General features: G+C 38.9%; 4 protein-coding genes across 7 annotated transcripts; 3 read left to right on the forward strand and 1 right to left on the reverse strand.

Moving 5' to 3' along the window:
* Window positions 1-22516: 22516 nt before the first annotated feature.
* On the forward strand, window positions 22517-29831 carry LOC133619059 (uncharacterized). Of its 2 annotated transcripts, XM_061979925.2 has the most exons (7): window positions 22517-22681; window positions 22835-22938; window positions 26471-26499; window positions 26582-26657; window positions 26736-26870; window positions 29144-29241; window positions 29309-29828. In XM_061979925.2, exons 2-7 carry the CDS (start codon window positions 22842-22844, stop codon window positions 29594-29596), a joined length of 723 nt encoding a protein of 240 aa, XP_061835909.1. In that variant the 5' UTR covers window positions 22517-22681; window positions 22835-22841; the 3' UTR covers window positions 29597-29828. The 2 variants fall into 2 exon arrangements, with proteins under 2 accessions (XP_061835909.1, XP_061835910.1); XM_061979926.2 differs by lacking the exons at window positions 22517-22681; window positions 22835-22938 and adding an exon at window positions 23431-23611 and having other exon boundaries at window positions 29309-29831.
* Window positions 29832-32226: 2395 nt separating this feature from the next.
* On the reverse strand, window positions 32227-35692 carry sf3a2 (splicing factor 3a, subunit 2). Of its 2 annotated transcripts, XM_061979923.1 has the most exons (9): window positions 35675-35692; window positions 35404-35536; window positions 34713-35002; window positions 34590-34636; window positions 34398-34507; window positions 33054-33103; window positions 32842-32982; window positions 32714-32782; window positions 32227-32641 (listed from the first exon to the last, which is right to left on the reverse strand). In XM_061979923.1, exons 3-9 carry the CDS (start codon window positions 34908-34910, stop codon window positions 32381-32383), a joined length of 876 nt encoding a protein of 291 aa, XP_061835907.1. In that variant the 5' UTR covers window positions 34911-35002; window positions 35404-35536; window positions 35675-35692; the 3' UTR covers window positions 32227-32380. The 2 variants fall into 2 exon arrangements, with proteins under 2 accessions (XP_061835907.1, XP_061835908.1); XM_061979924.1 differs by lacking the exon at window positions 35675-35692 and having other exon boundaries at window positions 35404-35553.
* A 137-nt stretch (window positions 35693-35829) lies between these two features.
* plekhj1 (pleckstrin homology domain containing, family J member 1) lies at window positions 35830-43189 on the forward strand. Of its 2 annotated transcripts, XM_061979798.2 has the most exons (7): window positions 35830-35997; window positions 36083-36320; window positions 36439-36506; window positions 39115-39181; window positions 39260-39350; window positions 41908-41971; window positions 42079-43189. In XM_061979798.2, the coding sequence occupies exons 2-7, from the start codon at window positions 36227-36229 to the stop codon at window positions 42169-42171; spliced, it is 477 nt and encodes a 158-aa protein (XP_061835782.1). In that variant the 5' UTR covers window positions 35830-35997; window positions 36083-36226; the 3' UTR covers window positions 42172-43189. The 2 variants fall into 2 exon arrangements, with proteins under 2 accessions (XP_061835782.1, XP_061835781.1); XM_061979797.2 differs by having other exon boundaries at window positions 35851-36320.
* Window positions 43190-43304: 115 nt separating this feature from the next.
* On the forward strand, window positions 43305-60284 carry fzr1a (fizzy/cell division cycle 20 related 1a). The gene is made up of 14 exons (XM_061979796.2): window positions 43305-43472; window positions 44812-44885; window positions 46419-46547; window positions 46697-46760; window positions 48954-49084; window positions 49155-49237; window positions 49312-49495; window positions 53623-53688; window positions 53768-53870; window positions 53948-54132; window positions 55014-55247; window positions 55315-55419; window positions 55535-55627; window positions 59358-60284. The coding sequence occupies exons 2-14, from the start codon at window positions 44817-44819 to the stop codon at window positions 59397-59399; spliced, it is 1488 nt and encodes a 495-aa protein (XP_061835780.1). The 5' UTR covers window positions 43305-43472; window positions 44812-44816; the 3' UTR covers window positions 59400-60284.
* Window positions 60285-62293: the final 2009 nt, after the last annotated feature.

The raw sequence follows: 62293 nt of genomic DNA on the forward strand, positions 1-62293 counted from the left end.
TGAGTTTGACACCTGTGGTATACATAAACATAACCTCTGTTATGCACAGTATTTATTATTTTTAAATAGTTATGGCTACTTATACATTCTCATTGTGTATTAAGCAGTCATTAAGTAGTTCATACGTTGCACACGTTTTGTTTTGGTAGGCAAATGAAATGTTTCTACTGTATTTTGCACGCTGGATCATCATAATTAAATCAGGGTTTAATCTGACCAAATAACCATGCCTAATTAATTAAACAGCCTCCGGTGGAAAAAGTCAAGTTTATGCTCCCTGGAAAATTAATTCAGGGAGTTATTTGACTTCCTCCTCCGTCTGCCGGTCCCGAAATCTAAGCCGCATCTGAGAGCGCTGCACTGTGAGGGCTTTACTGGCTTTCCTGCTCCCCAGGCAGCCTACAGAGCTGCTGACTTCACATTCTCATCCCTCTATCCCCCCCGGTGTCCTGTTTACCCGCCGTCGCTCTGCCACCTCGGAGACAATCCAGACCACCCGAACGGCCTCCCCTCATCCTGGGAACAATGGGGCTCTCCCAGTGGGTGAGGGTGTGGCCCAGACTGTGGTCACAGTGTGGGTGAAGATCATGTGATTAAACATGGCCACTTCCTCCCGTGTCAACTGTAGAACCACTAGATGGCGCTGTACTTTCCAAAATATATTTTATACATTTAATAGGCAGCCTTGGCAATGGGTAATAATACACACTGCTTTCTTTTCCAGGGCGGTGCGGGTTCGATTCCCAGTCAGGCTTAATAGAAGGGAAAACTAAGCCCAACAGGGTCAAGGTTCAAAAGGATTATTGTCATGTGCACAGTAGAAACATGTTTCATCTGTACAATAAAAATTATGTCTTCGTCTTCCACACTACTGTCGAGTACAGTAAAGAAAAAAGGTACAGTAATACAAAACCCAAAACCAGTGAAGTTGGCACGCTGTGTAAATGGTAAATAAAAACAGAATACAATGATTTGCAAATCCTTTTCAACTTATATTCAATTGATATTTAATGTTCCAACTGAGAAACTTTATTTTTTTGCAAATAATAATGAACTTAGAATTAAATGGTAGCAACACATTGCAAAAAAGTTGGCACAGGGGCATTTTTACCACTGTGTTACATGGCCTTTCCTTTTAACAACACTCAGTAAACGTTTGGGAACTGGGGAGACCAATTTTTGAAGCTTTTCAGGTGGACTTCTTTCCCATTCTTGCTTGATGTACAGCTTAAGTTGTTCAACAGTCCAGGGTCTCCGTTGTGGTATTTTAGGCTTCATAATGTGCCACACATTTTCAATGGGAGACAGGTCTGGACTACAGGCAGGCCAGTCTAGTACCCGCACTCTTTTACTATGAAACCGCGCTGTTGTAACACGTGGCTTGGCATTGTCTTGCTGAAATAAGCAGGGGCGTCCATGAAAAAGACGTTGCTTGGATAGCAACATATGTTGCTCCAAAACCTGTATGTACCTTTCAGCATTAATGGTGCCTTCACAGATGTGTAAGTTACCCATGCCTTGGGCACTAATACACCCCCATACCATCACAGATGCTGGCTTTCGAACTTTGCGCCTAGAACAATCCGGATGGTTCTTTTCCATTTTGGTCCGGAGGACGCGACGTCCACAGTTTCCAAAAACAATTTGAAATGTGGACTCGTCAGAACACAGAACACTTTTCCACTTTGCATCAGTCCATCTTAGATGAGCTAGGGCCCAGCAAAACCGGCCACGTTTCTGGGTGTTGTTGATAAATGGCTTTCCCTTTGCATAGTAGAGTTTTAACATGCACTTACAGATGTTGCGACCAACTGTAGTGACTGACAGTGGTTTTCTGGAGTGTTCCATTTGGTGATATCCTTTACACACTGATGTTGCTTTTTGATGCAACACCCCCTGAGGGATCGAAGGTCATGGACATTCCATGTTGGTTTTCGGCCTTGCTGTTTACGTGCAGTGATTTCTCCAGATTTTCTTAACCTTTTGATCATATTACGGACCGTAGATGGTGAAATCCCTAAATTCCTTGCAATAGCTGGTTGAGAAATGTTGTTCTTAAACTGTTCGACAATTTGTTCACGCATTTGTTCACAAAATGGTGACCCTCACCCCGTCCTTGTTTGTGAATGACTGAGCATTTCATGGAAGCCAATTAGCCTGTTCACCTGTGGGATGTTCCAAATAAGTGTTTGATGAGCATTCCTCAACTTTCTCAGTCTTTTTTGCCACTTGTGCCAGCTTTTTTGAAACACGTTGCAGGCATCAAATTCCAAATGAGCTAATATTTGCAAAAAATAACACATTTTACCAGTTCGAACGTTAAGCATTTTGTCTTTGCAGTCTATTCAATTGCATATAAGTTGAAAAGGTTTTGCAAATCATTGTATTCTGTTTTTATTTACCTTTTACACAACGTGCCAACTTCACTGGTTTTGGGTTGTGTATATTGGTTAGTAGAATTTTGATGGCAAGCAAAGCTAACTGCAGTTAACAATTCACATTTTCTCAACAAGGAACATCTTCCTGCGGATTCTACTGTTACATTCTATACGTTCTGCTAGACGGGAGGTTTTTTTTACCGTCCTACTTAGGTTTCCTCTGTAGTAATGAAAGGAATAAGATATGTTGTTTTTGACAGAATGCTGGCAGGGGAGCTCCATGCAACTACAATTGTCCTTCCTTTCCAGAGTTTCAAGCGCCCTCTGTTGGTTTAAGGTGGCAATGCCTGCAATAACCCAGAACCCAGCCCCACGACGACATCTATTTTTGCACGGGTGGTCCTCACGTTGAACCTGGTGACAGCGGGCCTTCGCGAGTGGAAGAAAATAGCGATGGCCCAATTTTGGGCGGTTAAAAGACGTTCCGCTTGGGGTCGACCAGGCGTCGAAAACCAAAAGTAGCACACCCGCTTGTTGCTGACTGCCAGGACATTGTATTCTCTGCTCGAGGCCCGCCACTGTGGAATGATGTAATGAGTGGGGAGTAAAATAAGGCCTTGTATAAGAGCTGCTCTGTGGCTACTTTTGGTGGTGGGGGAGTCGTACATGGCCATATGGGGTTAAAAAGAGACTGCTGGAGGAAATAGAGGGCGTGTGGAGGGGGAGAGGGGGGGCACAGGTGTGTGTGTGTGTGTGTGTGTGTGTGTGCACTCATTTTCTGCTGAGTTTCAAGAAAGTGGTTTCCTGCTTCGAGGCAATCAGCAGCAGTTTCCTTGTGGTTCTGATGGGTTCTGCCTGTCAGAAAGGAAGCTGGCCAGAGGGGTGGGGGTGAGGTTGACTTAGTAAAAGACCAATACCCACCTTTGTGCTCCGTTCTGTATAAAAAGAATGTTGCATGAACATGCGGCACGAGACTGTATAGCAGAGCTGGGCAAATATTTTGACTCGGGGGCCACATTGAGAGACAAAAATGTGTCTGGGGGGGGCCAATGTGTATGTGTGTATAAATGATATGTACACATTTAGCTGTAAAAATCTGCTGTACAGAATGTGTGTTTGGGTCCCTTTCTTTTCCAAGAACACGAATACCAAAAGTCACAATGTCCGATAGAATTCTAAAAATGTTACGACAGACCATCTGAAAAAAAACGGAATGGAATTTTACAGTTTTTTACTGAATAGGACACCCAAAATGTACATGGGAAAAAAAGAAAGTGGGGTTTACAATATTAACTATGAACAATAAAACACTGAATATTGACAACTCCTCTTTTACTTCTCAGACCAGCTCCTTGATAGACATTTTTTACAACAAAAATGTAAATAACAGCAACATATGAATGCAAAGGGTAATAAACACCTACAATATGATATATTATCACTTTTATGCAGAAATGTGTTGCAAAAATTTGCGTCCGCATCTGTTCCTGACAGACCATCTGAAAAAAAAACGGAATGGAATTTTACATTTTTTTTACTGAATGGGACACCCAAAATGTACATTAAAATAAAGAAAGTGGGGTTTACAGTATTAACTATGAACAATAAAACAATGAATATTAACAACATATGAACATCGCTCCTCTTTTACTTCTCAGACCAGCTCCTCCATAGACATCTTTTACAATCAAGCAAAAAAACAGCAAAATATGAATGCAAAGTGTAATAATCACCTACAGTATGATATATTATCATTTTTATGCAGAAATTTGTTGCAAAAAATTTGCTTCTGCGTCTGTTCCTGACACATGCGTTTGGGGCTGGCTGCTCTGAAAACAAACCCCGCCCACTTTGCGTTGTTCCTGGTCTGAGCTGCTGTGACGTAGATGACCGTAATAACTCCTATAACACTCAGAAGCGCAGATTTCAACAATTGAAATACTTTCTATAGTTCAAGACTTACGGTCGTTTAAAAACAGCTCTGCACATCATAATGACAGCTACAGTTTTGATGTTAAAGGTCTAAAAAAAATTATGTAGAACATCCGGCGGGCCGGATTGTAAATCTTAATAGGCCGCATGTGGCCCGTGGGCCGTTATTTTGCCCAGGCCTGCGCTAAAGTCAAGTTGTATACAAACAGATGTTCAGACATATTTTTGGCAAAACATTCCATTCTGAAAATTTAAATGTTCCACTATTTATGGACTTCCTAGACATGAAATTCAGTAAAAATAGGTTTGGTGCTGTTTTTTTTTTTTAATATTTTTATTTAACCAGGAAAAACATCCCATTTAGAATAAAAACCTCTTTTTCAAGGGAGTCCTGGCCAAGAGGCAGCACAGTCACACTTGACATTACACATTAAAATGACAGGCTGCACATCAAGTAAAACAGTTACAGATAACCGAGGCTCCTTGAAATGCTCTCAGTTTAGGTTTAAAAGCATTTAAGGATAAAAAATCAGTCAGCTTCCAGTCTCTTTGTAGCATGTTCCAAACACAAGGAGCTGCATAGACAAAAGCTTTTTTTTCCCTAGTTCAGTGCAAGCAAAAGGGACATAGAGCAACAGCTGATTGTTGGATCTCAGTGCATAAGAGTTCAGACTTCAAGCTGGGACGGTATAGCTCGGTTGGTAGAGTGGCTGTGCCAGCAACTTGAGGGTTACAGGTTCGATCCCCGCTTCCGCCATCCTAGTCACTGCCGTTGTGTCCTTGGGCAAGACACTTTACCCACCCGCTCCCAGTGCCACCTACACTGGTTTAAATGTAACTTAGATATTGGGTTTCACTATGTAAAAGCGCTTTGAGTCACTAGAGAAAAACGCTATATAAATATAATTCACTTCACACTTCACTTCTCTGTGCACAAATGTAATCGGGCAATAGTCCCGGAAGAGTCTTGTAAATAAAAGTGTACCAATGACACTGTCTTCTAGTGGCCAGAGAAGGCCATCCCATCGGAGAGTACAAGTCACAGTAGTGTGTCACGGCTCTACAGTTTGTGATGAACCTCAAAGGAACAAGTAGCATTCATGTAAAAAAGATAAAAATGTGGCAGAGACAAGGCACTTTTTTACAGCAAAATATATCTTATTACGGAACACAAACCCCCATTTAAATGTGTGTTTCTTTAACAGGTGATCGATAAAAGGTTTAAAAGTGAGAAAGTAATTGTCACGGCGCGGACTCGAACCCTGTTTTTCTCCTGCAACTGAGTGTCACAGTTCCTCCTCTGGCTGCTCGCCCGGACACGCCCCCACTCACGCTGAGCGCAGCACGACCACGCAGCAGCAAGCCTGCGGACGATCACGAATAAGCGCACCTGGACCTGATGAGAGGGAGCTGTATAAAGGACCAGTGGACCCAAGGATCCATGCGGGAACTTAGTTCTCTATTGTCTACCGTAAGCCGACACAAGCTTTATGCTCTCTTTTGCTCTCTGCGTTTCCCTCCGTGTCTGATGTCCTTTGTTGATCTCCCACAGTGATTTCCCAAGTTTTCCCATCGTGATCTCTTGTTGTTCCCCTTTGGATTCTGACTGCCTCACTCGTTCCTCGACCCCTGCTCGGACTCGGACTATGCTGCCTCGCCCCTATTCTCGACCCTCACCTGGACACGGACCTTGCCGCTTCTCTTGCTCTCTCTCTCCTCAACACTCGGTAACACACAACAATTAATTACACCACACACTCTTGGATTTTGGTCACACACTCCATTCTATTGTTTAGTAGTATTGTGTGTTATCATCAGTGTTGGGACTAACGCGTTACTAAGTAACGCGTTACTGTAACGCCGTTAGTTTCGGCGGTAACTAGTAATCTAACGCGTTATTTTTTTATATCCAGTAACTCAGTTACCGTTACTACATGATGCGTTACTGCGTTATTTTACGTTATTTTTTAATGTAGTATCGGCTAGAAACAGAAGAAGTGTCGTCCTTCTGTCTCACAAGGAAAAGAAAAGGCGTGCTTTCCTCGACCGAGGAGCGGAGCGCAGGGGAGACGTTCCTCCAGGGCCTATGTACTTCGGGGCTAACACCCTTCACTTTACCCGGCAGTGGGTCTTTACAGCTCCGGACTCGAGGGTGAATGACGAGGCCGACGGTTTGTTGCAATTTTGTGACTTTATTGGTGTCTTGCACGCAGCCATCCACCAAGCTAGAGCACCTGCACGCATTCACTGTTGCGCTCCCTCACCTCTCTCGCCCACTCACTCACTGACGTCACTCACCTCACATGCTGTCATTTCTTAAAGGGCCACACACACACACACACACACGCTACTCTCATAACAACTAAAAAGACATCATGGCGAAGCCAGAAGTCGAGTTACATGGAGACATTGTCACTACTTTTCTTTTGTCGAGCACAAAGAAAAGAACATTTGAGTTAAATGTAAGTTGTGTCTTGGATCAAAGATCCCATCTACTTAAAGTTAAAGTGACAATGATTGTCACACACACACTAGGTGTGGTGAAATTATTCTCTGCATTTGACCCATCACCCTTGATCACCCCCTGGGAGGTGAGGGGAGCAGTGAGTAGCAACAGTGACCGCACCCGGGAATACTGCCCAAAACAGCAATTCAAATCTGCTGAAACAGCTACATAAATGTAAATGGGTTATACTTGTATAGCTTTTCTACCTTTTTCAGGAACTCAAAGCGCTTTGACACTATTTCCACATTCACCCATTCACACACACATTCACACACTGATGGCGGGAGCTGCCATGCAAGGCACTAACCAGGACCCATCAGGAGCAAGGTTGAAGTGTCTTGCTCAAGGACACAACGGACGTGACTAGGATGGTAGAAGGTGGGGATTGAACCAGTAACCCTCAGATTGCTGGCACGGCCACTCTCCCAACTTGGCCACGCCACATAAGCAACATGCTTTGACGAAGCTAGTAAAGAGAGACACAGACTCCGATGCCACTTCACCTCCACCTAAGGATTTTAACGGAGGGACTGCTAGCCAGGACAACATTGATAGAGCCATTGCAGCGTATGTGCTAGAAGACATGCAGGCTATTTCTACAGTGGAGTCACCCGTCTTCTGGCAGCTAAATAGCATGATACCGGCGTCAAACAACAAATGGCACAGAAAACATGTTCCAAGTACCTGGACAGTGAGTACATAAACATGGAAAGCGAGCTAAAGAAAACACTCCAAACTCTGCCTCTGCTCATCATTGAAGGTACACACTGTCAATTCTCTTATATACTATTTCATTCTAGACTTCTAGAGTGTTTGATTATCACATCACTCTAAATGTATAGACTATAAAGTTCACAAACATAAAGAGGGATGCTAGTGGGCCAGGCCAATCTTTCATTTTCTCTAAACTAAAACTGGGGAAATGTGTAGAGTCTTCTGGGCTTCACTACAGTGTTGATCTCCTGAATACATGATTTTATTTCACAATTCCTTGAGAGAAAAAAAATGCCTGATTAGGCTTTGTGTATGTCATGTGTGCCTTCCTTGGGTGAAGCCAGCTTTACAGCTATGTTGTTATTATGCGGTTTGTTACTTATGTATGTTATGTTGCAGCTATTTAAAATAGTTTTGTCAATTTGTTGTGGCCTGAAATAAATTGGCCCTTTGAAACATATCTTTGTCTTTGTGTGTTGTATGTAGAGCACATTGCTTAGCAGAGTTCAGTGATGCAAATGCATGTCAAGTTGATCAACACATTGTATTATTCTCCAGTGCAATAACAGTACTGAAACGAAGGCTAAAAGGGCATTAATGGGAGCCTTAAAAAAAAGGAGAAAAAAATAAGTAACTAAATAGTTACTTTTCACAGTAACGCATTACTTTTTGGTGTAAGTAACTGAGTTAGTAACTGAGTTACTTTTGAAATAAAGTAACTAGTAGCTAACTAGTTACTGGTTTTCAGTAACTAACCCAACACTGGTTATCATTATATATATATACATATATTTACTATATATATAATAAATCTTTGAACATCACTAGCCCCCTGGTGTCTGAGCCGTCATCTCCCTCTGTGTAAACATAACAGTAATCAATTAAAACAGCAAGGTATTTATATTCATGCACCACTTCTATGACATGACAACTGTAATGCCACTTCCACTGTTTACAACAATGTACATTTAAAACGGCATGAAGATACTGTACCTATATTGGTCTGGTTGGCCTTTTTGGGCTTGCCTGCCATCATTGAAGTCCACATTGCTCTCAGACATGCAGAGGAAACAGGAAAAGAGTCTAATGCTGCTATGTGCATTCTTGGGCCTAAATCCACTTGACCACACAGCAAGTGGTCCAGTTCAGGGGAGTCACTATATGCGCTGTTGGCAGGCGGAACAGTGTTTTTGTGGTTTTTTGGAGTCATTTTAGATGACGACCGTGATAATAATGATGATGGTTTGAATGGCAAATGACAGGAATTTGGTGCTTGTTGATGTTGGAGGATTACAGGACCAGGTTGTAAATAAATGAGTCGTGATTACCTTTCCTGCACATTTTGTTGATATTCTCAAACATCCTATGGACATATGGCTATAATAGAATACATGCAGTATTTAACAAAGTTGTTGAGTTTACAGTACTTCACATTCCTGAACATCAATATATCATCTGCTGTAGGCAACAGAAGTGAGTACTGCACACCACTAGGTGAAAAGTGAACTACAATTATTATAAGTATCTGGACTTCATTGTGCTTTGTGCAAAATATGTCAAATATTACAATTATATATTCTAAAACAGATTGTAACTAAGATTAATGTTAAATCAGTTTGAGTATGATTCCAAAATAAATCATAATGCTGGAGTGCATAATACCCTTCTTTTTTTCCCCCGGGAAAGTCCAGTATTTTGCTCTTCTTTCCACGGCGCCCTGTTGTTTTATTATTTTATAGTTTCCCGTAAATTTCCCATATTTCAACATTTATTGATAAAAAAAAAGAAGCTCTCGAGTAGGTTACAGCCAATGGAGGCAACAATCAGGCCAGATTAGGCCTCCAAAATAAAAGTACATCAGTAAAATAACCCGTTCGCATCGCAATAAGAGGTAGTTATTCCTCTGGTACTCCCAATGGCTGTAAAATATTTGGGGGGAACTGGAAAGCCCACACTGAGCTTTAATTTCCTCGTTTCCATGATTGCGTGGAAAATTTCCCCCATTTTAAAATTTCAAACTAAAATGTTGAACACGGCAATCATGCATGGTAACTAATGCAGAAACATGTTTTTATACAGTATATACACAAGTGGGGCTCTAAGAAGCCTAAATACATTTCTAAATACTGCATCAGATATTAGATACATATTTTAACCAGCTATATGTTTTGATGGACTTAATTGTTGTTTATTCAAATATTAAAAGTTAATTAACTAATTTTAAAGGGGAACTGCACTTTTGGGGGAATGTTGCCTATCGTTTACAATTATCATGAAAGACATGACGGATGGATTTTTTTCATGCATTCTAAAAATGAAATAAACGTAAATAAAAGTCTGCTTACAGCGGAGCCAATGGGAGCTCCACTATTTCGCCCATTTAATCCGATAAATAACCCTTCAAAAAGTGCCAACACTACTCCATTTACATTTTGTATCATATTAATTAATAATAATAATTAATTAATAATATTAACCACGTGTTAGTGATATCGTTATTATAGACAGACAAACTGTTTATAGCGGCGCCGTGATCACTTCCTGTGTCCTTATGTTTACATCATCGGCTGATCAGCTGCTTTCTCGCTTCCTTGCTCCCTGTAAGTTTATTGTAGTTAATAAATCACGCCTCTCACCTGGACAAAAGGTGGCTTGTACGTGTCACAATCTGACAAGTTGGGACACTTTGACCGCCACCTAGCACCTGGAACTGGCGAGAACGACACGAAAAGCGCTTGTTCCCCCCGCCCTGTTTCTTCACAAGGATTATGAGACATTCTTCATCTAAATGGGAATATATGGGCATCCAAGCAGTCGGCATCCTAATGACAGCAGACATTGTACTGTAAGTGATGTTTGTTGGCTCTCATGAAGTCTGCAGTGAGTAATAATCAGTGATAAAGAAAATATAAAATGAGAAAAATATGGTAAATATTAAATGTTTTTATAAATGTGCCTGTAACCACATTACATATATGTTCAACCCCACATCATGTGTATAAAACCCTAATGGAGGTGTTTGGATGTGTTTTTAAAGAACTGAACAGCTCCCACAGGCTCCATTGTAAGCGGACTATTAAACACATTTATTTCATATTTAGAATGCTTTAAAAAAAAATAATTTCATCGTCATGTCTTCCATAATGATTGTGAACAATAGGCAAAATTCCCCAAAAAGCGCAGTTCCCCTTTAAAAAAAATTTTCAACTGTGTTTTGACATCTGTCTGTGATGTAATGCAAGTAAAAAAATGCACAATAATTTTTTTTGCATGTACTTTCATTAATTGTTGCAAAATAAAAATGATTATAATTGCAAACACTATAACATTACTAACAGTTCCAAGTCATTGTTTTATGTAGCAGAAGTAATTGTTCATGTGTGGGAGAGGAGGAAGTTGTACCACTAAGGTGCCACTTGGAGGGGCTAACAATGGCCGCTCATATCCTGTGGCTGTCACACTATTGACGACCCAAAGCAAACACTTGTAGTCAGTTTTCCAGCTTTTGTGTTATTTTTGTCATGCGTCTAGCTAGTTTTGAAACATTTCAATCAATCAATCATATCTTATTCACACAGCTCTTAATCACAAGTGTCTTCACAAACTCACAACCAAGTCCCCTGATATCAACCCAGTTGGAACTAATTGACTGTGTAGAAGTCACTGTCTGCAGGCATGCAGGGTCATACTATACAGCAGACCTCCGCAAAATACGGTCCGCGGGCCACAAGCGGCCCATTAAGATCTTAAATCCGGCTCGCCAGACATTCTACATAATTTTGTTAGACTTTTAACATCAAAACTGTAGCCACCATTATGATGTGCAGTGTTGTTTTTAAATGATCGTAAGTCTTGAACTATAGAAAGTATTTCAATAGTCGAAATCTGCGCTTTTGGGTGTTCTTGGAGTTATTACGGTAATTTATGTCACAGCAGCTCAGACCAGGAACAAAGCAGAGTGGGCGGGGTTTGTTTTCAGAGCAACCTGCCCCAAAACGCATGTGTCAGAAACAGATGCGGAAGCAGATTTTTACGTGATAATACAGTATATCATATTGTAGTTGTTTATTACCCTTTGCATTCATATTTTGCTGTTTTTTAAATTTTTGTTGTGCACATTTTGGGTGTCCTATTCAGTAAAAAACTGTAAAATTCCATTACGTTTTGTTCTAGGTGGTCTGTCATAACTTTTTTAGAATTCTGTCGGACATTGTGACTTTTGGTATTAGTGTTCCTGAAGAAAAGGGACCCAAACACACATACTGTACAGCAGATTTTTACAGCTAAATGTGTATATATATCATTTATACACACATACATATTGGCCCCCAGACACATTTTCTTTCTCAATGTGGCCCCCGAGTCAAAATTTTTGCCCAGCTCTGCTTTAGCGGGTACTTTGGTTGAGTTTTTGCAGGACTACCTACTGAATCCTTGCAAGGAAACCAATGAAAAACAAGAGATACTGTAGATAGCTGGTACTCGAAGTCTCGATCAGTGGTTCTCCAATTTTTTTCACCAACTACCACCTTCAGAAAACACTTGGTATTCCAAGTACCAGCAAAATGACAAACTTTTAAAATACAGTAGCGCAGAAGGCCTCAAAAACAAGTTTTTTTAACAAGTATATTTAATATGCTTGGCCACTGCAACATTACACACAGTTTGAACAGTAACACTGTGTTTGAATATTTCATTAAGTGACTCGCTCACTAGTGGTTAATGTACCACAGTTTGAGAATCAGTGCTTTGGATAGATAGATAGAATGCAAGAAGACATGGACTGAAATATGGACAGACAGAAGGATGGAAGCCTTGGTGAAAGGGATCGGCAGTTATATAGACAATTAAACAAAAGGAGGGATCGAGGGATGAGCACACGGTGAGAGGAAGGGATTAGATGGAGGATGACAGGTGGATGGACAAATCGACAGACGTTTGGACTTAGGGACGAATGAATAGACAAATCAAGTCATGAGTGGATGGGCAAGGGTAGACGGATGGAGACACAAACGGAGGGCCTGATGGAAGGGACAAAAAGAGAGCTGGCATTGAAGAAAAGGATGGACAGAGGCACAGATGGACGGACAAAAGGAGACAACGATGGATGGAAGGACGGTTGGATATAGACAGACATGTTGGTAAAGTGGACAGACGATGGCAAGAAAGAAGGGATCGATGGGGAGAATAGCGAAGGAATGGAGTCACAGACAGAAGGATGGACAGACCAAGGGTTGGATGGATGGGTGGAGAGGACAAAAGGAGAGATGGTGGCATAGAAGAAGGAGACAAACATGAATGGATGGGCGTGTTGGTCAGGTGGATAGACAATGGATCAGAAGAAGGGAGAGTTGGAAAACATAATGGAGGAGTGGAGTCACAGACAGAAGGATGGACCAAGAGACGGAAGGATAGTGGATGGACAAATCGACAGGTGGGCAGACGTTTGGACTTAGGGACGAATGAATAGACAAATCAAGTCATGGGTGGATGGGACGGATGGAGGGCCTGATGATGGACGGGACAAAAAGAGAGATGGCATTGAAGAAAGGGATGAACGGGAAAAAGGAGACAAAGATGGATGGAAGGACAGTTGGATGTAGATGGACATGTTGGTAAGGTGGACAGACGATGGCATGAAAGAAGGGGTCAATGGGAAGAACAGCGAAGGAATGGAGTCACAGACAGAAGGATGGACAGACCAAGGGATAGATGGATGGGTGGACAGATGGAGAGGACAAAAAGAGAGATGGTGGCATAGAAGAAGGAGACAAACAATGAATGAATGGGCGTGTTGGTCCGGTGGATAGACAATGGATCAGAAGAAGGGATAGTTGGAGAACATATTGGAGGAGTGGAGTCACAGACAGAAGGATGGACCAAGAGACGGAATGACAGGTGGATGGACAAATCTACAGAAGTTTGGACTTAGGGACGAATGAATAGACAAATCAAGTCATGGGTGGATGGGCAAGGGTAGACGGACGGAGACACAAACGGAGGGCCTGATGAAGGGGACAAAAAGAGAGATGGCATTGAAGAAAGGGATGGACAGAGGCACGGATGGACGGACAAAGGGAGACAAAGAAGTATGGAAGGACGGTTGGATGTGGATAGACATGTTGGTAAGGTGGACAGACGATGGCATGAAAGAAGGGATCAATGGGGAGAATAGCAAAGGAATGGAGTCACAGACAGACCAAGGGATGGATGGCTGGGTGGACAGATGGAGACACAAACGGAAGAACAAATAGAGAGGACAAAAAGAAAGATGGTGGCATAGACGGAGACAAACATGAATGGAAGGATGGGTGGATGGGATAGACAATGGATCAGAAGGAGGGATAGTTGGAGAACATAATGGAGGAGTGGAGTCACAGACAGAAGGATGGATAGACCAAGGGATGCAAGGATGTATGGACAGACAAAAGGAGGGATGGTAGATGGATCTAGGATTGGAACGATGAGTTCAGGCGTGAGGGAAGGGAAGCACGAGCTGAAAGAGACCTGGATACTTAGACGGTCTCAAAGAGAGGCTATCTGGGGTCTTCTTTAATTGGATGTAGGGATGGATGGATGAACAAGGCAATGAACGGAGGGAGAGGGAAATGAAATCTAAATAACTTCACCTCAGCGTGACCCTCCTGCGCTCTGTCTAATCTGTCATGTGTTGCATGCTGGGAAACATGTCACACTGTGATAGCCTTTGAGCTGCCATGTCCTCTGTCTTGTCCTCATCTAGCTGGGCCTCTCCCCGCCGCACTGACACCACCGCTGGGATCGTCCATCACGCTGCGCGGCGAGGGAGGACAAAACGCCGTGGGTGGTATACGGGGGAAACACGCCGGTATGTACGACATCATGTACAGTATGATTATGTCTACCATGTACATTATGTTGGAGACGAGCAAGCGGGGAGGATCCGATGAAACACCAGGGGAATTTTGTGGGAAGGACAATTAGACGTTTGCAAGGGTCGAGAATGAGTTCATAGGAGTGGTTGAAAAGAGCAGTGATGTGTTCAAACACAACAACCTTAAGTCTAGTCAACAATGCACTGAGCTCCATATTCAGAGCACTGAAGTGGCCGTGATGGATGTGGGCTCTCTTGGCTATAGAGACAACTCAGCAGGGCTGGCGGACTGAACAGAGACCCCGTGCTGGCATCGGGGTGAGTCAGAGGGACAAGTAAATACAAATCCGATGGAAAAGGAGCCCCCGTCGTGAGCGCGTCGGACCAGTCCAACTCAGAACTGGAGCAGATGACCCGACTGGAGTGAACCTCCCAGATCATTCAAGGCCATTTGATCACATCTAACACTGACGAGTGCAAACACTCGACTCGGCAAGTCTCTTTTGGAGACTCGTCTGCATTATGACGTTGTGACAGAGTTCATCAAGATTACCCGTGCTGTGTTGTAGGTGCTTTTTTTAGGGTGGGAAAATCAAGCGCTCCTGATTTTCTCCGACTAATGTCGTAGACCACGGGTGTCAAGATCTGGCCCTCCACGTCATTTTATATGGCCCACAAAAGCCTGGAAATAATGTGTGTCAATAAAATACCTCATATTTTCTTTCTTTACTTTCTTACTAAAGGCATTAGGGTTTTTTTCTAATTTGAAAGGGGAAAAATGGTGTCCAATATAGCAACAAATATTATATTATCTAACTTTTTTGGTCAAAATCCAAATAAATACTTAAATATCTGCTTAACTTATGATTTCGAAGCAAGTTATCCATCAAAGTGTGATCTATAAAAATGACCAATAGATTTTACTGTAAAATGTAGAGATTTTTTTACAGCATTTTACTGTTACCAATGTTTGTTTTTTACAGTAAAATTCTGTTGACTGAGCGGTCAGTTTTTTTTTGTACTGTTGATGATTTTATGGTACCACATTCTATTATGGTACAACATTTTATTATAGTAACAAACTGGCAGCCAAGTTGCCAAAATAAAATTAAACAGCTGTACTGTATTTCTATTTACAGTAATATGTTATAAATAAATAAAAAAAAACACCATGTATTTTACAGTAAAAGTCTGGCAACTAAGCTGCCAGTTTTTTTCTGAAAAAAACACTGGCAAAATCCACATACTTCTTTTACTCTTTACGTTAAAAAAATATTTAAATGCATAGGCAAATTCAGTAATTATTTACCGTTGCAAGCGGCCCTCTAATGGCAGCCATGACTGTGGTGTGGCCCACAATGAAAACAAGTTTGACACCCCTGTCTTAGACTTACCCTGAGCTCATTGTAAACAAACATGGCGTTGACCTTCTCCGCGGTTTCATTTCGCTGGCTATTTGCACCAAATGTTCTGCTGACATTCTGCGAGGAGGAAAAAAACATCACGCATCAACATATCAAACTTTATCAGCCACTCGAAACACTGGTATTGCTTTGACGCAGTTTGGAACGTTTACAAAGAAGGTGTGCACAAACTATATTTAAATCTACATTAAAAAGACATACTGTATTTTTTGGACTGTAAGGCGACTTGTCCAGGGTGTACACTGCCTTCCGCCCGAATGCAGCTGAGATAGGCACAGCACCCCACGACCCCGAACGAGGCAAGCGGTAGACAATGGATGGATGGATGGAAGGTGCACTTATCAATCAATCAATCAATCAATCTTTATTTATATAGCCCTAAATCACAAGTGTCTCAAAGGGCTGCACAAGCCACAACGACATCCTCGGTACAAAGCCCACATACGGGCAAGGAAAAACTCACCCCAGTGGGACGTCGATGTGAATGACTATGGGAAACCTTGGAGAGGACCGCATATGTGGGTAACCCCCCCCCCCCCCCCCCTAGGGGAGACCGAAAGCAATGGATGTCGAGTGGGTCTGACATAATATTGTGAGAGTCCAGTCCATAGTGGATCCAACATAATAGTAAGAGTCCAGTCCATAGTGGGGCCAGCAGGACACCATCCCGAGCGGAGACGGGTCAGCAGCGCAGAGATGTTCCCTGCCGATGCACAGGCGAGCGGTCCACCCCGGGTCCCGACTCTGGACAGCCAGCACTTCATCCATGGCCACCGGACCTGTGCCCCCCGCCCCCCCTCAAGGAAAAGGGGAGCAGAGGAGAAAAGAAAAGAAACGGCAGATCAACTGGTCTAACAGGGGGGCTATTTAAAGGCTAGAGTATACAAATGAGTTTTAAGATGGGACTTAAATGCTTCTACTTAAACCCTTTAATTTTCTCAAAACTCGACAGTGCGCCTTATAACCCGGTGCACCTAATATACGGAATAATTCTGGTTTTGCTTACCGACCTCAAAGCTATTTTATTTGGTACATGGTGAAATGATAAGTGTGACCAGGAGATGGCAGTCACACATAAGAGATACATGTAGACTGCAATATGACTCAAGTAAACAACACCAACATTTTATATGTTCCATTAAAAATATAGAACATTACACACGGCCCTCAAAAATCTATCCAAAATGTTTTAGTACGACTTTGGTAAGCTATGAAGCTGCACCGCTTGATGGATTGTACTGTGCTTCAATATAGGAGTATTATTATGGTGTGTGTATAAGGTAAGACATATTATCTGGAATTTTGTTTCGCAATATTATGCAAAAGCAACTTTTCTTACCTTCTGGTACCTGCTAATGTGTATTTGGGATCTGCATAAGTCTTGAAAATGTGCGCGCGTCCACCTTTGTCTTCAGCGCGGACATTTTTGCCACAAAATTTTGAAGTTTGAGGTGAAAAACATACCAGTTTACTTGTCTTGACTATGTAATTTTTTCTTTGTTTTTAACTAGTGATTGAAATGTTTATGTTGTTATTAATGCCTTATTCTATAGTGATTTCTTCATTATGATACCTGTAAGGTGTCCTCGGGTGTTTTGAAAGACACCAACAAATAAAACGTGTTATTATTATCATTATTATTATTATTATCATTATTATTATTATTATTATTATTATTATTATTGATTGTTTTATTTATTATCATTATTATTATTAAAATCAATGCATGAAAACAACAATAATTGTTTATCATTATTATTATCATCATCATCATTATTATATTATTAATATTATTATTATTATTATTATCATTTATTGTTTTATTTATCATCATTATTATTATTAAAATCAATGCATGAAAACAACAATAATTGTTTATCATTATTATTATTATCATCATTATTATTATATCAAATCAAATCAAATCAACTTTATTTATAAAGCACATTTAAAATTTACCACAGGGGTAGCCATATTATTAATATTATTATTATGTATTGTTTTATTTATTATCATTATTATTAAAACAATGCATGAAAACAACAATAATTGTTTATTATATTATTAGTATCATTATTATTATTTTATTATTACTATTATTATTTGTTTTATTTATTATCATTATTATTATTAAAACAATGCATGAAAACAACAATAATTGTTTATCATTATTATTATATTATTATTAATATTATGAGCAAATTCTACTTGAAATGCTATTCCTAGAATTACTTTGGGTTTTTGTTGTTGTTGTTGTTTAACTGAAAGAACTGCAGCTATATAAAACACGGGCCTTTCAAATGGGTAAAAAAAAAAAGATGATAGCTTGAATATATACAGTCCTCATTTTTTTTTTCTTCTTTATTTTCATGACTATTTACTTTGTAGATTGTCATTAAAGGTAGTCACCTGAAATGGTTTTCACTTCACATGTGTGCTTGAAGCTCATCGAGAGAATGCCAAGAGTGTGCGAAAAAGTAAACGGAGCAAAGGGTGGCTATTTTGAAGAAACTAGAATATAAAACATGTTTTCAATTACTTTACCTTTTTTTTAACTACATAACTCCACGTGTTCATTCATAGTTTTGATGCCTTCAGTGACAATCTACAATGTAAATAGTCATGAAAATAAAGAAAACACATTGAATGAGAAGGTGTGTCCAAACTGTATGTTTCAGACTAAGTATCATAAGGGGTCAAAGAAAAATAAGTCAGCAGTTTTTGGGCCGCAGACATTTTTTTCCATGGCATTAGTGAGGATATTTAAAGGAGCATTGTTTTTGTGCTGGAAGCTGACGATCCAGCTGGTACCTTCTGAAGGTGTGACAGCACAGGTCCCACCAACATAGACGTGTTCTGTTCCCTCCTCCCAAATCAGAACCACCTGCACTGGAGGAGACTCTCCTTCATTCTGGACCTCCATGTAGAAAGTGAGAGTGAGAGAACACTCCTTGTTTGGACTCACGTCAGGGAATCTTACATGAAACGTGGAATCTCACCCTTCCCATACCCTCCTACAACTTTCCTCCCTTCTGGAGCACAAGCCTCAATATTTTTTAATTACGCACAGGAAACTCCTGTTACAAAGGACACTTTCTTAGTGGATCTGCAGGGGGAGGCCATGAGAACTTCCAACTCTCTGTGGCCTCTGCAGTGTGTGGGTGGTACATGTATCGCCTAACAAGCCGAAAAACTTGCCACCCGTAGTTTTGGGTCACTAGTGATACTTCCCCAAAGCCAAGATGGCTGACTCCATGTAGCCAAAATCCTTTCCACGTTGTACAATATCATTTTATACACTTGGATCAAGATTTTCTCAAGTCAGTACTTTTTTTTCAGTCTCGTTTTTTTTTTTTGCTGCGGTGGTCTCTAACTGACAGGAACTCAAGCACTATTTGTTATCTTTAGGCCCAATAAGTCCATCTGGTTTTGGTTTGGCTCTCGGAGATCGCCCCTGGAGATGTGGATGGAGGGGACTAGGAGGTGAGGCGGGGCGGTTCCAGCAGGCCCCCCTCCTTCTCCTCCTAAATTGAATTTCTCACCATTCCGACCCGGGATCGAGCGAAAGCTTGCATCTGGCTTCCAACCCTCGGGCTTCTGAAAAGCCTCGCAAAAAAATATTTGGAAGAAATCAGTATCACCTGTTTTGTCAGGAGTCATCGCTGCATGCTACTATTACTAACCCTTGGCTGTATAGTTGACTTTCATGGGTTATTTGGGGTTGCAAAAGTCATATAAACAAGTGTGCTACATTATTTAAATGCGATATATTAAAGGTTCTCAAAATGTTAGGTCTATATTGGACTTGATAAAGTGTATTTTGCTTCTTCGTTTTACAGTGGATATATATATATATATATATATATATATATATATATATATATATATATATATATATATATATATATATATATATATATTGGACTTGATAAAGTGTTTTTTGCTTCTTCGTTTTACAGTGGATAAATATATATATATATATATATATATATATATATATATATATATATATATATATATATCGTTTCACAGTGGATATATGTATATACAGTATACATATATACACTGTAAAATGAAGAAGCAAAAAACACTTTATCAAGTCCAATGTGTATATATATATATATATATATATATATATATATATATATATATATATATATATCAGCTAATATATATGTTAAGATAATTATTTATTGTATCGTATTTCTTAAATAATAATTTAAAAAAACTACATTTCGTACAATTAAACATTATTTATATTTCAACTAAACTTCTCATATATATATATATATATATACACACACACATACATATCTGAGGAATATAAAGTAAAATACAAATATTTAATATTAATATTTTATAATAAAATATTAAATATATAAATTATATTTTTATAAATACGACATTTTATCTATATTTTTAAATTGTGATGAAAAATAAATAAATGAAATGTGATAATGATGGGACAATATCATATTATATATATATATATATATATATATATATATATATATATATATATATATACACATATACACATTTATAAACATTTATACACACATATATATATATATATATATATCCATCCATTTTCTAACGCTTGTCCAGAAATATGAAAAAATTATCATTAACCGATCTTTCTTTACTGTAAAAAAAAGAAAAAGGGCAAACCATTAAAAAATATATGTGTGTGTGTGTGTGTGTGTGTGTGTGTGTGTGTGTGTGTGTGTGTGTGTGTGTGTGTGTGTGTGTGTGTGTGTGTGTGTGTGTGCGTACACGATTTAGAAAAATTCAAAAGAGTTTGGATGGTTTGAAAAAATAATGAAAACATTACTGCACTATTTATTGTCTGAATTTGCACAAAAGTAATATAAATAACCAATGAAAATGAGTTGAGTATTTATTTTCATCCGAAAATGAAAGTGAAGAAATTAGTTCCATTAAAAATTGTTTGCATTTTATAAGCAACAAAACAAAAAGCTACAAGTAACACAACAACACCAATATTGTAACTTTAACTTTTTTCATTTTTGAAACTTCCCCCTTTTGAAAGTTTGCCAATCAATGTCATGTACAATTATATTTCAATGGAGAATCATATTAGGGATATTACAAGTGACGTATTTAGGCCTGGGAACCAAAAACACCACTCTCAGCTGCCTGCCATAAAATAAAATAAAAAGTCTTATTAGGCCCTTTGCTGATATTCATACAGTACATAAATGTGACAACATGTCAGTAAAATAGCCTGCATTAACAAACTGTTTACCACCTGTTTAGGACTTGTGACAGCACTCCATCACTATGGTGTTTCATCTTGGACAATATTTATGACAAATTTGTGCTTTGTCCTAAAGATGTGCTTTTGGATTTACACAGAATGAGAACATTTTCAAAAGGAATTTTACCTTTGCAAACTCATACTATTGGCTAAGTTTTATATTCATAAATGTAAGTTTCTCAATACCCAACCTGTTTTTTGTGCCTTTAAAAAAAGAGTTAGAACTTTATTTTAAAGCACTATCTACCTCTAACAACCAAAAAGCTGTGAAAACTATGACGCTATGCTCCAAATTTAAACTATTTACAGAATGTGTGAGCCTATAACTGTACACATTACTACATACAGTATATATCTACATATATATTTTACATGTATTGAATTAACCACCCCATTGTGCCGTATTGTACTGTTTGTGTAATTGTTTTAATTGTCCTTGTTCATGTTTGTTTGTAAAAAAAAAACAATAATCAGCTAATGTATAATTGATATATATTAAAATAATTATTAATTGCATCATATTTCTTAAATAATATTTTTTAAACTACATTTAGTACAATTAAATAATTAATTATTATCATTATTTATATTTTAACGAAACGTCTCATATAATATAGTGTGTGTATATATATATATATATATATATATATATATATATATATATATATATATATATAAATATATATATATATATATATATATATATATACATATATATACACACGTGTGTGTTTGTGTGTGTGTGTGTGTAATATATATATGTAATATATCTGAGGAATATAATGTAAATAAAAATATTTAATATTAATATATCATAAAATATTAAATACATCAATTATATTTTTAATAAATATGACGTTGTATCTATGTATATTTTTAAATTGTGATGAAAAATAAATACATGAAATGTGAGAGTGAAGGACAATATCTTATATATTCATCTTCATATATATATATATGTATATATATATATATATATATACACACACACACATATATATTTATATACATATATATATCTATATATAAGATTTAAAATTTAAATTGACATATAAATAATGACATGTTTATATTTATATTATTTCAGAAATATAAAAAAATTATCATTAACCAATCTTTCTTTACTGTAAATGTTTACTGTAAATGTTTGTAAATGTTGAACTTTATAAATAAAGGTGTGTATAAAAAAAATAATAAAATTAAAAAGTAGCTTCAGGGCACCCAAAAAATAACAATAAAAAAAAAATATATATATATATATATATATATATATATATATATATTGTATATATACAATATCCTCAGAGTACATCAGCGACCTCTGCTGGTGGTTTAAGGAACAACATGCTTGTTAGTACTGTTGACTTCTCAGCCAACAACCCTGCGCTGTGATTTGACGGCGGAACAGCTTATGCGTGACGTCAGTCAACGCCTCTGACTTGACACCCTTTCTCTTTTTTTGTTTTTATTCTAGTGCTGCACCTGTGCTTGACTGTCAGGACTGAGTGCCAGCGCCTCCCCAGGAGGGGACAACAGCTCTGTGACAAAGGTTCCTGGACGCAGCCCTGCCGGGACCCCCAGATGTCCAAGCAGGTAGGTCCATGTTTCACTCAAAGGTCAAAGTTTAGGCATCATGACGGTCACATAGTGGTACCTGTTCATTATGTTGATGTGAGTCATGGTGAACTTCTTCCACGCGTCTATTTATAGCAGTGTACAGTAGGACGTCCTTCGTTTTGTCTGCAGGAAAGGCATGGAGGAAAGCTACGAGACTTTTGAAGAAGAGCTAGGACCACCGAGAGAAGATCTTCCTCCGCGGAAGCCCGTTCGACAACACCCAAGACCAGCTGGTGACACACAACAACACACATTTGTCTATTGTGTAGGCACACTATTGCACATCTATAAATACCTGGTGTGGCCACAGCTCTGGAGAAATATGACCCTCGTAGTCCTGAGATGGTTGCTGCATGAATCACTTCACCATCAATAATCAGCCCTCATCACACCTGACGTTTGTGGAACACAGCCTGAAAAAGTAGCAGGCTCCTGGCATCAACACTTGCTTGTTTAGACTTGATTCCACCTCGTTCAGGTCCATTTAGATCAGACCTGGGCAAATTAAGGCCCGGGGGCCGCGTGCGTCCCGTTAAGCTTTTCAATCCGGACATTCCCAAATAATTTTTTTAGATCTTTGTGGAGTTTGCATGTTCTCCCCCGTGGGTTCCCTCCGGGTACTCCGGCTTCCTCCCACCTCCAAACACATGCACCTGGGGATAAGTTGATTGGCAACACTTAATTGGCCCTAGGGTGTGGGTGTGAATGTTGTCTATCTGTGTTGGCCCTGCAATGAGTTGGCGACTTGTCCAGGGTGTACCCCGCCTACCGCCCAAATGCAGCTGAGATAGGCTCCAGCACCCCCCGCGACCCCGAAAGGGACAAGCGGTAGAAAATGGATGGATGGATCTTTAAGATGGAAACTGTAGCTGCCTTTATGATGTGCAGTGATGTTTTCTAATGACCGTAAGTCTTGAACTATACAAAGTATTTTAATGGTTGGAATCTGCGCTTTTGCATGATATACTAGTTACTATGATAATCTAATTAGTTACTATGGTAATCTAATTAGTTACTATGGTAATGTAGGTCACAGCAGCTCAGACAAGGCACCAAGCAGTGTGGGTGGGGAGCGTTTCCACAGAGTGTTTCCAGAGCAGCCAGCCTGAAATGCGGGTGTCAGGGACAGACGCGGAAGGAGATTTTAACAACAAAGTTGTAAAGCTTAGTGATGTATCAGATTGTAGGTGGGGTTTCTTTTTTTTTACCCTTCGCGTTTATATTTCGCTGTTTTTGTTGCGTTTCGCTTGATTGTAAAATATGTCGCTCGAGAAGGGGTGTGACATTCATATGTTGTCAATATTCAGTGTTTTATCATTCATAGTTAATATTGTAAATCCCACATTCTTTATTTTCATGTACATTCTGGGTGTCTCATTCCGTTAAAAAAATTAAAATTCCATTCCGTTTTTTTAAGGCGGTCTGTCATAACGTTTTTAGCATTCAGGTTTTGTATTAGTGTTACTAAAAATCAGATATACCGGCCCCCAGACACATTTTTTTCTCTGAATTTGGCCCCGCGAGGCAAAATAAAAGCCCAGGCCTGATTTAGAGCAGTCAATGATAGTGACATTTGAAGCCTTGGAGGGTTGAATTCAATTAAAATGGGGACAAAAAAAGGTTAATTGAGTGTCTCAAACAATGAATGGTTCTCAAACTTTTTTCCACCAAGTACCACCTCAGAAAATCCTTGGCTCAAAGTACCGCCATAAAGTAAGTAAGTAAGTACATTTTATTCATAAAGCGCTTTTAACAGACAAAATCACAAAACGTACAAAACATAGGTGGATTAAAACAACAATTCAATTAAAACAACATCATAAAAAGGATTAAAAAAGTGGATTAAAAACGATAGTTAAAAAGTGCAGTAACTAAATGATAAGTATTCAAATGTTTCTTAAAAGTGTCAACACAGTCAAGATCACAAAGGGACTGGTGCAAGTTGTTCCAGAGTCTGGGAGCTATAGCCTGGAATGCCAGGTCTCCATGGGTTTTAAAATTTGGTTTTGGGAATCTTTAGGAGACCCAGGCCTGAAGACCCCAGGCTGCACCCTGAAGCATAATGACCAGAATTATGATACAGTAGCGTAGTACTCCTAAGTATTCATTAAAAACAATGGCGCAGGTTTTATTTATCAAGTGTATTTAACAGTGTCGGTCACTAAAACATTAAACACAGTTCTAACAGTAACACTTTGTTTAAATATAGGACAATAAAACACTGTACTTTGATGAGGTGATTAGGGTTGTCTCTAAACCAATATTTTAGTACCGGTACCAAAATATATTTTGATACTTTTCTAAATAAAGGGGACTACAAAAAAATGGCAAACATTTGCGTCATTTTAACAAAAAATATTAGGGTACATTAAACATAAATAGTGAACATACTAGACAACTTGTCTTTTAGTAGTAAGTAAACAAACAAAGGCTCCTAATTAGTCTGCTGAAATATGCAGTAACACATTGTGTCATTTATCATTCTATTATTTTGTCAACATTATAAAGGACAAACTGTAAAAATGGATTATCAATCTACTTGTTCATTTACTGTTAATATCTGCTTACTTTCTCCTTTAACATGTTCTATCTACACTTATGTTAAAATGTAATAATCACTTATTCTTCTGTTGTTTGATACTTTACATACGTTTTGGATGATACCACAAATTTTGGTATCGATCCGATACCAAGTAGTTACAGGATCATACATTTGTCATATTTAAAGTTCTCATGTGTCCATGGACGTATTTCCTGAGTTTAAAACATATGATTTTTTTTTAAAGGAAAAAAGATTTTGTGACGATAAAAAATATTGATGTAATCATAGTAGTATCGACTATATACGCTCTTGTACTTGGTATCATTACAGTGAATGTCAGGTGTAGATCCACCCATGGCGTTTGTTTACATTGTGACGCCGGTGAGCTATTGTATCCTCCTACGGTAGTGAAGCATGTTTAGCAATTCCTCATCCTGCAGGGATGATACTTGTAAGAAACGTACTTTATTTGTCCCCATGGAGACGAGGATTAGTGATTTAGAAGTAGCTAAAACACTGCCGACTGCGGATGGACGTTAGCCGCTAACTAGCTAGCCATGTCTTAAAGCACCTGTTCATGAGGGCGTTTCAGTGTTATAACTTCACCTTTATCTTTAGTTTTCAAGGCAAATTGCATCCATTCTCCCTTTTCTGTCTACACACTGTCTGCTTGTAAGTATTCCGTGTGTGCGCGCTGCCGAACATGCTCCTCTGCTCGTAAAACCAGCAATGTCACGTCATATATATATATGTATATATATATATATATATATATATATATATATATATATTATTTGAGAATGAAGGACAATATCGTGTATATATATATATATATATATATATATATATATATATATATATATATATATATATATACGATATTGTCCTTCATTCTCAAATGTCATTTATTTATTTAAAAAATACTAAAATATAGATAAAACTTCATATTTAATAAAAATATAATATATTTAATATTTTATGATGTATTAATTATAAATATTCACATTTACTTTATATTCCTCCGATGTATTACATAATTACATATATTAAGAAGAAATACATAATTTTACTATTTTGTGTACATTACATATTGTGTTGAATCCTTGTTTATGGAGGAACATAATATATATCATTATGTATGTAGTTTACATAAAAAACATTTGGAGTTTATTTCATTCCAAAAATGCTTCCTTTAATTATTCTTCATGATTCTGTCATTCCAGAAATGTACATCAACAGGAAAGTTAGAGAGGTTTGTATAGATAAACAAGCATAACTGATATGTTTCATATAACATTTACTTTTTTCTTCACCGTATGTTATGTTTAATGCAGGAAATGTCTGCAGCTCCTCAGCAATCAAAAGTAGAGCCAACGACCTTACCGAGGGAACCGAGCGCTCCCAAGAAACGTGGGTCAATTTTTTCTGAACTGGCCTTTTTTAAACAAAGCAAAACACGTAACACATTTGTTTCTTTTCTCCCTTCAGTTCCTTTACATAAAAGTGCGTCCATGCAGAATGTGAGCCAGAGTGAAACACCGTGGGAGAACGTCACACTCAACCGCTGTCTGTTTGTGGCCATCACCATTCTGGTGCTCACTTCAGGGATGCAGAGACTTCACGGTGAGCACACGTGTTACACTTACAGTATATCCTCAAGCGATATACTGTAGTATAGAATAGGGGTGTCAAACTTGTTTTCAATGAGGGCCACGTCACAGCTATGGCTGCCAGCAGAGGGCCACTTGTAACAGTGATAATATATGAGTTTGCCTATGCAGAGGATTATTATACAAATCCCAAAACCAGTGAACTTGGCACATTGCGTTATTGGTAAATAAAAAACAGAATACAATGATTTGCAAATCCTTTTCAACCAATATTTAATTGAATAGACTGCAACGACAAGATACTTAACGTTCGAACTGGTAAACCTTGTTATTTTTTACAAATCTTAGCTTATTTAGAATTTGATGCATGTAACATGTTTAAAAAAAACTGGCACAAGTGGCAAAAAAAGACTGAGAAAGTTGAGGAATGCTCATCAAACACTTATTTGGAACATCCCTCAGGTGAACAGGCTAATTGGGAACAGGTGGGTGCCATGATTGGGTATAAAAGCAGCTTCCATGAAATGCTCAGTCATTCACAAACAAGGATGGGGCAAGGGTCACCACTTTGTGAACAAATGCATGAGCAAATTGTCCTACAGCAGGGGTCACCAACCTTTTTGAAACCAAGAGCTACTTCTTGGGTACTGATTAATGTGAAGGGCTACCAGTTTGATACACACTTAAATAAATTGCCAGAAATAGCCAATTTGCTCAGTTTACCTTTAACTCTATGTTATTATTAATAATTAGTGATATTTATCTTTGTGGAAACACTAATCATCTTAATGATCCATCCATCCATCCATTTTCTACCGCTTATTCCCTTTGGGGTCGCGGGGGGCGCTGGAGCCTATCTCAGCTACAATCGGGCGGAAGGCGGGGTACACCCTTTCTCACAATAAATATATATAGAAACAGATAAATATTAATATGCAACACTTTATTTTTATATTTTCTCTAAGTGCACATTTTTCAAATTGAACATTTTCAAATGATCACTTCTAAGACAGTCTTGTGAAATCACAATATCCCATTTTAACTAGCTAGCCACTAACATGTTTTAACAATCATGAATTCCTTTGCACCATGTTTGTACAAATAATAACTCATGTAAAATACAAAAGTCAACTCTCAAATGTTTTAATAAATTATGTCACACTTTGAACTGGATACCAAATCTGTTATCTGTTTCTTTGTCAGTTAGTGAAGACCAAGTCTTTAAAATATTTTCTTGGATTTTCAAATTCTATTTGAGTTTTGTCTCTCTTAGAATTAAAAATGTCGAGCAAAGCGAGACCAGCTTGCTAGTAAATAAATAAAATTTAAAAGCTCACTGGTAAGTGCTGCTATTTGAGCTATTTTTAGAACAGGCGGGCTACTCATCTGGTCCTTACGGGCGACGTGGTGCCCGCGGGCACCGCGTTGGTGACCCCTGTCCTACAGTTTAAGAATAACATTTCTCAACCAGGAATTTAGGGATTTCACCATCTACGATCCGTAATATCATCAAAAGGTTCAGAAAATCTCGAGAAATCACTGCACGTAAGCAGCAAGCCCGTGACCGTCGATCCCTCACTGCATCAAAAAGTGACATCAGTGTGTAAAGGATATCACCACATGGGCTCAGGAACACTTCATAAAACCACTGTCAGTAAATGTGTCGCTCCATCTGTAAGTGCAAAACGAAAGCAATTTATCAACAACACCCAGAAACGCCGCCGGCTTCGCTGGGCCCGAGCTCATCTAAGATGGACTGGTGCAAAGTGGAAAAGTGTTCTGTGGTCCACATTTCAAATTGTTTTTGGAAACTGTGGACGTTGTATCCTCCGCAACAGAGAGGAAAAGAACCATCCGCATTGTTAAAGGCGCAAAGTTGAAAAGCCAGCATCTGTGATGGTATGGGGGTGTATTAGTGCCCAAGGCATGGGTAACTTACACATCTGTGAAGGCACCATTAATGCTGAAAGGTTTTGGATCAACATATGTTGCCATTCAAGCAATGTTATCATGGACAGCCATGCTTATATTCTGTTTACGTGTCAACTTCTCTGGTTTTGGGTTTTGTACATGGGATTTTTTTTTAATGACTTTGCAACATTTTCAAAAAAACGTTCCACATTGTAATTATGGGGTATGTATTGTCTGTAGAATTAAAAAAAAATGTTTTAGTGCATTTTGGAATAACAAAATGTACATTACAAAATGCAGAAAAGGTGAAGCGCTGTGAATACTTTCCGGATGCACTGTACATTAAAAATAGGTGTCTGCATGGTCTTGTAACAGAGGCTCTGCGTGGTCGGGAGGGCACAGAAGAGGAGGAAGAGGTGGAATTGACTGAGAGACATCAATCCTCATTACCACACAGAGGAAAACCACCACAGGTATAGTAAAAAAAGGATTCGTTGTTCTGTATCTCCTCATTAAAAAAAAACTACTTATTGTTTGTAGCTTGAGACAACTCTCTGGGAAGTTTTGTTTTGGTGGCTGCCAGACCTTGACAATGATGTTGGGAAACGACAGGAGAGGAAGGGAGGTCTCCGAAACAAACCAGTACCAGACAAAAAACTCATGAAGCATCGAGAGGGGACATTAAAGAGCAGAAGAGCCAACAAAAGCAAACATCAACAGGCTAAAGACAAGAGCAAAATGGAAGAATTGAAGACACCGGAGGAGGAAAAAGAGGAGGTACCTGACACTAAGACACGGCAAAAGAAAAAAACGAATCAAAAAGGATGATTCGTCTTTCTTGGTGTCGACGAATTGTTGCGGTTTTGTCCACAACTTCTAGCATTAGACTTGGCTATGAATATAGCTAAATGAATGGAATTAAAAGCTCCAAAATGTGTCCTTCTGTTTTTGTGCTGAACTAAGCTACCACAACCATTAACAATTAATTTACACATACAGTAACTATACTTAAAGTTTAAGCCCGTAGACACAGATTTTAAAACACAGTTTCTATTCATTCTTTCTACAATACCCAAAACCAGTGATGTTGGCACTTTGTGTAAATGGTAAATAAAAACAGAATACAATCATTTGCAAATCCTTTTCAACCTATATCCAATTGAATAGACTACAAAGACAAGATAACGTTTGAACTGAGAAACTTTGTTATTTTTTGCAAATATTAGCTCATTTGGAATTTGATGCCTGCAACATATTTAAAAAAAGCTGGCACAAGTGGCAAAAAAGACTGAGAAAGTTAAGAAATACTCATCAAACACTTATTTGGAACATCCCACAGGTGAACAGGCGAATTGGGAACAGGTGGGTGTAATGATTGGGTATAAAAGCAGCTTCCATGAAATGCTCAGTCATTCACAAACAAGGATGGGGCGAGGGTCACCACTTTGTGAACAAATGAGTGAGCAAACTGTGTAACAGTTTAAGAATAATATTTCTCAACGAGCTATTGCACCAGCTACAGCATGGGTGTCAAACTCTGGCCCGCGGACCAAATTTGGCCCGCCGTGAAATTTCTCTTGGCCCTTGAGGCGATATCAAATTAACACTAGAGTTGGCCCGCCGATTATATTCAGCGGCGGTGCCGCGGTAACACCGCATTCACCACTAATTCTCATACTTGCCAACCCTCTCGGGAGAGTACCAGATGTCAGTGCCTGTCCCGAAAATAGTCACATCCGCTTTTCATCCAGTCCAACATGTGCTGGCCCAGGTCACATAATATGAGCGGCTTCTGCACGCACACATAAGGGAATGCCATGCATACTTGATCAACAGCGATACAGGTTACACTGAGGGTTGCCGTATAAACAACTTTAAGTTTTGTTAGAAATATACGCCACACTGTGAACCCACACCAAACAAGAATGACAAACACATTTCGGGAGAACATCCGCACCGTAACACAACATAAACACAACAGAACAAATACCCAGAACCCTTTGCAGCACTAACTCTTCTGGGAGCTACAAGGTGGGGTGAGGGCGGGGGGGGTTTGGTGGTAGCGGGGGTGTATATTGTAGCGTCCCGGAAGAGTTAGTGCTGCAAAGGGTTCTGGGTATTTGTTCTGTTGTGTTTATGTTGTGTTACGATGCGGATGTTCCCCCGAAATGTGTTTGTCATTCTTGTTTGGTGTGGATTCACAGTGTGGCGTATATTTCTAACAGTGTTTATACGGGCACCCTCAGTGTAACCTGTATCGCTGTTGATCAAGTATGCGTTGCATTCCCGTGTGTGCTCATGTAGAAGCCGCACACATCTTGTGACTGGACCGGCACGTTGTTAGAATGGATGAAAGGCGGACGTGACGACAGCTCATAGCGGACGTTAAAAGCAGTGCCTTTAAAGCACGCCCCAAAGACTGTGGTCCGGGTGGACTACGAGATATAATGACTGATGAACACCTTCGTTTGGTAACGAAGGTTGCCTCAGCTCAAAGCCTGAGCCCCGACATTAATGAACTAGCATCCAAGAAAAGATGGCAGGTATCTGGCTTGGGCACATCAGATTAGATTGTGTTGCAAACTGAGCAGTTTAAAGTCCTGAATGGTTGGTTTATTCATTGTTATTTTATTTTCAAATGTATTAGCCTGTGAAAAAAGTTAATGTTGATATTTAACTCAGAAGGCTGCAAATAGAAAAGAGGCATTCAATTTTTATTTAAATTGTATTTGATATGCCATTGATATTTTTGAATTATTATTATTATTTGAAACTCGATTTTGCATGTCACTATAAAGTTATATAAGCCTTCCTTGTTCAATATTCAATGCAAAACTTGTTTGGGTCCCTATTAAAAGATTAATTTGTTCAACCTTGGCCCACAGCTTTGTTCAGTTTTAAATTTTGACCCACTCTGTATTCGAGTTTGACACCCCTGATCTACAGTCTGTAATATCATCAAAAGGTTCAGAGAATCTGGTTAAAAAACTGCACGTAAGCAATGATATTACAGACCGTCGATTTTTCAGGCGGTACTGCATCAAAAAGCGACAGTGTGTAAAGGATATCACCCCATGGGCTCAGGAACACTTCAGAAAACCACTGTCAGTAACTACAGTTTGTCGATACATCTGTAAGTGCAAGTTAAAACTCTACTATGCAAAGCGAAAGCCATTTAGCAACAACACCCAGAAACCAATTAATTGAATATAAGTTGAAAAGGCTTTACAAATCATTGTATATTCTGTTTTTATTTACGAATTACACAACGTGCCAACTTTACTGGTTTGGGGTTTAGTAATATGAATAGGGGCAATACATCAGTTTAGCTATAGTTATGTGACAAGTGATCTCTCAACCATGTATCAGTTTTTACCAGAAAGAATGCATGAACATTGCAGGGTTCACACAATCACTACCGAACATGGTCATTTGTGGAAAACAAACAGACTAAAACATTTGTCGACAGTATTTAATTACAAAATATTTGTAAAACAAACGTGCAGCTCCGTAATGAGAATCTTTTTACAAATGTGGTCATATTTAGCCAGGTAAAACAACAAAAACTGTTGGTGTGGACAGATAAAATAGCAAAAACACTAACCAGTCAGTTTAATTGTTAGCCATTAAGCCCTCAGGGGGTGGCGGCCTCATGGGCATTGGTGGCATAGGCATCTGAGGGGGCATTTGCGGGGTACCTGGAGCACCAGGGGGCAGAGGCGGCACCATACCACCTGGCGGCGGCGGCATGGAGTCATTCTGTGGGCGAGGTCCGCTCATGAGAGGCATAGGACGCTTCATTCCCACTGGAGGTGGTTGACCAGTGGGTGGTAGCAAAGCTTTCTCCATTTTGAAGTGGAATTGAAGGAAAAACTGTGAGGCAAAGAACACAATTTAGTCCACAGCAATGACTCAAACATTGTTGTTAGGTCTTGCGCCTGGTACCTGTTTAGTTTCTCGGTTCCAGTGTGTCCAGAAGCGGCTCTCTGCTTTGTCTATTTCTCGACTGGGGACCTAGGAAAAGGCAAAATGTTAACATGATGCTACGTGAAGAATCAGCGTTCAATAGTCACCTTAAAGGCGATAGTCTCGTAGGGTTCTGCAGCCAGCAGCAGGTACTGCCAGCGGCGGTCAGGGGGCTCGATGCGCTGTTCGTATGCAGACATGAAACGGTGCCTTGGCCCAATACCTTCTGCAACTTCTGGGTAGTCAATCTAAACGGCGGAAGAACAAGTTAAAATCTAGAAAAACAACACATTATTGTTAAGCAGCGATTCCAACCAACCTGGAAAAGTAAAGATTGCTGCCCGCTCTCTGGATCTCGCTGCTTGGTTACTGAGATGACAAAGATGTATATAATAGTAAGATTTATAATCCTCTGATTACCATCCTGGATTAGTTTGGACTCTGTGCCCAGTATTCACAGGTAATCGACTTGTATGAGGTGAGTTAGGCATTAATATTTCATCATTTGACATAAAGTTCAACACATTTTGGGGAATAAATTAGTATTTGTATACATTTTAAATTTCCTGAACACCACTAGATGGAGCTTGTGTGCCATCAGTGGTACTCATAACACAGTTTTGAGAATCCATACAAGTACCGTATTTTGCGGACTATAAAGCGCACTTTAAAATCCTTTCATTTTCTCAAAAATTGACAGTGCGCCTTATAACCCGGTGCGCCTAATGTGCGGAATAATTTTGGTTGTGCTTACTGACCTCAAAGCTATTTTATTTGGTACATGGTGTAATGATAAGAGTGACCAGCAGATGGCAGTCATACTCAAGAGATACGTGTAAACTGCATGATGACGCCAGTAAACACCAAAACTTTAAATGTTCCATTGAGAATATAGTACATGACACACAAGGCTCAAAAATCTGTCAAAATGTTTGTAGTATGACTTACGTAAGCTATGAATATAATATAATGTAGTGTAAAGTTCTTACTTGTATCTGTCAGACTAGCTATCAAAGCGCTAAAAACTGTAGTGGGTTTACATAATTCACCCATGGAACTTTAGGTATTTGAGGGTTCCGGTCGGACAGTTTTTCATGGGACACATTTCCGGCGTAGTTATTGCACTGGTGAGTCACGGGTGAGGAGATGCTGCTCCGTTATTGATTTAATTAAAGTCCGAATGTCATTTAAACAGTTAGCTCCATCTTTTGACACTTCTTCCACTCCCGTCCTTGCACGCTACACCGCTACAACAAAGATGATGGGGAGAAGACGCTGTCGAAGGTGAGCCACGTAGTTAAGACCACCCACAAAACGCAGCATCCTGAAGAGACGCTCAGAAAGCTACTTGAAGATGATCTGTAAAACATCATCTACGCAACACTTTCAACAAAGAACCAGCATTACATGTTATGTAGACCACAAGATAGTGTTTTACATTTAGAGAAAAAATCATAATATGACCTTTTTATTGCGCCTTTTGTATGAACATAGACCTGAATAGACCCGCTCATCTGCAGTGCACATTTTATTCCGGTGCGCCCTATGGTCGGAAAAATACGGTATTTGTAAACTTCTTACATTTCCTGATCACCAAGAGATAACAGTTTTGAGAGTCCATACAAGTAACCACACTGATACATGATCACATTGTCACACTTACCTTTGTATCCCGGTCGACCAATTTTGACAAACTTCCTGACCTCGACCTTCACTTTTGCTGGAGCTGGCTGAGCAGGAGCTTCCTTGGCCTCTTTGGCAGCTCGCCGGGCTCTGAAAACAAAAAAATGTTGTGCGACAACAAATCAAAAGGCTGATGCTGAAGTGGATAATGAGGCATATATATGGCACTTACAGATTGGTTTGATGTTTCTTTCCTTGTGTATGAGCTAAGTAGCTTCCCTGTAATGAGGCACACAAACATGTATTATTGTACAAGACCATGACGCATGCGAACACATAATGTAATAATTGTAACCTCGTTGTTATGAAGCGTCAGGCAAAGTTTACACTCGTACGAGCCTAAATGATTCTTCATGAAATAAGGGTCTTTATTGATGTCGATGGTCTCCAGAGCCAGCTGCCGTAGCCGTTCTCGTCTGTCACGATTGCTTTCCGAAGACGAAGCTACCCCGCCGCTTCCCGTCTTCCCTCCAGCTCTGTGTTGGAAATCCATGTTTGCACAGTGACGGACCCAAACACACTTGAGGGGAACAGCTCAATCCACACTGGACGATTTCTTCTTGATATCCTCCTTGGTTTGATTATCTAATTGGGGAGAGAGGAACTTTTAGAAATGTATGGATGCCACTCATATGCATTATACATGTCATACAATTGACATTAATACGTTGTTTTTGGACCAATGTTAAACAATGTAGACCGATACACATTTAAAACGTTGCAGGAACCTGAGGGAAAATGATGTTGTGTATCTGGTTTTATATCAGCCAACTACTAAATAAAGTGTGACAAAGCTAATGCTAAGCTAGTAGTGTAGCTACTAGCTAGCTAGTAAGAACAGCTTGTAACGAGTATTCAAAACGCGGGATTACTACAAAACAGCAGTCATGTGCATAAACATAGTCTTAAAATAAAACATTCCGAGTAAACATGTTAATAATGTATTACGTAAACAGTGTATGGTTTTAGTTAGCCCTAACACTTACCAACAATACGCCGATAGGATCACGCCAGCGATGAAGGTAGTCAGTGTATGCGCATGCGCTGCTTTTTCAGTCTTCTTTGTGTTCCATCTACAGGTTCTTCATTGTGTTACAGCGCCAATCTATGGACGGGAGGCTGCTAAAGCCAAATTATAACTTTAAAAAATATATATTTATATCAGTATTTAAAGTAAGATTTTTAAATGTCCAATTTGTGCATAAACATTTAGTAAACAGGAAACAGTGTATGGTTTTATTTCGCCCTAACACTTACCAACAATACGTCGACAGGGCCACGCCAGCGATGAGCGTAGTCAGTGTGTGCGCATGCGCTGCTTTTTCAGTCATCTTTGTGTTCCATCTACAGGTTTTTCATTGTGTTAAAGCGTCACCCTATGGACGGGAGGCTGCTAAAGCCAAACTGTGACTTTTAAAAAAAAAGTTTATAATTATATTAGTTTTTAAATTTTCAATTTGTGCATAAAAATGTAGTGTGTGCATAATATACATTTAAAATATATATGCGTTCGCCTAAATTGACCCTTTACGGGTCCCGTACAACGACCCAAGAGGAGTGGCACTTCTGCTGACACAACGGTGGGTAGTGAAGTGTGAAGCTGTAGGGACACTTTTACATTTGTTGACTTTATTAATATGACTAACATCACTCCGTCACACCCAGCAAACATCGGATAGCGCCGAAGAGACGTGTCTAGCAACAATACTCGGAGATCGTGGGGGCGTTGATCGGATGACATTGTTGTGCTCCCAGCTCGGGGAAATGGCCGCGCTGTAGCTAGCGTGTGTTCGTTAACATCGGTCAGTGATGCGCTTCAACGAGAAGGAGATGGTGCATATAAGCCGCCAGCCCTCAGAAATGGTCGCTGAGCTGGGGATGCGAGGACCCAAGAAAGGAGACGGTAACCCCGTTCAGATAACATCATCTAGTCGCTCCCATGCAGCTAATGCTAACATTAGCCACAACACTGCTTCCTTCCCGTGTGTGTGACTCGCTTATCTTTCGTTTTTGTGTTGCAGTTGTGAAGAGGAGGATGGTGAAACTTGTTGTGAACTTCCTCTTCTATTTTAGGCCTGATGAGGAAGAAGTAAGTTGAAGTCATTGTTTACATTTCCAAATGCTCCATAATACAAAAGCACTGAAGTTGGCACGTTGTGTAAATGGTAAATAAAAACAGAATGCAATTATTTGCTAATCCTTTTTAACCTATATTCAATTGAATAGACTGCAGAGACAAGATACTTAATTTTGGAACTGAGAAACTGTATTTTTTGCAGTTATTTGCTCATTTGGAATTTGATGCCTGCAACATGTTTAAAAAAAAAACTGGCACAAGTGGCAAAAAAGACTGAGAAGTTGAGGAATGCACATTAAGCATTTATTTGGAATATCCCACAGGTGAACAGGCTAATTGGGAACAGGTGGGTGCTATGATTAGGTATAAAAGCAGCTTCCATGAAATGCTCAGTCACCACTTTGTGAACAAATGCCTGAGCAAATTGTCAAACAGTTTAAGAACAACATTTCTCAACCAGCTATTGCAAGGAATTTAGGGATTTCACTATCTACGGTCCGTAATATCATCAAAAGGTTCAGAGAAATCCCTGCATGTAACATTCAATGCCTGTGACCTTCGATCCCTCAAAAAGCGACATCAGTGTGTAAAGGATATCACCACATGGGCTCAGGAATACTTCAGAAAACCACTGTCAGTAACTACAGTTACAGTATCCACCCTGATATCGGTAGGTTGTGAGTTCAAACCCTGGCCAAGTCACACCAAAGACTATAAAAAGGGGACCCATTACCTCCCTGCTTGGCACTCAGCATCAAGGGTTGGAATTGGGGGTTGAATCAGCACTGTCATCAACTGACCAAAAATTGTTTTTATCATCTCAGAAATATTTCTAAAGTGAGAAATTTGTTGTCAAAATTGGATCTCTAAATTATCATTCACACGTTCATTTCGTCTCGCATTGACTTGCAATTCTCTCTTCACCCTTTTCAACAAGTCAACGCTAAAGAGACTTCAGACTGTACAAAATGCGGCTGCTGCCAGACTTGTGACCGGTGCACCCAGAACAGCCCAAATCACCCCCGTTTTATCCAGTCTTCATTGGCTTCTAGTTAAATTCCGCATTGAGTTAAAAATGTTAGTCCTGACATTCCGTGCGTTGCATGGTGGGGCCCCTCAGTACATCACTGACTTGCTATGCCCCTACTCTTCAGGGCGCAGCCTGCGGTCTTCAGGCCAGGGTCTTCTAAAGATCTCGAAAACTCGTTTTAAAACCCGTGGAGACCTGGCATTCCAGGCTATAGCTCCCAGACTCTGGAACAATTTGCACCAGTCCCTTCGTGATCTTGACTGTGTTGAAATTTTTAAGAAACATTTGAAAACTTATTTTTTTAGTAAAGCTTTTAGTTAATGCACCTATTAACTATAATTTTTAATCCACTTTGTATCCTTTTTTATGATGTTGCCCCTGTTGTTTTAAATTGAATCTTCACCTATGTTTTGTACAGCGCTTTGTGATTTTATCTGTGAAAAGCGCTTTATTAAATCAAATTTACTTACTTACTTGCTAAAATGATTTCCAAGCGTGACCACCGCTGCTGCTCACTGCTCCCTTCACCTTCTATTGGGTGGAACAAGGGGATGGGTCAAATGCAGAGAGTAATTTCACCACACCTAGTGTGTGTGACTATCAGTGGTACTATACTTTACAGTTGGTCGCTACATCTGTAAGTACAAGTTAAAACTCTACTATACAAAGCCAAAACCATTTATCAACAACACCCAAAAACGCAGCTGGCTTCGCTGGGCCCGAGCTCATCCAAGATAGACTGATGCAAAGTGGAAAAGTGTTATGTGGTCTGACGAGTCCACATTTCAAATTTTTTTTGGAAACTGTGGACTTTGTGTCCTCCGGACCAAAGAGGAAAATAACCATCAGGACTTTTATAGGCGCAAAGTTCAAAAGCCAGCATCTGTGATTGTATGGGGGTGTATTAGTGCCCAAGGCATGGGTAACTTACACATCTGTGAAGGCACCAATAATGCTGAAAGGTACATACAGGTTTTGGAGCAACATATGTTGCCATCCAAGCAACGTCTTTTTCATGGACGCCCCTGCTTATTTTAGCAAGACAATACCAAGCCACATTCTGCACGTGTTACAACAGCATTGCTTAGTAGTAAAAGAGTGCGGGTACTAGACTGGCCTGCCTGTAGTCCAGACCTGTCTCCCATTGAAAATGTGTAGCGCATTATGAAGCCTAAAATACCACAACGGAGACCCCGGAGTGTTGAACAACTTAAGCTGTACATCAAGCAAGAATGGGAAAGAATTCCACCTGAAAAGCTTAAGAAATTGGTCTCCTCAGTTCCCAAACGTTTACTGAGTGTTGTTAAAAGGAAAGGCCATGTAACACAGTGGTAAAAATTCCCCTGTGACAACTTTTTTGCAATGTACTGCTGCCATTAAATTCTAAATAAATGATTATTTGCGCAAATAAATTAAGTTTCTCAGTTCGAACATTAAATGTATTGTCTTTGCAGTCTATTCAATTGAATATAAGTTGAAAAGGATTAGCAAATTATTGTATGATCTTTTTATTTACGATTTTCACAGTGTGCTAACTTCACTGGTTTTGGGTTTTGTAGATAAGCATTACATTGTTTTTTGTTTTGTTAGCCTGTTGGAGCTTTGCTGCTGGAGCAGTGCAGGGTGGAGAAGGAGGACAGTCTGACATTTTCCATTGGTGAGATGCAGTGATGTCTAGATATGTTTATTTCCCAATCATCATAACTGATGCACTGTCTTTATTATGTCTTTGTAGCATTTTTAGAAGAGGCAGAAAGGAAATATCTTTTTGAGTGTAATTCAGAGGAGCAGTGCAGCAAGTGGATGGACTCCATTATCAAGGCCAGGTAATATGATGAGACTTTAACATCAGCATTCCAGGATCTACATCTTCAAGGTCCCATATTATGCTATTTGTCACCAATTTGAAATGCGTCTCAGAGGTTCCACAACGGTGTATTAACCTAAAACACAGGTGTCAAACTCGAGGCTCGGGGGCAACATTATTTTATGTGGCCTGCGAAAGCCTGGAAATAATATAATTAATAATATGCTTAATCTTTTCTTACTAAATATATTTGTTCTTTCCCTTTTGACATTAAAAATCATTTACTGCATGCAATTGCATAGCTTTTAAAATTCAATATTATCAAAATATTATATTATCATATATTCCAAAAATATTTTTTGTTAAAATAAAGATAAATATTGTACTTAAATGTCTGCTTGACTTATGATTCCAAAACAAATTATCAATCAAATTGTAGACTGTAAAATTGACAATAGATTCTACGGTTAAATTCCGCCAACTGAGTTTTTTACCGTATAATCAACTTTGGTACTGTGATTTTCCATACACCGTAAGACACTAAAACATTATAAAAAATTTAAAAAAAAAAAGCATTAAGAAAAGATTTTTTGGTTAAAAAAAAAAACTGTCTTGAAGAGGTTCAAGATTGTTGGAAAACCATTCCAGGTGACTACCTCTTGAAGCTCATCGAGAGAATGCTAAGAGTGTGCAAAGCAGTAATCAGTACAAAGGGTGGCTATTTTGAAGAAGCTAGAATATAAAACATGTTTTCAGTTATTTCACCTTTTTTTGTTAAGTACATAACTCCACATGTGTTCATTCAGTTTTGATGTCTTCAGTGACAATCTACAATGTAAATAGTCATGAAAATAAACACATTGAATGAGAAGGTGTGTCCAAACCTTTAGCCTGTGCTGTACATATGTTAACATGTTCTCAAAATAGTGTTGACAATCAGCAAAATTTGTTGTCGGCCCCGGCCTATGAAGTAGTCATATTTATAGCACATTCCTAAAAATATCTCAAGCTGAATCTACTGTAAAAGCCAATGGCTAAATTAGAGCCACTAAATTGCTTGTATTCTGACATGTGACTTCCTCATGGAAGTGAAAACCAGCTCAGGTGGCGGTTGTCCAGCAAGCAGCACGCAAACTATCTGAGTAGAAAAAAGGTTTAAAACTGTCTGCAAAAAGCAGATACAAGCAAAAAAATTCAAACTATGTAGTGGAATAGATCCCTATACTTTACCAAAAAAGATTTGTCGAGTGATATCAAGGATTATACGTCGGTCACATTCCCAGAAATATGGAATTATTGTGCTCCAGATGCCGTTCTACACAATGGAAACTTGGAAAATAATGGAGGTCTGCAACTTCTTTGTGTGTGGCTGGGTCAAGGACATTGGTATCAAGACTCTACCGGATACATATGTATCGATTTTGCTCGTGTCAGTTTGCATTTCATGATTCAACTTCCCGTAACTGTTCCCCTTTAACTCTTTTAGGTTTTGCTCACATTTGCTTTATTTTATTTTAAACACTCTGAGTTGGTGCTTTTGGAAACACTCGTAGCAAACGTGTTTAAGAAATACAAATAATATCAAGAGAATACTTAAATAGGAAATAATAACCGTTAAAATTATATCAAAGAAACTTAACGAAGTGATCACTGCAAACTCATGTATTCTTCGACTCTGCTCCCTGCGACTGGAGTGTGAGCTGCATGCTTTTCTCGTTGTTTTTTGTGTAAAATCTTGCACTCTTGAGCCCTTCTTGATTACCTCTTAAACGTTTATCCTTTTCGCGATTTGAATGATTTGTACAGTCGAAAACATCACAATGACAAGGCATTTTTTCTTTGAGAAAGGTGAAATGGCACCGAATACCCTTTGAGAACAGGGCTAGCTTGACCACCACGCATATGTAATGGGTGGGACGTGAGCCTGACGTCAGTAGTCAATAGTTGTAAGCTTCATTATCGGATTAAGTGACTAATCGATAAGATATTCGATGATTAAAATCCAAATAGTCCTTATTTACAGGCCTAATACCCGCTGTAACGACCCACAATTCTGTTATAACCAGGACCGCCTTAACCTAAGGGGGGTTACATGTACACAGGTGTACAGTACAGGCCAAAAGTTTGGACACACCTTCTCATTTCAATGGGTTTTCTTTATTTTCATGACTATTTACATTGTAGATTGTCACTGAAGGCATCAAAACTATGACACCTGTGAAGTGAAAACCATTTCCGGTGACTACCTCTTGAAGCTCATCGAGAGAATGCCAAGAGTGTGTAAAGCAGTAATCAGAGCAAATGTTGGCTATTTTGAAGAAACTAGAATATAAAACATGTTTTCAGCTATTTCACCTTTTTTGTTAAGTACATAACTCCACATGTGTTCATTCATAGTTTTGATGCCTTCAGTGACAATCTACAATAGTCATGAAAATAAAGAAAACACATTGAATGAGGTGTGTCCAAACTGTTGGCCTGTACTGTACATGTATGCTTATTATGACTTTGTGCTAAAATTAATGATACAATTATCATATTTTTGCGTATATTCTTATATCTCTTATTTTCTGTAGCTATGAGTTCATGAGGAGGAACCTCATATTCTACAGAACTGAGATCCACAGGCTGACTGGCAAGGTAAGTTTATTTTTAGCCATTGAATTTTAAACTTGACATACAGTACACAAGGCCACAAATGTTACTGTGTATAAATTGGTATTTTTTTTACTGTACTTTGTCCATAGGATCCACTGGAGCAGTACGGTATTTCAGACGAAGCTCGCTTTCAAGTCACAAATGGTCTGCAACATACACCGAGAGACGCCTCTTCGATGTAGCCCAGCACTCTGTCTGGAATCTTCTTTGTTTTATTGACAGTTCATATTGCCACTCCAGACAATGCCTGCATTCCAAATGGACAACCAGAGGCATTACTATAAGAGCTCCATTGTTTGTACACACTTTTGTTTGAACATGTCAAACTGCTTTAGCAACGTGTGACTCTGACACCTCTGACTTGGACTATTGAATACTTGTCTTTTGGTGTAGGGTGTCATTGCCCGTTTGTCACGTCACGCCTGTTTCAATATTTGCAGTTTAATATACTGTAGTTTTTAAATATTCAGATTCTCAGTGGACAATTTATTATCAGGTGACCATACGGTGACACTTAGAAAAATTACAAACAATGTAATTATTTCAAGATGCCTAATTCAATTTAAGCTTAGTGATGGAATTTTGAAAACTGCTGAGTTGAGCCATGTGTTTTATTGTTTTATTTTCCCTATCTTAACGACTTGGCTTGTCAAAATAACTACTTTTGCACACTTTGTTTTGGGAGATTATTTTATAGCAAACATTTACTTGAAACCTTTATATTTGTATAGCACTTTTATCCATATGTCTTTGGTTAAGTTGTTGGACCATGCTAAGATGCAAGACTCTTGACTCCCTATTGTTTTTGTATCTGTAACCACATTATATGTGAAGACATGTATGTACATATGCTGCAATCTGGTTAAATGTGTTGATTTCCATGCACAATCATAATCATGTTTCTACTGCGGTTCAATATTTTTTTCACTGAGTGTATGTTTTATGCTGAGATTGTTTTATTGCCTTAAAACTAATACAGATTTTATTTTTATTTTTTTAAAGAAAATTTCAGAATGAAGTAATTGTGTACTACATTTAGTGAGAAATGTTGGTATTTCAAAGTAATATAGTAACAAAGTTACATTGAATATGTTACCATTTTGATATATAGATTTTCTTTCCAATAAGAGCCACAATGGCGCCGGTATTAGCCATAATTGTTAATTTAGTTTTACAGGAACATAAAATCTCAACAATTTACGAGTCGTTTCATTATTGAAAATTCTTTTTTTTTTTTTCGGAAGAAAGTAAACAGTCTCCGTTTCCTTAGCAACGCGAAAAGCGCGATTCAAAAACAGTGACGTCACCGTTCTCCCGTGATGCTTAGCGAAAGAGGCATTCAACGATAGGCAGGAGAAAAGCCTTTCTCAAAAATCTTTTAACGATACACGAATTTAACTGTATTTTTTAAATAAAAACTGACATCAGGAAGGAAAAGGCCTATTTGGGCGTGGGGTCGGTGGACGTTTTCCTAAACGGGACGGTGAGTATTAACGCAAATGTAAATTGTAAACAATGCCTCTACTTAAGTTCCTGCACCGCGAGCGTAGTTAGCATAGCTGGCTAGCATTAGCATAGCATTTAAGGAATTAAGAGGTTCAAGTTCAGTTTTTCCAAATCGAAGTCTTTGCCTTGTCTGATTTACTAACCGATTAAACTGTTACTGTACTTTGATTTATTAATTTTACATTTAAGTGTCATTTGTTGTCTTAAAATAATGCGCCTACATTGGTTAGCAGCTTGTTAGTGAAGCTACTACTGTTGTGCTGATAAAGGTGCAATGTAATAAGCTGTGAATCAGTCAGCATGCCTGTTATATTTTTAAATAAGGCATTTTGAAGATTAATTTTAACAGTATTGTGTTAAGCAAGGTTTCATACTCTCATCGGCTTACATTGTACCCGTGATATAGTATGTCAATCCAGTCTTTTACTTTTAAATTAGGTGAACCTAATTTCTTTTGACGGGTGTCACACAATTGTCAAAGGGATGGCCAGCTGTTATTTGCTGTCAATTAAAATATTTCTGTCGCGTTAAGATATTCCCCTTCCAACTACTACTCTCAAACAACACCTTAGACATGTTTTTTGAAAGTGTATTTGATATGCAGTATAGACGGTGAAGCATTGATCATTGCCTCTACTGATCAACAAACCTCATTAAATCTTTTAAAATTCAATATAATCAAAATATTATATTATCAAGTATTCCAAAAATATTTTTTGTTAAAATAAAGATAAAAACTGTACTTAAATATCTGCTTGACTTATGATTTCAAAACAAATTATCAATCAAATTGTAGACTGTAAAATTGACAATAGATTTTACGGTTTAAATTCCGCCGACTTTTTTACAGTGAAATCAATTTTGGTACTGTTTTTTCCCATATACAGTAAGACACTAAAACATTGAAAAACAAACAAAAAAACAATAAGACAACAACATTTTACGGTAAAAAAAAAAAAAAAAAAGCAACTCTGTTGCTTGAATTTTACCGCTAAAAACAGTGGTATTGTTTCTCCATTCCATTCTATTTATTCATTTTTTTATGTGCTGTAAAAAAAAACACACTGCTTTTACTGTAAAATTCTGGTGACTGAGCTGCCAGTTTTTAAAGTAAAATGTAAATATTTTTTGCAGCTTATGTAAAAAAATCTAGTGTTAATGTATTATATATATATATATATATATATATATATATATATATATATATATATTTATATATATATATATATATATAAATATACATATACATGTATATTCATATATTACTCATTGTCCCCTGCTGGTTCAAAGGTGATGCATTAACAACCTCTTTTTAGACACTATGGATCAGGACTACGAGTCCAGGCTGCTAAGACAAATCAACATCCACAATGCCAACGCTAGCCCAGTGGTAAGTACACACAGTGCAAGTATTGTTTGGATAGCTACTAATTGGCCTCAATGGTTTTCACTATGGTAGGATAGACTTAGACAAACTGTAATGATCCACAAGGGAAATTGTTCCACACAGTAGCTCAGTTACAAAGGATGGAAAGGATAATGCATACAAGGGCACAAAAAGAGGGCAAAAACAAAAGGTATAAAGTAGACTAAAAATGTACCATAGTAGCAATCAATATCAAGTGTAACATAAATGTAAGATTTGATTTGATTGATGATTGTAGATTGATTTTAAGCACTAAGTACTAGTAGAGATGGCGTATCTCTCCCCCATATGTCAGAATAAACACTAAAATCGTGCAGCCTTAACAGATGGTGTCACTGGAAAAACATAAATACAAGACGACGAAACAACTGGTGTTTGTGGCTGTTAATGTGTGTGTGAAGGTTAATGTTTTAGATCGGGGGTCAGCAACCCGCGGCTCTCGAGCTGCATGCAGCTCTTTAGTGCCGCCCTAGTGGCTCCCTGGAGCATTTTTAAAAAAGGATTAAAAATGGAAAAAGATGGGGGGAAATATTGTTTTTGTTTTAGTGTGTTTTTTGTTTGAGGACAAACATGACACAAACCTTCCCAATTGTTAGAAAGCCCACTGTTTAATATGTTTGTGTGTATGCTTCACTGATGACAGTATTTGGTGAACATCATTTTGTCCTACTAATTTCAGCGGTTCTTGAACTCACCATAGTGTGGACTGTGACGCAACAGTTTGTTTACATGTAAAATCTTCCACTCCTTCTTTGTCTCATTTTGTCCACCAAAAGTTTCACGCTGTGCTTTGTTGATGTTATTGACTTGTTGGAGTGCTAATCAGGCATATTTGGTCAGTGCATGACTGCAAACTAATCGATGCTAACATGCTATTTAGGCTAGCTGTATGTACATTTTGCATCATTATGCCTCATTTGTAGGTATATTTGAGCTCATTTAATATCCTTTACTTTTATCCTCTTTGTATATAATTTAGTTTTGCATGTCTCATGACACATTGTATATAATATTGGCTGCGTTTCTCATTGTTGTTTGTGTGCCATGTTGTTCCAGACCACAGCAAACATTACCTAGCTTGCCAAAGATTATAATAAATGTATTGAAAGAAGACTGCCTGCCGTTTACTTTAACTTGGACACACACATCTATACCTTTGGCCATTAAAATCCAGTAATTTCCAGGAGTTATCTCACCTTCTGAGTAGCCTCTGAGCCTTCATTATATCACTTACATAAGACTTTTAAAATCATTTTGATAGTAGGCTATTATAGCTAATATAGACACTTACATTGTGTGTTGCCTTCATTATAAGACTTATATACGGCTTTTCATTTTTTACGGCTCCAGACAGATTTGTTTTTTGTATTTTTGGTCCAATATGGCTCTTTCAACGTTTTGGGTTGCTGACCCCTGCCTTAGAAAAAAATCTTCTTTTATGGTCATTGTGATAAGTCAGTTGAAGGCCTTTGGTCATAAATGACTTCTCCCTTATAGAAAGCTTATGGAGGGCTGCGAGCTCTGTCACCAGCCGGCTCTCCACTGTCCTCCCCGAGCAAACACGGCGATCGCTTCATTCCTTCGCGGGCCGGAGCCAACTGGAGCGTCAACTTCCACCGCATTAATGTGAGTGTGCGGCATAACGCAACCACAGGGGCAGGCTGTCAGTCGCATATTTGTCAAAGCCCCTTTGGAGCTGATGGTTAATGCTGTGCTCAATCAAGTGTAAAGCCTCACTTGATGAAGCGTAATGTGTCTGTGTTGTTTTGGCACAGGAAATTGAGAAGTCACACAATCAGAACAGGAAAACGAAAGATGGCACCGCAGACAGCAACAAAGGTAAAGCATGGATGTGATGCAGTCGTTCCCACATCACTGGGTTTGCATAATTGTAACATGTTGTTTTTTGGTAAGTTAACATTTGAAAATAAGGCAAATTAACAGGGAAATATTTGGGGACTAAGATGTGCATTCACTTCATTATAGTGTCTGAATTTCACTAGTGCAATAATTTCTTCCTTTTTTTCATCCAATAAAATACCATATTTTTCGGATAACTAAGGCGCACTGCCGTTGAGCGGGTCTATTCAGGTCTTTTTCATTGAAAAGGCGCACCGGACTATAAGGCCCATTAAAGGGGTCATATTATGATATTGTTCTAAATTGAAAACACTGTGGTCCACATAACATGTACCGAGTGTGTGTGTGACTATTTTTACTTTAATGGTGGTTCTTTGGTCAAAATGATGCATAGATTATGTTTTACAGACCATCGTCAAGACGCTTTCTGACAGTCTCTTCAGGATGCGCCGTTTTGTGGGCGGTCTTATTTACGTGGCTCACCTTCGACAGCATCTTCTCCCCGTCATCTTTGTTGTAGCCGTGTAGCGTGCAAGGACGGGAGTGGAAGAAGTGTCAAAAGATGGAGCTAAATGTTTAGGACCTGAGTTAGAAACTATTTAATAAACACATGGGTCACCCTATTATAATTACATCAGAACACCAATGAATCATCTCACACACTTAGGCGACGCCATTAATGCTTCAAATATATCTCTTCAAGCGCAGGAAAAATAACATTGCAATGACTTCTGCACCAATAGCAAGCGGCAGAGACACTAGCATTACTGATGGACAAAACAGAAAGCAGAAAGGAGACTTTCAAAGTAAAAAGTTTCAAAATAAGAGTCTGGTTGCAATGAATTCTTAAAAGATAGCGGCAAATCCATTTGTGCCAGTCCCACTGTATTTGTGGCGAGCCATCCAAAATAAATGAATGTTTGAGAAACACATGCAGCTGAGATAGGCTCCAGCACCCCCGTGACCCCGAACGGGACAAGCGGTAGAAAATGGATGGATGTATTCGTTGAAGGTTTTTGACAGGCAATACGACTGACCTGCTATTGGTTCCAATTTGGAAATCTTTTTTCCCCATGAAAAAAAATGGAACTGTTTTCGTCGTGCAATACAATACAATCATAATTTATTGTATTTAAGAAATGTAGTTCAGTTTTGAAACCAACCAAAATTCTGGAGAAGATAATACAAATGATTGTGAGTATTCACCACAGATGATGATGACAAAAACGACGAGTATGAGGAAAGTGATTGAAGGTAAAAGTGTGTCCTCAGTACGATATAGCCAATGGGAAGACATCAATACAGCACATTATTACTTGTTACATCATTTTATAATCTTTTTAGTTTTTATGCTTTGAGAACATATTCATTAGCCATACAGTAATTTAACATTTTTCCATGATGTACAGTACAGGCCAAAAGTTTGGACACACCTTCTCATTTCAATGCGTTTTCTTTATTTTCATGACTATTTACATTGTAGATTGTCACTGAAGGCATCAAAACTATGACACCTGAAGTGAAAACTATTTCAGGTGAGAATGCCAAGAGTGTGCAAAGCAGTAATCAGAGCAAAGGGTGGCTATTTTGAAGAAACTAGAATATAAAACACGTTTTCGGTTATTTCACCTTAGTACATAACTCCACATGTGTTCATTCATAGTTTTGATGCCTTCAGTGACAATCTACAATGTAAATAATTATGAAAATAAAGAAAACACATTGAATGAGAAGGTGTGTCCAAACTTTTGGCCTGTACTGTACGCTTTCCCACGTCTCAATAATTTCCTTTTTCAGCCCCATAGTCATCATCACGTTCCTCTCTGGCTTCTATCAGTGGTAAAATACTATTGCCAGGTCAAGTCTTATGATGCTCACTGATCTGAGGTATGCCTACAGTGGACATAATTGGTCCGCATATTTGTAGCTTGGTTTGACATTTTAAACAGCAATATCTAACTCGGTTGTATTGCGTGACAAGGTTTATTCCTCTGTGCTGTATGCTTGACTTGTTATCACTGCTCATTTCCACACAATCAAATGTATTCTTTTGAATGGGTTGCCACGCTTACCGTACACAGACTTAAGAAGTAGAGTGACTATTCAGTGATCTTCCTGGGAAAATACGGGCTTTGAATGAATTTGTGTGCGTTTGCACTTCTCTGCCCTCAGCCGACGGTCTTGCTTACTCTGCACTGCTGAAAAACGAGCTTCTAGGAGCCGGCATAGACAAAGTCCAGGACCCCCAGTCTGAGGATCGCCGTCTGCAGCCATCCACTCCCATCCGGAGAAGCCTTTTTAACGTAAACTACTATTCTGTATTTGTTGTTTAGCTTGGCATATTTACGTAAAATATCTGCTTGTATTTTGTAGTATTCGTTAAGTACTAAGAGATCTCTTGAAGAAGATGGGAACGCAGTTTCTCCATATTCTTTATCGCCTGTCAGCAGCAACAGGTTGAGCATCAACTTTGTATTAATGTAAGAGGAGAAAATGGTGTGATACTCATGGTATGTTTTGTATTTTGCAGCCAAAAACTGCTGCGCTCGCCACGGAAACCCATGCGCAAGATTTCCAAAATACCGTTTAAAGTTCTGGACGCTCCAGAGCTCCAAGATGATTTCTACCTCAACTTAGTGGACTGGTCCTCTCTCAACGTCCTCAGCGTGGGACTGGGCACTTGTGTGTACCTGTGGAGCGCCTGCACCAGCCAGGTGTGTGTGCTATGAGCTCCCTTGTATTAAAAAGAATACAAAAGAAAATCATATGCAGTGTTCCCTCGTTTAACGCTGGGGTTACGTTCCAAAAAATACTCGCTTTAAGTGAAATACGTGTAGTGCAGACGTTAAGATTTTCAATCCAGCCCACCGGATGTTGTACATAATTTTTTTAGACCTTTAACATCAAAACTGTCGCCGCCATTATGATGTGCAGTGCTGTTTTTAAATGACCGTAAGTCTTGAACTATAGAAAGTATTTCAATGGTCGAAATCTGCGCTTTTGGGTGTTATAGGAGTTGTTACGGTAATCTACGTCACAGCAGCTCAGACCAGGAACAAAGCAGAGTGAGCGGGGTTTGTTTTCAGAGCAGCCAGCCCGAAACGCATGTGTCAGAAACAAATGCGGAAGCAGATTTTTACGTGATAATATATCATATTGTAGGTGTTTATTACACTTTGCATTCATATTTTTCAGTTTTTTACATTTTTGTTGTGTTTTGCTTGATTGTAAAAGATACACAACTATCTAGGAGCTGGTCTGAGAAATAAAAGAGGAGCGACGTTCATATGTTGTTAATATTTAGTGTTTTATTGTTCATAGTTAATATTGTAAATCCCACTTTCTTTATTTTCATGTACATTTTGGGTGTCCCATTCAGTAAAAAACTGTAAATTTCAATTCCATTTTTTTGAGGCGGTCTGTCATAACGTTTTTAGAATTCTATCGGACATTGTGACTTTTGGTATTAGTGAAAAAAAGGCACCCAAACACACACATTTACAGCAGATTTTTACACCTAAATGTGAACATATAATTTATACACACATACAAATTGCCCCCCAGACACATTTTTTCTCTCAATGTGGCCTATTTTTCCCAGCTCTAGTGTAGTAAAAGTTGATTTATTTTTTTCGTTTGTGTTTTCGTTAATTATATATATTTTTCATTTACATTATGTTTTTTCATTTACAGGGTGTTTTTTTTTCATTTACAGATTTTTTTGTATTCTTTACAGTACTGTACAGTATATGTATGCTCACATCAAACAATTTTGTTAATTAGGCAAGCTGAACGCATTCTGTACTGCGAATCAGGACGCAGAACACAATGCGCGTTGTAAAAAAAGAAAAAAGCATGCGACATTGTAAAAAATGACACACACAAAAAAAATCTGTGCAACAGTGAGGCCGCGTAAAGTGAACCGTGTTGTAGTGAGGGAACACTGTATCCAGAAAAGGTATAATACCAATGGAAAATCTAAGGAAGGGGAATTACACATGCAATGTGCAGTTACTACTTAATATTACACTTGGATTTTAAATACGCCCACTTTCTTTTACAAAAAAGTTCAAGACAAAAACAAGATCTGGTAGAGTACAATAAAAATATATCAGATTTGTGCTTAATTGATTGTCATTATCTTCAAATAGGCATCAGAACTCCTCTTGTCAACCTTTGAAACACTTTATTTTCAACTATATCTGTGTTCCGTACGTCTTGCATCGCTTCAGGTCGCTAGTGTGTATGAGTGACAGGAAGAAAAGCTCAGTATTCTGTTGATTTGCATGCATAAATCTCTAGAATTCCACTCTAGAATTCCAATACAAGACACCAATGTTCCCTCTAATTTTTCAGGTGTGTAAGCAAACGCAAAAACTCCTTGAGCATTCAGTGGCCACATGTGCACACTGTGGCCACACTAGCAGCACACCTGTCTCAAACCTAACTAAATAACAAGTTAAATGTTGTATTATTATAATCAAATGACTGTAGTCATTTCCAATAGATTATTTTCTAATATAAGTGTTTTGGCCCACTTACAATGACAATAACAAAAACTATTGTTTTTCATGAGCTGTGTACTAGCATTGTATGTCTGGGTGGGTGTACTGCTTTGGAAATTATTTAAGTTAAGTTAAAGTTAAAGTACCAATGATTGTCACACACACTAGGTGTGGTGAAATTTGTCCTCTGCATTTGACCCATCCCCTTGATCACCCCCTGGGAGGTGAGGGGAGCAGTGGGCAGCAGCGGTGCCGGGCATTTGTACCCCTTTCAGATATCGCATTTAGTTCCCATTAAAACATTCACATGTTGCACAATGAGATGTAAGCATGGGATCATGCGTACATTCCTGTAACTTTCTGTTTGTAAAATATATATTTTTATTAGAATTTTTTAAATATAATAATAGCAGGCCCTGCGATGAGGCGGCGACTTGTCCAGGGTGTACCCCGCCTTCCGCCTGATTGTAGCTGAGATAGGCTCCAGCGACCCCAAAAGGGAATAAGCGGTAGAAAATGAATGGATGGATGGATGGATAATAATAGCATTTCATGATTAATATTTATAAATTAAGATTCACTTAAGATACACTAGAATAAGCACACATTTGATTGGTAAATCATAGTGTAACGACCTGGAATTGCACATTTTGTGTAGTGTTGGAGTTGTCCGACTTTTTGTGTGGCTGTAAACGCATCACTGGCTAAGTGTTGGCGCAAGTCATAAAGAGCAAGCGGCTGCTGTTGATATGACAGATGACAAAGTTGGTTTTGGGCTGGTTTGTACAGCAGAAAATGACCAGTTTTGCTCGATAGAAAATGTTTACCAATGTTTTTGGTCATGTGTATGAAGAGTTTTGCTTGATAAAGCGATCGATGGATTTCATGTCCTCCTTACAGACGTTACAATAATTGAACAGTGATGACGAAAACGGTTTTCTCAGCCGTGGCTGCTTGTCGTCAGTTACATTGAAAATTGTTATGCGCTTATTTTTTTTATTAGATTTTGTGCATGGCATATATTTGCGGTGCGCAGAGGACGCGTGAGCAGTGCGCAATTGCACAGACGCACAGCATAGAGGGAACGTTGCAAGACACTGTTCTTTTTAGACTTTTTTCTCGGGAGAAAACAACTGCGGCGTCCTATACATTTGTACCGAATAGATTTGTTGCCACCTGCTCGCCTTCGCTCGAAAACACATAACTCACCTGGTCTGTCAGAGAGTAAGGGACAGAGCAGGAGGGATTGCTGTTGCCATCTTAGCGACTTTGTGAGTACCGGTAATTTGCAACCACGAGATACTCTTTCAACAAAGCGACACATCTAGTGGGGACTTTTGGGTACTAAAGCTGGGTACACAAAGACAATTTTCCAGAGACAGCAAACGCCCGATTATCTTTTGTCTTATAATATTGTCGTATGGTCTGAGGTGTGTTAAGATGGAATTTGTCCCAATAATTGGCTTCAAAACGGGTCAGGGTCGACAATGGTAAATATAAACTCGTTCAATATTTACGACCAAAACTCTTCATGTCTGTGGGGAAATCGAGTAATTTGCTGGACGTATAAAAGAGACAATACAAAAGTAGTAACTTTCCTTCCACGCTAGTATCCGATACCATCTTTTTTTAGATCGATACGCCCGTTCCTTTAGATCATATTTAGTCACGGTTGTTTAGTCATTTGAATATGACCAATGTATGATCCTGTAACTCAAATTTTTACAGCTTGTCCCTCATAATTTTGACAAAATAATAGAATGATAAATGACACAATAAGTTACTGCATACGTCAGCAGACTAATTAGAAGCCTTTGTTTGTTTACTTACTACTAAAAGACACGTTATCTAGTATGTTCACTATTTTGTTTAAAGACAACATTGTTCTCCGATTGCAATAAGAAACATATGTTTCATGTACCCTAAGATTTTTTGTTAAAATAAAGCCAATAATGCAATTTTTTGTGGTCCCCTTTATTTAGAGAAGTATCAAAGTATCGAAATGCATTTTGGTACCGGTACTTGTACCAAAATATAGGTATCGGGACAACCATAGTGTGTGGTCTGTTAAATCTGTGCCAGCCTTCAGATGAAACTTTGAGTCCTTCTCCCACCTAAAAGCATCAACAGGTGCTCTGTCTTGTGACATTAAAAAAAGGCAGTTTGTATTTTTGAAATATTTGTTCTGCTTTTCATGTTTTGGTCTCAATGTTTGCTTATTATTGAAAATTGCAGATCATGTTTCTAAATACTGTACAGAACCGTCTTGTATTGGAGTCAATCCAGAATATTTGTTAATAATAACACATCTGAACATGTTTTTTGTGTCTTTCTAGGTAACGCGTCTATGTGACCTTTCAGTCGAAGGAGATTCTGTAACGTCGGTGGGCTGGTCAGAGAGGGTTAGTTTTTACTTCCAAAACAAGCAATGCTTTAAAGAAAAGGTCTCCAGAGGATATGACGCTTCAGTTCTAATTTTAGGGCAACCTGGTTGCCGTGGGAACTCATAAAGGATACGTGCAGATATGGGATGCGGCTGCAGGGAAGAAGCTGTCTGCTCTTGAGGGACACACGGCTAGAGTGGGTAAGTGGAGAGGCAAAGAAGTTGTAAATGATTGTGGATTCGCCCAGTCTCCAAGTCACTCCATCTTGTACCTTCAGGTGCCTTGGCATGGAACGCAGACCAGCTCTCGTCCGGCAGCCGTGACCGGGTCATTCTGCAGCGGGACATCAGAGCCCCGCCTCTGCAGTCCGAGCGCCGGCTCCAAGGACACCGGCAGGAAGTGTGTGGCCTTAAGTGGAGCACGGATCATCAGCTCTTAGCGTCTGGCGGGAACGATAACAAGGTAGCAGAGAATCTCAAGTGACTTTATTTGTACCCAAAGGTAAATTTGTTTTGCAGTGTAAAATAAAAGAGAGGCCAAAATTTTGGGCACACCTTCAATGTGTTTTCTTTATTTCCATGACTATTTACATTGTAGATTGTCACTGAAGGCATCAAAACTATGAATGAACACATGTGGAGTTATGTACTTAACAAAAAAGGTGAAATAACTGAAAACATGTTTTATATTCTAGTTTCTTCAAAATAGCCACCCTTTGCTCTGATTACTGCTTTGCACACTCTTGGCATTCTCTCGATGAGCTTCAGGCACACCTGTGAAGTGAAAACCATTTCAGGTGACTACCTCTTGAAGCTCATTGAGCAAAAAGATGGCTATTTTGAAGAAACTACAATATAAAACATGTTTTCAATTATTTCACCTTTTTTTGTTAAGTACATAACTCCATATGTGTTCATTCATAGTTGTGATGCCTTCAGTGACAATCTACAATGTAAATAGTCATGAAAATAAAGAAAACGCATTGAATGAGAAGGTGTGTCCAAACTTTTGGCCTGCACTGTGTATTAAAGTAAACAAAGGTATTAACACAAAACAGATCACAACATGACAAAGTACTCAACAGGCGGCCTGGGACCAGGACCAGGAGAAAAAGAAAGAAAAAGTCACATGAACAATAAAAACTAAAAGTTACTAGAAGACAGTAGCATAAGACTACCATGAATGAATAGGTAGATACAAATAAATAAATAAATGTAGTTTGTTTTAAATAATAACAAAGCTGTTCCTATACCGAGATGTTCTGCAATTTGGGACCCTAAGCTGGAACTCACCACGTTCTAGATGTCGCTTTCTATGCACTCATTTACCTTTTACGCGTACAGTTGCTTGTGTGGAACCACTCCAGCGTCCTCCCGGTGCAGCAGTACACAGAGCACTTGGCTGCGGTGAAGGCCATTGCGTGGTCCCCACACCAGCACGGCCTCCTGGCCTCCGGGGGCGGCACGGCGGACCGCTGCATCCGCTTCTGGAACACTCTGACGGGCCAGCCCCTGCAGTGCACCGACACCGGCTCCCAAGTGTGCAACCTGGCCTGGTCCAAGCACACAAATGAACTGGCGAGTCACAACTCGACCTTTAAAGAAGGTAGAAGAAAGTCTTAACCTGGTTGTTGTTTTTCTCCAGGTCAGCACACACGGTTATTCCCAGAACCAAATCCTGGTGTGGAAGTATCCATCGCTTACTCAGGTGGCCAAACTTACCGGACACTCCTATAGAGTTCTCTACCTGGTCAGTGTGAGGTTACGAGTAGAGCGTCGATTCAATCATAGAGTCGAATTATGATGTGTGTGTGTGTGTGTGTGTGTGTGTGTGTGTGTGTGTGTGTGTGTGTGTGTGCGCGCAGGCGATGTCCCCTGATGGAGAGGCCATTGTGACGGGAGCAGGAGATGAAACGCTCCGCTTCTGGAACGTCTTTAGCAAGATGAGATCCACAAAGGTAAATCACCTTTTAATGTATTTGTAGACTATTTTAGGCCAAGTCCACATACTCGCATATTTTTTTTAAACATAAACGATGTCGCACAAAATTCATTGTGTATTCTCAATGAACAATACTATAGGAAGTAAACAAACGTGTGTGATTTAGAGTAGTCAGTGTACATCTTGAATGGAGTTACTGCGATCATGCTTTGCTTTAGATTGTCACAGTACATTCTAGGGTTGTCTCGATACCAAAATGTATTTCGATACTTTTCTAAATAAAGGGGACCACAAAAAATGGCATTATTGGCTTTATTTTAACTAAAAAATCTTAGGGTACCGGTACATTAAACATATGTTTCTTATTGCAATTGTGTCCTTAAATAAAATATAGAACATACAAGACAACTTGTCTTTTAGTAGTAAGTAAACAAACAAAGGCTCCTAATTAGTCTACTGACATATGCATTTATCATGCTATTATTTTATCAAAATTATAAAGGACAAGCTGTAAAAACGGATTATTAATCTACTTGTTCATTTACTGTTAATGTCTGCTTATTTTCTGTTTCAACATGTTCTATCTACACTTCTGTTAAAATGTAATAATCACTTATTCTTCTGTTGTTTGGATACTTTACATTAGTATTAGATGATACCGCAAATTTAGGTATTGATCCGATACCAAGTAGTTACAGGGTCATACATTGGTCATAATTTAAGTTCTCAGGTGTCCAGGGACATATTTACTGAGTTTATAAACATGATATGAATTTAAAAAAATATATATATATTTTGTGACGATAAAAAATATCGATGTAATCATAGTAATATCGACGAGATACGCTCTTGTACTTGGTATCATTACAGTGGATGTCATGTGTGGATCCACCCATGCCGTTTGTTTACATTGTGACGCCGGTGAGCTATTGTATCCTCCTACGGTGTGTAGTGAAGCATGTTTAGCTATTCCTCGTCCTGCAGGGATGATACTTGTAAGAAACTTACTTTATTTGTCGCCATGGAGGCGAGGATTAGTGATTTGGGACGGCGTGGCGCAGTGGAAGAATGGCCGTGCGCGACCCGAGGGTCCCTGGTTCAAATCCCCACCTAGTACCAACCTCGTCTTGTCCGTTGTGTCCTGAGCAAGACACTTTACCCTTGCTCCTGATGGCTGCAGGTTAGCGCCTTGCATGGCAGCTCCCTCCATCAGTGTGTGAATGGGTAAATGTGGAAGTAGTGTCAAAGCGCTTTGAGTACCTTGAAGGTAGAAAAGCGCTATACAAGTACAACCCATTTATTTAGAAGTAGCTACAACACTGCAGACTGCGGTTGGACGTTAGCCGCTAGCTAGCTAGCCATGTCTTAAAGCACCTCGTCCTGAGGGCGTTTCAGTGTTATAACTTTACCTTTATTTTTAAAATGTGTCTGTTCTAACTATTCTGTCTACACACTGTGTCTGCTTGTAAGTACTCCGTGATTGTGCACTGCCGAACATGCTCCTCTGCTCGTAAAACCAGCAATGTCACGACGTGACGACGATGTCATGCTGCAAAAAAATTAATATGGCGAATTGGTACTTTTCAAACAGAGTATCGTACCGTTTTTGATTCATTAGTACTGCGATACTATACTAGTACCGGTATACTGGACAACCCTAGTACATTCATTCATTTTGCCCTGAAATGAACCGCAGCTCCCCAGTGCCAGCAGCAGTGGTGCAGCCCCCGATCTAAACACTACCACCACCATGCTTGACTGTAGGAAAGACATACAGTCATTATGTTTGGTCCTCTACTGAGTTAGTACAGACTTGTATTTATCTCACAACACTAACGATTGCACTTTGTAGAGAAAAATCAACTATCGGTTATTTTAGTCATCGAATAATCTATCAATTAATTTGTTCGAGTAATCGAATAAAACACAACTTTGTTGTCTTAATGTGTCTTTTAGGGGAAATAGTTGAAATAAGGATATTTCTGATTACCTTTATTCTTTCTTATAAGAGCACATAACATTAAAATTGCACTTTTACCATAGGAGCAACTAGGGTTGTACGGTATACCGGTACTAGTATAGTATCGCGGTACTAATGAATCAAAGACGGTACTATACTCTGTTTGAAAAGTACCGGTTCTGTCTATCTGTGTTGGCCCTGCGATGAGGTGGCGACTTGTCCAGGGTGTACCCCGCCTACGGCCCGAAAGCAACTGAGATAGGCTCCAGCAACCCCGCAAAACCAGAAAGGGACAAACAGTAGAAAATGAATGGATGGATGGGTTCCCTATTTATTTTTTTTAACAGGCATGACGGCGAGCCGTGACGTCGTGACATTGCTGGTTTTACGAGCAGAGGAGCATGTTCGGCAGCGCACAATCACGGAGTACATTTTGACTTAAAAACTAACGGTAAAGGTGAAGTTATAACACTGAAACGCCCTCAGGAAGAGGTGCTTTAAGACATGGCTAGCTATTAGGGAACATCCATTCACAGTCAGCAGTGTTTTAGCTACTTCTAAATCACTAATCCTCGCCTCCATGGCGACAAGTAAAGTGAGTTTCTTACAAGTATCATCCCTGCAGGACGAGGAATAGCTAAACATGCTTCACTATTCACCGTAGGAGGATACAATAGCTCACCGGCGTCACAATGTAAACAAATGCCATGGGTGGATCTACACCTGACATCCACTGTAATGATACAAAGTACAGGAGCGTATCTAGTCAATACTACTATGATTACATTGATATTTTTTATCGTCACAAAATATTTTTTCCTTTTTTTTTTAAATACATGTTATGTTTATAAACTCAGGAAATACGTCCCTGGACACATGAGAACTTAAATTATGACCAATGTATGATCCTGTAACTACCGGTACTTGGTATCAGATCGATACCTAAATTTGTGGTATCATCCAAAACTAATGTAAAGTATCAAACAACAGAAGAATAAGTGATTATTACATTTTAACAGAAGTGTAGATAGACCATGTTGAAACAGAAAGTAAGTAGATATTAACAGTAAATGAACAAGTAGATTAATAATGAATTTTTACAACTTGTCCTTTATAATGTTGACAAAATAATAGAATGATAAATGACACAATATGTTACTGCATAAGTCAGCAGACTAATAGGAGCCTTTGTTTGTTTACTTACTACTAAAAGACAAGTTGTCTAGTATGTTCACTATTTTATTTAAGGACAAAATTGCAATAATAAACATATGTTTAAAGTACCCTAAGATTGTTTGTTAAAATAAAGCCAATAATACAAATTTTTGTGGTCCCCTTTATTTAGAAAAGTATTGAAATACATTTTGGTGCCGGTACCGGTACCAAAATATTGGTATCGGGACAACCCTAGGAGCAACACAATGTAATACTTGTATTTAAAAAAACAAACAAAAAAAAAAAAAAAAACGTTGTCGCCTAAAACCAGCTAATTGATAATGAATAAAGAATCAAACAGTTAACAAAAAGATGTGTGATAAATTGAGTGACGATGTATTAAGCAATTTTAAAACAATGAAAAAGTATTAATTAATTGGAGGACTGTAGATTCTTTTGATCTTATCAATTCCCATCCCTATTTCCTTCCTATACTCACTCATGTTGACAATATAAGCTGTGTGTTGACTCTTTTACAGTTGATAGTACATTGACTACTCGGAAGTGTGGGGTTTTTTTTGAGTTTTTCAGTGTTTTTTTTAACATACCCCATGTTGTTTTTTCATTCCAGGAGTCCGTGTCAGTACTCAACCTTTTCACCAGGATCCGATAGTGAGCACTCTCTCCTCTTCTGTACAGTGGAGAATGTAAAAAAAAAAGAAAACGTTTTTTAAAATGGGAATTTTCCTTGGCATGCATCAAGTCCAGGCTTTAAATATTCATCCATCATCCCCAGTCCTCAGCTCATTATGACAAACGCTCACTCAGAATTGAACCCACTACAATATCATCATTACAAGTTGTGCATACCTGCCAAATGTTGAGTTTGTCTCGTTTTAAATTGTTTTATTTATTCTGTTTTGTTTTTTTAAATATCTTTCATCGTTGTTTTTTTGTTTGTTTGTCATGATATAATTCTTTATTTGTGTAATTGCAATTTATTTGGGGTTGAAATCTGTGGAGTTTGGCATTGGAAGTGCTTTCAGGGGATTGCAGAACGATAATGTAAAACATTAATATTTTTGTTTTGTTTTGATGTATTACGAAGCAATGAGAGTATTTTTAATGGAAACTAAATCGGTTTCATTTGAGTAGAAAGCACAAACACGGCCCTTTTAAGCCTTGCTTGTGCAGAACACTGAACAACAGGACCATTAAAACATTGCCCGTCATTATTAACAGCAATTAAAGCCTTAAAATAAACACAATTATCAGCGCTTGTGTGCTGTTATCTGCTAACAGCATTTTTTTTTTTACTCCTTTTGCCTGATGTGTGCAGGAATACATTTCTTCCACCTTTCATATCTGCAATCCCTATTGTTGTTTTCCAGTTTGGCTGATAAGTACACTAGTGTGCTGCATTTACATAAATGATATTTATTTGTGTTGTGTACAAAAAAAAATGTACAGTAATAATGGCATGATTGGAGGAAAGCAGTTTAACACCACTTGAACGTCAATACACTTACGTTATGTTAAATAATGTCTATTTCTCACAGGAGACAATTAAAGACATATTGTACATAATTTTGGCTCGTTTTGACTTGTATTCATTATTTTTTTACGCCACCAATTCCAATGACTAATAGAGGGTGATGTTGTTTTGTGCGCACATGCTCCGTTTGGCCACCAGAGGGAACCATTCGGTATCCAATTCAGTGATCGAGTGTTGTTGCCACACCCTGAAGATCACCCTTAATGACGTTACCGTGAAGGTGAAACTCAGGTTAAGCACCAACAAGACGATATGTCGCCCATAACGTCAGATGTCTTTATCGCTGCCTAAGAGGCCGCTTCACCATGTATTCTCTCTTTACCCAGCACATTTGTTACAGCAGTAACGCCTTTAAATGGCTACTAAAATACCCCGAGGCAAGACTGTAAATAGTCATCTAATTGTTCGCATTTAGTGCATAGAATATCATGAATGATCCCCACCAGTCATAAATAACATGTTCATGCCAACTATCTTCTTTTTGTCCTATTTATTTAGATACTTAATTGTTGCTCTGAATAAATGCATTGCTATTTGTAGCGTTGGACGGTTAATAATGATCTATAGCATGGGTGTCAAACTCTGACCCGCGGGCCAAATTTGGCACGCCGTGTAATTTCGCTTGGCCCTTGAGGCGATATCAAATTAACACTAGAGCTGGCCCGCCGATTATATACAGCGGCAGTGCCACGGTACCACCGCATTCACCGCTAATTCTCATACTTGCCAACCCTCCCGGGAGACTCCCAAACTTAAGTGCCTCCCCCAAATAATCATCACGTCCGCTTTTCATCAAGTCCAACAAATGCTGGCCCAGTCACATAATATGTTCACACAAGTGAATGCAATGCAAAAGCGATACAGGTTACACTGAGGGTGGCCCTATAAATAACTTTAAGTTTTGTTAGAAATATACGCCACACTGTGAACCCACACCAAACAAGAATGACAAACACATTTCGGGAGAACATCCGCACCGTAACACAACATAAACACAACAGAACAAATACCCAGAATCCCATGCAGCCCTAACTCTTCCGGGCTGCAATATACACCCCCCCCCCCCCCCCCCCCCAACCACGCCCACCTCAACCATGCAGCCCGGAAGAGTTAGGGCTGCATGGGATTCTGGGTATTTGTTCTGTTGTGTTACGGTGCGGATGTTTTCCCGAAATGTGTTTGTCATTCTTATTTGGTGTGGATTCACAGTGTGGCGCATATTTCTAACAGTGTTAAAGTTATTTATACGGGCACCCTCAGTGTAACCTGTATCGCTGTTGATCAAGTATGCGTTGCATTTACGCGTGTGTGCGTACAGAAGCCGCACATATCCTGTGACTGGGCCGGCACGTTGTTAGAATGGATGAAAAGCGGACGTGACGACAGCTCGTAGAGGACGTTAAACGCAGTGCCTTTAAGGCACGCCCCCAAGACTGTGGTCCGGGTGGAATACGAGATATAAAGACTGATGAACACCTTCGTTCGATAATGAAGGTTGCCTCAGCTCAAAGCCTGAGCCCCGACATTAATGAACTAGCATCCAAGAAAAGATGGCAGGTATCTGGCTTGGGCACATCAGATTAGATCAGTGTGTTGCAAACTGAGCAGTTTAAAGTCCTGAATGGTTGGTTTATTCATTGTTATTTTAGTTTCTAATTTATTAGCCTGTGGAAAAAGTTAATGTTGATATTTACCTCAGAAGGCTGCAAATAGAAAAGAGGCATTCAATTTTTATTTAAATTGTATTTGATATGCCATTGATATTTTTGAATTATTATTATTATTATTTGAAACTCGATTTTGCATGTCACTATAAAGTTATATAAGCCTTGCTTGTTCAATATTCAATGTAAAACTTGTTTGGGTCCCTATTAAAAGGTTAATTTGTTCAACCTTGGCCCGTGGCTTTGTTCAGTTTTAAATTTTGGCCCACTCTGTATTTGAGTTTGACACCCCTGATCTATAGTTAAGGATGTCAAGAATATGTGTCGCTCTTTATGAGCATAGCCTTT

Source organism: Nerophis lumbriciformis, linkage group LG19 (assembly GCF_033978685.3).
Source record: "Nerophis lumbriciformis linkage group LG19, RoL_Nlum_v2.1, whole genome shotgun sequence".
NCBI lineage: Eukaryota > Metazoa > Chordata > Actinopteri > Syngnathiformes > Syngnathidae > Nerophis > Nerophis lumbriciformis.

Excerpts from the sequence above, each read along its gene's own strand:
- plekhj1 (XM_061979798.2), top strand. The coding sequence starts at position 36,227 with ATGCGCTTCAACGAGAAGGAGATGGTGCATATAAGCCGCCAGCCCTCA. Across the intron at positions 36,507-39,114 it reads TTAGGCCTGATGAGGAAGAA|CCTGTTGGAGCTTTGCTGCT; the intron begins GTAAGTTGAAGT and ends TTGTTTTGTTAG. Across the intron at positions 39,182-39,259 it reads CAGTCTGACATTTTCCATTG|CATTTTTAGAAGAGGCAGAA; the intron begins GTGAGATGCAGT and ends ATGTCTTTGTAG.
- LOC133619059 (XM_061979925.2), top strand. The coding sequence starts at position 22,842 with ATGGAGGAAAGCTACGAGACTTTTGAAGAAGAGCTAGGACCACCGAGA. Across the intron at positions 26,658-26,735 it reads ACCGAGCGCTCCCAAGAAAC|TTCCTTTACATAAAAGTGCG; the intron begins GTGGGTCAATTT and ends TTCTCCCTTCAG. Across the intron at positions 29,242-29,308 it reads ACAGAGGAAAACCACCACAG|CTTGAGACAACTCTCTGGGA; the intron begins GTATAGTAAAAA and ends TATTGTTTGTAG.
- sf3a2 (XM_061979923.1), bottom strand. The coding sequence starts at position 34,910 with ATGGATTTCCAACACAGAGCTGGAGGGAAGACGGGAAGCGGCGGGGTA. Across the intron at positions 34,508-34,589 it reads AAGAAACATCAAACCAATCT|AGCCCGGCGAGCTGCCAAAG; the intron begins GTAAGTGCCATA and ends TTTTGTTTTCAG. Across the intron at positions 32,983-33,053 it reads AGCAATCTTTACTTTTCCAG|ATTGACTACCCAGAAGTTGC; the intron begins GTTGGTTGGAAT and ends TCCGCCGTTTAG.
- fzr1a (XM_061979796.2), top strand. The coding sequence starts at position 44,817 with ATGGATCAGGACTACGAGTCCAGGCTGCTAAGACAAATCAACATCCAC. Across the intron at positions 46,548-46,696 it reads TCAACTTCCACCGCATTAAT|GAAATTGAGAAGTCACACAA; the intron begins GTGAGTGTGCGG and ends GTTTTGGCACAG. Across the intron at positions 53,871-53,947 it reads GGGACACACGGCTAGAGTGG|GTGCCTTGGCATGGAACGCA; the intron begins GTAAGTGGAGAG and ends TTGTACCTTCAG.